This window comes from Sphaeramia orbicularis, chromosome 7 (genome assembly GCF_902148855.1).
Source record: "Sphaeramia orbicularis chromosome 7, fSphaOr1.1, whole genome shotgun sequence".
NCBI lineage: Eukaryota > Metazoa > Chordata > Actinopteri > Kurtiformes > Apogonidae > Sphaeramia > Sphaeramia orbicularis.
The window spans coordinates 24738683-24809794 of NC_043963.1; the positions used below are offsets into that span (position 1 = coordinate 24738683).

At 39.3% G+C, this 71112-nt stretch overlaps 6 protein-coding genes across 8 annotated transcripts in view; 3 read left to right on the forward strand and 3 right to left on the reverse strand.

The window, feature by feature from the left end:
• Positions 1-5707: 5707 nt before the first annotated feature.
• Positions 5708-29107, forward strand: nol4la (nucleolar protein 4-like a). The gene is made up of 11 exons (XM_030140010.1): positions 5708-6064; positions 13622-13777; positions 15681-15792; positions 16880-16989; positions 19522-19663; positions 20380-20672; positions 21052-21237; positions 21628-21816; positions 21927-22046; positions 22190-22379; positions 24730-29107. The coding sequence occupies exons 1-11, from the start codon at positions 5723-5725 to the stop codon at positions 24945-24947; spliced, it is 2058 nt and encodes a 685-aa protein (XP_029995870.1). The 5' UTR covers positions 5708-5722; the 3' UTR covers positions 24948-29107.
• An 11789-nt stretch (positions 29108-40896) lies between these two features.
• On the reverse strand, positions 40897-43074 carry ppdpfa (pancreatic progenitor cell differentiation and proliferation factor a). Its single transcript, XM_030139682.1, has 5 exons — positions 42919-43074; positions 41739-41841; positions 41565-41642; positions 41382-41469; positions 40897-41291 (listed from the first exon to the last, which is right to left on the reverse strand). Exons 2-5 carry the CDS (start codon positions 41791-41793, stop codon positions 41159-41161), a joined length of 354 nt encoding a protein of 117 aa, XP_029995542.1. The 5' UTR covers positions 41794-41841; positions 42919-43074; the 3' UTR covers positions 40897-41158.
• A 2403-nt stretch (positions 43075-45477) lies between these two features.
• On the reverse strand, positions 45478-49997 carry LOC115423005 (tumor protein D54-like). The gene is made up of 9 exons (XM_030139679.1): positions 49871-49997; positions 48849-48961; positions 48599-48747; positions 48264-48311; positions 47746-47847; positions 46295-46321; positions 46132-46158; positions 45967-46015; positions 45478-45869 (listed from the first exon to the last, which is right to left on the reverse strand). The coding sequence occupies exons 1-9, from the start codon at positions 49881-49883 to the stop codon at positions 45795-45797; spliced, it is 603 nt and encodes a 200-aa protein (XP_029995539.1). The 5' UTR covers positions 49884-49997; the 3' UTR covers positions 45478-45794.
• A 2583-nt stretch (positions 49998-52580) lies between these two features.
• Positions 52581-57847, reverse strand: dnajc5aa (DnaJ (Hsp40) homolog, subfamily C, member 5aa). 2 transcript variants are annotated; one of them, XM_030139681.1, is made up of 5 exons: positions 57700-57847; positions 56775-56903; positions 56464-56677; positions 56175-56346; positions 52581-54690 (listed from the first exon to the last, which is right to left on the reverse strand). In XM_030139681.1, exons 2-5 carry the CDS (start codon positions 56882-56884, stop codon positions 54587-54589), a joined length of 600 nt encoding a protein of 199 aa, XP_029995541.1. In that variant the 5' UTR covers positions 56885-56903; positions 57700-57847; the 3' UTR covers positions 52581-54586. The 2 variants fall into 2 exon arrangements, with proteins under 2 accessions (XP_029995541.1, XP_029995540.1); XM_030139680.1 differs by having other exon boundaries at positions 52581-54693.
• A 2704-nt stretch (positions 57848-60551) lies between these two features.
• Positions 60552-64423, forward strand: LOC115423004 (glucose-induced degradation protein 8-B homolog). 2 transcript variants are annotated; one of them, XM_030139677.1, is made up of 5 exons: positions 60552-60731; positions 61029-61174; positions 61719-61915; positions 62265-62462; positions 63721-64423. In XM_030139677.1, the coding sequence occupies exons 2-5, from the start codon at positions 61054-61056 to the stop codon at positions 63892-63894; spliced, it is 690 nt and encodes a 229-aa protein (XP_029995537.1). In that variant the 5' UTR covers positions 60552-60731; positions 61029-61053; the 3' UTR covers positions 63895-64423. The 2 variants fall into 2 exon arrangements, with proteins under 2 accessions (XP_029995537.1, XP_029995538.1); XM_030139678.1 differs by having other exon boundaries at positions 61047-61174.
• A 107-nt stretch (positions 64424-64530) lies between these two features.
• The window catches only part of LOC115423003 (solute carrier family 17 member 9-like), a 17988-nt gene continuing 11406 nt past the window's right edge, over positions 64531-71112 (forward strand). The window contains exons 1-5 of the mRNA XM_030139676.1: positions 64531-65853; positions 67653-67850; positions 67956-68095; positions 69803-69902; positions 69989-70113. Of these exons, the coding sequence (XP_029995536.1) occupies positions 65735-65853; positions 67653-67850; positions 67956-68095; positions 69803-69902; positions 69989-70113 (682 nt within the window). The 5' untranslated portion in view covers positions 64531-65734. The remainder of the gene's footprint in view (positions 65854-67652; positions 67851-67955; positions 68096-69802; positions 69903-69988; positions 70114-71112) is intronic.

The window sequence follows — 71112 nt, forward strand, 5'->3', positions numbered from 1 at the left end:
CCATGCGTGTGAGATGGAGTGCTTCATCAATGCGTTTGCAATTTCCAGGACAGCCATCTGAGAAAGGACAGATCCGTTAATAGTAATACAACTACCTTAGAGATTTAACCTGTGTAACTAGCAGAATTCACTACATCTTTTTTGGTCATGCCTTCTAGTTAAATCAACAGATGTTGTGTCAGAGATAAAGGTTTAGTTATGCAGCAGTTAGGGCACTGGGGTCATGCATACAATCTGCTTTTGTGTGGAGGTAACAGGCTTCCTCTGGGCCCCTCACAGCCTCAAACCACAGGCCAAGGAGAAGAAACATGCTCAAGAGCTTTTATGGGAGGGGTTTTATGATAGAAATACAACTTCTCTAACTTAGTTTATAATCCACCCTTCAGCAAACAGTAAACATAATACAGATAGCTTTTCTTTTTCTTGTTTTTTTTTAAAACAACAAACCGAACGAGGTAGAACAAGATAGGACATTTGGGCTCATAGATAGATGCTCACAGGTGGCAGAACCAGAGATTACACATGTACAACATACAAACCCTCTTACAAAAACCAATATTTGACATGAAAGGGTCCCATATTTCGTGAAACACATTGCCTCTGTTATGTAACTTGCTTGTCAAATAAACTAATGATGCCTATTCAAGTATAATCCTGCACTGCTGTGTTTTGGATAGGACTTCGCCTGTTGTCCATGTCAGAACACATTTTCTTGCACAGAATGTAGCATCCTTTAGAGCTGCCTTTTATATTTCCTAGCAATAGTGGAATTTGTAATCCCACAATGCATGTACAATGGGTCACACTCTGTAGTAACAAAGAGGAACTACTGATGTTCTCTTGATCTAGGAGAAGCAGCGTCCTGACCTATGTCTCTACATTCACTATTGCTCAACCAATTCTACAAGGGTAATATGTTACCATTGAGTGATTTTGCAAACCACAGTTACATGTAGTCATAACATTCCTGCTTCATTTCAGCATTTCTTGATATGTTTTGGTATTTTGAGAATGAAGCTGTAAATAATAATATATCTGCATCACTCAAAACCAAATCATTCTTAAACTTTTTATGAGATTGGTTGATGTTAGAAAAATCAGGATTTGGTTTCATACACTTAAAAAAAAGGCAAGAAATTAATCTTAATGTATTATATATTCAAAACAATCTTTTCCAACAGTCTTTTCCAAACCTAAACCAAAGAGTTTTTATTGCCTAAATTGAAAAACATTCAGACCTTTGGATAGAAACTCAAGTCCCTCCTAGCCTATCCTGCCTATTTAGAAAAGCATCATCAGTGACAAATTCTGTTGAGATTATACTTGTATGTATGTTTTGCAAAATGTGCTCCAATAGTAACAGCTTCAAATCATAGAGACTAAGAAAGCAAGAAAATGAAAACAAGTATGTGCATTGCATTTTAAATCATTCATTATTAAATTCAGCAGTAAAAAAACATTCATAGCAGGGCCTGTGTTATACAGCTGTCACCCACATTATCAGATGGCTTGAATGTCAGTGTTTATCAGCGCAATCATCTCTATGAAGAGCAGGTGTTTTTGGAGGCCCAGAAGGATGTGCTACTTCCTGTGTGTCAGTACGAGCTTCCTTTTAGTAGCAAAGCTGAGGAGAACCTTAACCCCTGGGTAAGGGCCTCACCAAGACACACACATGCTCAACACACAGTAATGACATACTATTATATGTATGGGCAGAGCAAAGCTTTTGTGTATCATATGCAGAAATAAAATGAACACACGTACTTATTTCAATGGCTGCCCTCCAACATATTTCCCCATTCCTTTTAGTGTGTGCTCATTTACACCCCCTCATGGATTTACAAAGAAAATGATAGTGAAAGAAGGGTGGAGGCACCGTCTGTAGCTCATTGACACTAATCCAGTGTCAATCCAGAGCACGTGGGGAGGGAATGAGCTCGTACTCTGGAGGAGAAGGGTCTGCAGTGTGCCAGAACTGTGGCCCTTATCTCCCTGTCATTGTCCCCCCCTCCTTTCTCTGTGCTACCCCCTCTCTTCATGATTAACCACACTCATCGCCCTCTATGGTCCGTCGTTTCCTGTTACTTAGTTACCAGTTGCCATGATTTGCCTGGGCCGCTTGTGTTTCCATGGTGACTGTGCCCATTCTGTCGTCTCCTGGCTGCCTCTTGGCTGTGCTGTCCCAATGGCCTGTAGCCACCCCGGGCCCTGACCCACAGCTCCCTGCCTCCCTGCTTTCGTGCTCTGTGGTCCCATAAGGCTGTCAGTGTGTGTTCACGTCGCACTGCAGCCCCTCACCATGCCAGGCTGGTGATCCAACTTCTGGCTGGTCCGTGTTGTGACTGACTGAGCAGACAAAGACAGAGTTGATATAATAGACACTAAATATGCAGTCAGCAAGCTCCCTCTTTCCTTTACACAGCTACATCTCATCACACATCAAACACAACATCAGTGCTTGAAAAGAACAAACCACTGTAATATTTTCCTGAAAGGGTGGGTTCGCCCCAAATTATGAAAAAGAACAAAAACAAATATTTTCTGTCATGTCTGGTGGTTCAGTCAGTCTTTTTGTAGTGACATCGAAATACAGCTAAAAGACAAAAGAAACATATTTCCCAGATAACATTCACTAATGTAAGAAGACCTCACAATGAATAGTTCACAAGGGGAATAGTTTTTCATTTAAATTATTGGATTTTGTGGATGTTCTGAGTAACTGGGACCATTTAGAAAGAGAAACTGCTATTGATGATACAAATGTCATTTTTAAATAATTTCAAGTGCAACAAATACTGTTGTTTTTCGCAAATTGCTCTGCAGCATAACTCTCAAAGGCTGACATCTTGAAGACTTTGAACCAACATTAATTCTATTATAGGACTTAATTGGGATAATTGGCTATTATGTGAAAGGAGGCTTATATTTACATATTTCAATCTAAATACTCATTTTACAGCGCACACTTACAAAATATACAGTTAAATCTAATACAGAGGTGCACTAATGTGTGGACATGGGTAGGACAGGTCCGGATAAGAGGAGTGACACAAAGGATGCGCAATTTTCAGCTTCACCATCAGGAGGCAGTAGTCATCAAATTGTCACTCAGACTTTATCACGCTCAGAGATCAACAAGGGCTGAGCAGGGTAAACTTGTCAACCTAACTGAGGCTGATTCACCATCACTCCCCTTCAGTTTGTCTGCCTCTCATACACTTATTCAGTCTAACACTCACTGCTATGTGACAGTCTATTTCTCTCCACACACACACCCTTAAGCTGTGTGTAGGTTTCTTGCACACTGGTGGAAAACAGAGTTTGTTTATTTACACTACAACTACATGAGAGTTCTCTTTACTGTAAGACCTGCAAACATCTTTTTTTTTTTGTTAGTGGTGTAAATACCCCCAAGGAATAAACTTTGAGTCTGGCTGCTAAGCAAGTGATACCATGCAGAGTGGAACATGTGCATTTAAGAGCAGGGAGTTTTCACCCATTGGATGCAAAAGGAGGAGCTAGATGTACCAGTGAGTTAATACAGAGGTTAGTGAGGTCCAGGTCAAGGACAGGATGGGTGTGAAAATGCTGTCATGGTGCCTGTTCATCTAAATGAGGGGTTTTATTTTTGCATGTGGGGTCTTTCAGTGTGAGATGTTTCTTGCTGTGGCCCTCCAGGATAGGAGTTGTCCACCTCCTGGTGAAAGGGAAGCTCTCAGAGGGGGACTGGGAGCATAATTACAGCAGTTTTGCCTCATTAGGAGTGAGGAGGCGTGACCCTGCCTACAGGTCCGACAGCTGAACCGCACGGATGGTGGCACTGAGAGATCATCTCTGCTCAGTCAGTGGAAGAAAAGCAATGGAGTAGTACAAGAGACTAGTCTGACTGATTGCTGTATCATATGTGTGTTTTATTTGAAAATCTGCTGCCACAAAGAATTTACCCTTTGCTGCTTGAATCTCTTTAAAAGCAGTGTTTGCTCACTGTACAAACATATGCCTTAATCTAAACCTTAATAAATTAGCACTGAACACTGAGATGTTTCCTCCCCTGAGGGATGGGGAGCCCTCCAGCTCATCCTGCATACAGGCCAGTCCTGAGAGAAGATACAGCCCAGACCCAATGATGAAATGAAATGAAATATCAAGCAAGGGCCTCGGCCATCCACCACTAAAAACACAAACACATGTGTGGTCTCAGTTTTTTAGGGGGTTATAGAGCATGTTCTTTATTCACTCAGGGTGGGGCTTTTGTCCAGCATTCCGTTGTCTGAGTCAGGATGGAGAGATGAGGACGGGGCATCCCACTCACCCTCTGCACGGCCAGAGACACTGCTGCGCTGCTGTCATGGCAACAGCAGCAGTCACCACCACCACCAGCATGGGCCTATGATGCACAGGCCAGGAGGAGTCACAGTCAGGCTGCACACACACAATAAGAGCACAACACATAGGCCAGAATTAAAAAAAAAAAAAAAAATACAATAAAAACAGAAGCTGTAGTTTGTCTTTGTGCAAACATCTGCACAGTGTTAACTAAATAAAAACAATGCAACAGTAATTTAGGGATTGAAGTGGGGTGTTGCATTTTGTTTCCCCCCAAAAAATGCAGTCAAGAGGGGTTTTTCTATAGACCTATTGAGGTGGATTAAAGTTTCACAAGAGAGATATGATTAAAATATGCTGTGGGGCTGTGCTATATGCGTTTTTACCATATTTGCAAAGTAGAATTTAATCATTGTGGGGTAATAGCATTTTTTTTTTTTAAATTAAATTGCCACAAAATTGTTTTTTAAAAAGATGAATTACATGAATGTACTTTGCGTTTTCTGGGGTTATTTGCTTTATGAGTGAAAAAAACTTTCAATTTATTGTCCTTAATACATGGTTGCTCACAATAAAAAGTGTTTCCTGGTCAGAGAAGTGTGTTCAGTCAATGTTTTCCAGCATATTCTTGAGGCACTATGAAAGACATTCCACCCCCACCCTCTCTCACCTTCCACGTTTTCACATCGGACATTTTCTCTCTGCCACTTGCCAACATAACGCTACTTGTAGCCTATACTGAAGCTTTGGTGCAAATTAAGCCAGTTACCAGTGTAATGCAGCGGCGAGTGTGTGTTTTACGAGATTGTGTAGCTGACAGTGCAAGCGCAAATCCCATTCAAACAGGTGTGAGGAGCAGAAACAATCCCAGGTGGCGCATGTCGATCGGATATGTGGCCATATAGGAGCAGATTGTGAGCATCTTCACGCTTTTTAAGGCTTGAGCAACCCGCATCCGAAAATAGTGTTGGCTGTTAGAAAGTAGGTCGATAGGAACCGAGAGCGACGTTTGTTTCCACGCTTTTGTCTGTGTTCTTTGTTGTTTAGCGAGGACTGTGGTTTTTTTCCCTAGCCCGAGCGTTTTACGCACAGGTGGGAGATACCCGCTCAGCATAGGACAGCCCCCCTCTCTGCTCCTCAGCTGATGATGTGAGGAAGTGACATTTTTCACCGCTGCGGTTCGGGACAGCACTGCTCCTCTGCAAACAGGTGTGCTTGTGTCCGGGTCACTTCTGCTGAGGAACCACAGGGTGGGAGCGTCCCAAATCCTGAACCAAGTGTCTTCGACGCGGGACAGCGGAGATCACAGGAAGAAAACCAACCCGTTGGAGGCTGTTCTTTATTAGCCTGGGCTCTTTGAACGGGATCAGACAGAGAGAGGGAGAGAGGGAGAGCGATGGCAACGAAAAAGGCGTGCGTGGATGCGCCCAAAAGGAGCCGGAGTCCGGTCGTGTTGGAGGCGGAGATGTTCAGTGAATTTCAGGACTGGTGTCTCCGGACTTATGGAGACTCCGGTAAAACAAAGACAGTCACCCGGAGAAAATATAATAAAATCATGCAGACACTGTTGCAGAACGAGGAGCCGGATGGCGTTTATGTCGACAACAGCCACATCAACGCCAAATTCAAATTTTGGGTGAAGTCTAAAGGATTTCAGGTCGGGAACAACGTTTTGGGAGAACACAACAAGAAAGGAGCTCCAGGGAAACCCGTTCTATATGTCCCAGTCAAGTCAACGGTAAAGTGTGTGTGTGTGTGTGTGTGTGTGTGTGTGTGTGTGTGTGTGTGTGTGTCTTAGGGAGATCGAGAGAATGTGCATGTACACGCGCACGAGATGTCCCGTTGCCGCCTGTAAGTTGCCATTATTTCTTGCTGTACACATGCACCTGTCACATGTATAAAAGGCAACTTATAGTGTTTTTAGTGTTTTATCGTCCCGACTGGCCCTCATCCTTCTTGATAAAGCGTCACTTTGTCCACATCCCAACCAGAACAGCCCTACTCTCATCCCTTGCTGCCATAGCAACGCCGGTGCCTCCTGGCAATCGCAATTGTAAAAGGTAGGCTATCATGCATAGCCATCTCGCCAGTGAGGTTGAAGTCCTGTCAGCGGCATGCTGCCGGGTGCAAAGCACGAGATAATTGGCTATTGACAACATTTAGGTTGAACCGTGCTGTTTTGGTCTCGTGCAGCCCGGTATGGTGCTGAGCGCGTGCGCGTGCTTGGATGCAACGGCATGCTCGCGGGTCGGTTATGTCAGTGTATTTCAGTGTGATCCTTGAGGGACTACAGGTTATCAAAGCCAGTAGCTTATAGAAGATTCCACATTCACCTTTCCACCGTGGGGCTCAGCGGGGCTGATTGTCAGTGATTTATCAAAGGACACGCGCCCACACTGTCCCATCTCAGCCGTTTAAAACGGACAGTGTCCGTGCGTTGGTACATGAAAAATTCAAACATTTGTTTTACAGCAGACCTAGGATTCTGTCTATTTCTTAACATATCATTGTGTTGCATTCAGTCTAAGTCTGAGTGTTTGCATCCCACTTTTCATTGTCCTGGGAAGGATGCGGATCGGCTCACAAGCACCCGTTGCTCTGGCAACACCTGTGTAGTCCAGGATAGTCTGGCTCTGCCGCATATCATTGTGAAGGTTCCAACGCCAATCTTAATAAACCTATCTCAGACTGTCTTTGCAAATTTAAGTATTTTTAGATTAATTTTTACACATTATGGAGAATGGCAGCTGTGCGTAGTTGGTGACCACGTGAGAGGCTGTGGCGGAAACAAAAGGGTCTGCTCGGAACTGATAGCGACATACGCCCACAGTTAGTGCTCCGACTTCACTTCTGTGTCTCTGGATGATTGAGGTTATGATCTGTCCTCAGTACAAAGGAAGTTATGTCACCATATGTCCTGCTCTATACACATCCTGGCTAAAGGTACATCCGAGACACACGTTACTCCTCTTTAATGTCAAATAAACATGTAGATGATGAACTGTCAGCTTGTGCCCCAGCAGAGCTCTTTGTGCGCGCGCCTGTGTTCGTGCGCGTTCGTCCGTGGCTCTGTATGGTGTTTGGGCCTGCTGTGGCAGCAAGGAGACAACCACCATTTTAAATAAGCGCCTTCGGGGAATAGTCTTCCCCCCGCCCGTACTGCTGGGACAGAGTCTCTCTGGACCTCAGAGAGCAGAAACACAATTTGTGTTAACAAACTGGAGTAGATATTGGCACAGATTGAATCCTTTGATATTGGTTGAATAGCACTGATCCCTCCACAGGTGTTATACCTGTGTGAATGCACGATTTAGATTTAGGCCAACAGCCTTTACAAAACTCCTCTAATCTCCACTCAATATTAAGTTTCCCTCTGGGCAAGTGGACAGGTGTGCTCTGGCTCTGCAGGTGCAGATGGTGCCTAAAATTTGTTGTTGACAAGCTTGTCTTTACCTCCCCTTATCTTAATAGTAATAAATATAACTAATAATACTTTTATGGCCTGCATCCATCATGTTTATCAATGTAACATTTTTAAAGTAAACTTAAAAAAAAAAAATCTCCATAGTGTTTGTCAATCTTTTTTTTTCTCTATACCACCTTATAATGGCAGAGCTGAAGTAACTCTCTGAGGCCAACTTAAACCACAAAATGTTGATAGAGGCACAGTTTACAGCTTACTGTTTATTGAAGAGCAATGAAGATGCTTTGTAGCAAATATTATAAGGCAGGGGGAAACCTCCCTCTGACTCAGCTCCACTTGGGAAATTTAAACAACAAACAAAACATCAGCCAACACAAGCTCCGTCTAATGATGAGTCAGAAGCAACAAATCACCCAATTTATATGCATGTGACTCTAAGTGTATTGGAAAGCATGATTTTTGATTCAGCTTGCTTTCATGGGTTTTATAAATAGTCTATCCTGGGCCAGTGGAAAAGTGAAACCCACAAGAGCAGGCATACAAACACACACACACACACACACACACACACACACACACACACACACACACTCATGCACACACATACAATTGGTTATTGCCTCTTCGTACGGCTGCAGGGCCGGGGGCGTGTCTCTAGAGCTTGTGCATTGGAAGCCCCACTGCAGCTGCTCCCAGGGTGTGCCAAGTTTCTGTATGGGGGCAGACATGGGGCTAAATGACGGGAGGCTGGGTGGGGGTAGGGATGATGGTGGTTGATGTGCAGACAGAGAAGGTCTCTTCTATGTGTCAGTGAGGCATACAAGGCTGCTTTAGTGTGATGGGACAGAAAGACAGGCCATCGTATCAACGTTGGACAGTCTCAGCGTAGACGCTTCTTTTCATGTGTCACACACTACAAGGAATTATTTTCTTTCACTCATTTCTATCCTTCAGTCCATGTTGTCTCACCCTTTTTTTTACACAACTCAAAGTCCTTCCAGTGCTCAGAGAATCCTGCAACCCTCAGTGTGGAGATGCAACCTCGTTTAGCTCTCATTATGTCCTGATTAGAGGACGGTACAGAGGAGGAGGGGAATAGGACCAGAAGCAGACACGGAGATGCACCACAGAAGTGCTCACCATAGCATAAGCCTTTCCAAAGGGGTGTACCCAATTTCAACAGAAACGCTTAAACGCACTGTGGATTTCCTTTTGGCTGATATGACCACCACACAGAAAATGTTGAAATGATGCAAGCTGTTGCTTTTTGTTGCCATGCCAACTGAAATCCGTAAATATTTCACTTCCTCTCAGGTATTAGGATACATGTATACATGTTCACACTTCACATGATGTTTGATAGTGCACAATAGGATTAGGAATCCAACTGACACTTGCTTTTGTAAAACTTACAAAAACAACAAAAAATAATTATAATAATAATTTACCTGACAAAAACAAATACTTTATTTCAGTGACAGCATTAAAACAAAGAAAAAGCTCTCAGACTTTAGGAATAAACTATGCCATTAATTCACAAAACAAAGGCTGCTCTTGAAACGTCTTCTCTTTAAGTATAAATCTGGTGTCAGTCACTACTTTCAATGTGTCTCTTGGAAAAGGGACATAAATGTTTGCGCCTTAACATCAGACGGGAAGAGGAACATCATCATTATTATCTGATTAATTAGTCCACATTTCCCCTGAGAGCTCCTCTTTTGTGGGAGGGCCACAGAGTCAAAAGAATACTGGCTCTATTATTCAACAGCTTTTGCATTAATGCTATTTTTGCATCCTGAATTTCAGGTGCTTTGTCCAGTGTCATTGTTTCATTCCTCTCTGGCTGGCTTGTTAGTGGCAACACATGGGCTTGTACCCAGGGGTTCAAGCAACAAACACTCTTCAGCTAAAGACCCTTCACCAGGTTGTCGTCACTTTGTTAGTCATCGGACCCACTGATGAACTTTGCAGAATTAACCTCTACGGTGATGACTGACTTCTATTTTGTGTCCTTAAATGTGTTGATGTATCTGTGTTAGGGAATATTTTTTGTTGAATCGGACTCAAACTAAAACTGAGTCATGCTACTATGTCAATGGGCGTGTGTACATCACTTATTGTAAATGGGTGACCAAATACATATGTGCGTATGTGATAGTTTGTGCGTGTGTGCTTGTACAAAGAGGGGGTCGCTGATCGCATGCTCTGTGTTTCCTCCCTACAGCACCCTCTCTGTTGCCATGGAGAGATCGTTCTTTGCTTTCCCATAGGAGGAGAAATTAACACCATTTTTAACTGGCCCGGGGGCCTCCCCCCTGTGTGGGAGATAGTCTGAGTTCTGCTCCACACACACACACTCACACACACATACACATGTACACGGTCTTTAAGACGGCAATAATCTTCCTACCACACCGCTACTGTCATTTTTAATACCTTTGCAAGGCCAACATTTAACAAACTGGGACAGTATGTTAATAGCTTGAAAATGGCGAATTGGATGATGTGATGATGTATGTTCAAGCCATTTGCATACAATTTTGAGGCAGTGACTGGAACGTCAACAGTGGCCGTCTCCGGGCCAGTGGGACTGTCTGTGTCTCTGGCTCTGTGGGATATTGGGGATGTCACACACTCTATCAAATAATGTTCATCACGGGGGCAGCCGAGAGAGAAGCACACATACAGACACCGACGTCGGACAGAGGGGTAGAGCCCGAGCACCTAATGTGGATTTAATGACGGGACTTTATGAATTGAGGCAGAGAGCAGAGGATGATGGTGGAAAGGAAAAGAGGGAGGGCTGAAGAAATAGAAGGGGAGGGCACATTTTATAACAATGGGGGACACTATGTAGGTAATAGTCTCTTTTATCTCAGCCTTTTTGTCACGTGGACCCCTATGTACACCTTTACACACACAAATACACAGGGTGCAAGGATTGTCCCATTTACATGTCCATTAGCCAGATGATAGATTTACAGAGGGAAGATGGGGCTTTAAAAGATGACCTGTTGTCACATCTGCAGTGAGATAATCTGAGTCATGAGTACTGTTGACACAGCCAGCCATCTTTACCCCCTCCTTCATGAATGCACACACACACAATGAAAGATGAAAGAGAGAAAATGCCCTGACACACATCACTGCCACCAAACTTAAAAACAGTTATTTTACAGCTACATCACAAGATAAAACCTCATCTTTATGCTCATGTTGCAGCTTAGCATGGATATAAAAGTTTAGGGCTAATTTCTGCAGTGTATCAGTATTTATCCGTTCTCCAATGGAGCTAATTTCATGTGTGATACATCTCCTCGCTCTTCACCGGGCTGCCTTTGTGACCCAGCTGCTTCCCGTGAGCCCCCTCCATCTCCTCCTCCTGACCTGCCTGTGTGCAGGACCACTCTCCCTTCAGCGACTCTCTGCTCCAGTCTGTGCGTATGTGTGTCTATGTGAGACTGCCAGCGGGGGTGGGGGCAGCCGACTCAACCCCTCCAGTCTCCTAGCAACAGAGCGGTTTGGTGTGGGACAGGGAGAGCGTGCAGGGGATGGGGGCTGGTTGTACAGTGGCTGGGGAGAGCAAAGTCCTGCGGGATTAGAAAGATAGAGGGAAGGAGGAAAAGGGAAGAGTGAAAGGACTGCAAGAGTTTTGTGGAGCTGTGTTCATGATGTGTTGTTGGTGATTAGGGATGCTGACATATCTCCTTTGCTCTTTAAAACGGCATGCTGCTGATGAGACCAAATATCTACAAAGCAATTCAACAGCTGTTCTCCACCGAGATGCTCTGGCTACTACTTAAACACACATACCTCGTGCAAATACACACTCAAAGGCAGTTGTGTTGAAAGGTGAATGTTTAACTCCCTGCTGACTTGTTTGGGAAGCTACTAAATAGCCTTCCAGGCAAACTACAAGCATGCAGTGGAAAGCTAGGCCTTTAGGTGACATGATAGTTGATGAAAGAGATGCAGTTTGGCTGCAGGCACTTATTAGATGAGTGAGGTATACAACTGCTTTGCAAATTTTAGTGAAGCAATATTTTCTGTCATTTATTTTATTTATTCATTTGATTATTTTGGCGTGTAAGGTCCTACTGAGCAGCACAAGTTGTTTCACATATAGAACAGAAGAAATCAAAAGTACAGTAAAAGAGGGTAAAAACAATAAAAAAAAAAAAAAAAATAGTAATATCCATAGCACATGCCTTTCAGTTAAGATTTTATGAGGAGAAAAATGCTTTCTTTATAATGCTGTGGAGAATATCTATAAAGGTGCTACATGGGAGGACTTGACCAAAATTAGCTAGGCTCACTACCAGGTCTCACTCTGGATTGCATATACTGCATGTATAAGATTTTTGGTTTATTGGATTTCTGCTGCACTAGCAGTAGAGCATCTCCTGTGTATGGTTGGATATTTTGTTGGGGCAGAATTCAGTGGAGGATGCAGCAGTCAGTGGTGTGGGTGCACTGCACACCCCACAGTTGTATGAGATTATCTAAATCCAGCGTGAATGGACCTGACACCATTGTCCCAAGCAGCAGCGGTGGTGATGTCATGGGGGGAATGATGATACCTCCAGTGCAAAAGATTACAGCTGTGATGATGAGGTGAAGGATTGTTATTATTTCATTTATTATCATTATGTTTAGCCCATGCTGACAGGGAGAGTGGCTAGAAAGAGAGGGAGAGGAAAAGAGAGAGAGAGGGAGAGAGGGCCGGATTAAAACAAACCCGCTCTGTGAGCTGGTTTTAGTTGCCATGGCAACGATCATTACCTCGCACTTGGGAGAGCAGGAGCAAGGGGGGGGGGGTGTAGAAAGAACGGGACGGAGGTAGGGAGGTAGGGGATGAAGACACAGAGGCAGGAGAGAGGAGGACGCAGTTGGGGGAAAACGAGAAAATGAAATGTCAGATCCCAGGAAGAGCGCAGAAATGTCAAGGAGGGGGGGCGAAAAGTATGATTCCTCAATGCCAGGGGATAACTTTTTTGAACTCAGGACCCTCCTCTCACTCAAATAAGAAAAGATCACTCCCTACCTGGAACCCAATCTCCAGAAAATGTCAGAGCTTGTCTCATTTCTGTGTGGAAGAGGTGGATGAAAAACCTAATTAAAGGCCCCAAATCCATTTGTTCCATTTTATGCTGCTGGGGCACTTTGTGTTTAAAATATCAGCACTTGCAGAAATAACGATAAGATCTAGTGGAAAAGGCAAAGTGTTGACTGTTGGTAATCAAGAGAGGGGAGTGAGGCGATAAAAGAGTTATTCAGACAGAGTAGTGGAGGTACAGAGCAGCAAGGGTTGGAAAGAAAGCCCCATGTGGTGCTACGGATGGAGGCTGTTGTCCTGGCGATTGCACTTCTATGGTGTGTCACATGACCCTTTGCCCAGCACACCTGCCCGAGAGAAATCAGTAGCAGTTTCTATGGTGACAGGGTCAGCAGTACGGGAGGCAGGACGGCTGCCAGAGGTGGTGGTAGGAGGGACTGCTGGTCTCATACAGTGTTATTTTTAAACGTAGTAGAGATGAGGTGATGGTGGCCGACCCAACTGGGGCCGAGGCTTCTCCACCTGAAGGGGACATTTAAGGAGGTCTGGACAAAATAAGGCAGGGTAGGTCAGACTTTAGCGCTGGGTAGGACATTGTGTGCTGTGCAGTGTGTTCATCTGTCTGCAACCACATGACCCATGACTCATGTGCCATAAAGAACCATCCTGCTCACATCACATGGCTATGGGACTGTCACATACAGCCGTACATTCAGAGATCTGCAGTCGATGATATGCACAAGCCACTCATATATTGTATTTGCAAGCCTGAGGCAGGACATTAAACTAAACTCCAGTTTCTATCTCTGTTTCAGTGTTCAGATGGGAGTTCAGCCCAAGATAATTCCTCCCTAAAGCGTGTTGCTGTGGTTGAAGACTTCTTTGACATCATCTATGCCATGCATGTAGAGATGGGCGCTGACCCTGGCAGAGCACCCAAACATGCAGGCCAAAAGAAGACGTACAAAGCGGTGAGTAAATAAAGCTAAGTACAAGTCAAAAGCTTCTCAAATATAAGGATTTGCAGGTTTGTAACTGCACTTGTGACAAAATCAGCATATCAGATCATCACTTCAAGCTCTGGGAATTTCTGTTATCTCCATTTTCTGTGGCTATTAGGTTGTTAGCCTTTTCAAATTCCAAAATGCCTCTAGACAGAACTGGATAGACCTGCAACCAATCAGAGCAATGAAAAATGTTGGCAAATTTAAGTTAGCAGGTCCTGTAGAATGCACAATACATATATGAAATATACTATCCATCTCACTTATTAATGTAATAATATTAAAAGCAGATTCTAAAGACAATTACACTTTAGCAGCAGCCATCTTGGCTTTTTATAAAAGTGCATCCACAGCAGACAAAAGGTCATGATTGGCACAGTTTTTGGCCAGGTGGAAATCTGTTTGCATGGGAGAGGGTCCAGACGGATCTGCAAAAGCATCCAACTTGGGGCCTGTGGGCTAAATGTGGCCCACTCCTCATTCTTTTGGCAGTCTGTGGCCTTTGATGAGCTCTTATTTTGGAAACGCTGCAAAATTTTACCTTAATGACAAACAAACATATTTTGTAGCCTAAAAAGTAAGTAAGTTCTCTTCCCTACATTTTCAATTTTTAATATTTCTTTTCAATGATTTTGTTTTGAAGACTATAATACATTTTGATGTAATATAATGCATATATGGCTGACGGCCCTCCATATGCATTGTTGTCCCCTCATAGTAAAGTATTTGGCTGCCACCTCTGTGCCAGAGAAAATGAAACATTAGCATTCTAGCAGATGATTCTGATTCATCAGCTAGACAATTTTTAGACTGAAAGGTACATTTGACATAAAAAAAAGCTTGTGTGATGCTCAGAGCACCATCAACATGTGTAAATTTTAGCATAAGGAGTTACCAAGGGAACAACCAGCCACTTTCACCAGGGCAACAAAGTACTTGTGCTGTTAAAACCAGAAGAACAGAGGATTTTTATATCACAAAATGTCTTCAATGAAAGCAGCTATGAGTTTATGTTCCAATTTGAGGTGTGGTCTCGGGTGTGGTGCCTTGACCATGAGGTCCAAGATGAAAAGAGGGGCTTTGTGTTTTTAGGGTCGCATCTGTGTTGGGGGGTTTGCAGGACATTCATACCCCTCCTCCTATCCCTACCCCCTACAACTGAAAAAAATCCAGAGCCAATTCCTCTTCATACCCCTGCCCTGTAGAGAGGTCCTGTCACGTCTCATAGCGTGTACCCTTTTGAGGAGGCAGCATCACTGGGGCAGGGCATAATATGGAACTGTCACTGTGGCCTTCTGGGAGGTGCACACTCCTCTGGGTGGCCTTTCCCTCTCAGCTGCCTCAAGGGGCCATGATGGGTGGGGGGCAAAGGGGATAGGGAGCTGTGGTGGCGGTGGGCCGGTGGGGGTGGGCACCCCTGCTGCCTCCCCATGGTCACGTGAAGGTCGCATTTAACAGGGAAACGCCAGAGGGGGCGAGGAGGGGAGGGTGGCATCGCACTGGAGATAAACAGAGGAGAGAGGCTGAGCATGAGAGCAAAGTGTAAATATGAGCAGTTACACCTGTGAGAAAAAGAGGAGAAAGGTAACAGAAGGAGATGATGAGCACTAGTGGTGTTTTAAGATATGGATGCAGAAATATGTGCACAGCCGAGCTGGAATTAGGCCATCTGAAGGCACGAGAGATCGCCTACAGGGAGGATTGCTCCTCATGCCACGCTGAGATAACACATAATCACTGACCCCAAACTTTCACACAAACAAAAAATACACAGAAAAAAATCACCTGCACACATACACCGTTTGAGAGCAGCCATTTTTGCTGTTCTTCTGCCGTAACCCAGTCTCCTCTGTTCATTCCCCCGGCACAGATCGCAGAGACCTACGCCTTCCTGCCCAGAGAGGCGGTGACTCGGTTCCTAATGAGCTGTGGAGAGTGTCAGAAGAGGATGCACATCAACCCCAGCACTGCAGAGTTCAAAGGTAAAGGCAACACATATGACCTGTGGTTTCTTGGCTCATTCTGAGGACGTCATTAACTCATCTGCTATTTCTGAGATCAACCTTTAGAGGTGGATATTGCTCAGATCCTTTGACATATCGATAGGCAAAGTGGTTAATTATGCTACATTGCTGAGCTGTGACTATCCAATCAGTGAACAGCTAGGATAGGCCAACAAGACTGCTGTCACTGTGAGAGTATCTGAAAAGATTTCATCATGAGAGCCAAACATTTTTTAATTTACCTAAATTCAATAGACAGTTTGTTTGTGGTTGACAGACGCAACACCTCTGTTGTCCTGTCAGACACTAAATATGAGCTGATACAATGTTAGGTGTTTGTACTTTGAAGAGTTTTTGCCTGGAATCCTCATTAATAAAATATATGTGTATATGTATCAACGACATGATGTAACAAAGACTCAAGAGGACCACATCTCTGGGATGGTAGAGATCCATGAAAATGATCACAGAGTTCCTCTAGTGGTCGATGTGGAGACTGCAGACAGCTCTGCAGCCACATTGATTTCACGTGGAACAGAGGCTTAAATTTCAATCTTTTGCAGCATGTTGCAGGAATATTGCTTCTACATACATCATTAAGTTTTGCTTTTTGACATTATGTCAAAAAGCAAAACTTCATTTTCTAAAACTAATTATGATTCACCACTTTTATGAATCAACCAAACTTTATTTATAGCACTATTCTGATAAATCTAATTTCATTTTAGATGCACTTCAGTTCTCAAGATAAATCATAATCAAGTGCAAAAGATAATCCAAGCAACAATAAAAATGCACTGCAAAATTGATTTAATAAAATAATAATAAATGTGTTAATATCAGTGATCAACAGAAACATGATGATGGGATAAATAGCTAAAATAATGAAGAGCTAAAAAAAAAATGTGAATGCAAAAAAGAAAAAAAAAACCACTGCATTAAATCCAGACTTAACAGATGCATTCTTATTAAATTCTCACGCTATTTCCTGCATTAATAGCTTTTTAATCAATCTATTTTTTGCATTCAAGTAACTTTAATGTTTGTTACTTTGCTCCTTTGTCAGAAAATGACAGACCAACCTCACTGGTCCCGGACCTCATCGATTATAACATGCCTCTTACTGCCACCTACCTGAAGCAAATGAAACTGCAGTGCATGACGGCCCCAGAGAGGGTGAGTACCTCCTCGTGAGCGTGGGGAGTGAATGTACATGATTTGCGTGCGCGTGGACAGAAGGTGGACTCAGTAGCTGATCTGGCACCATTAGAGTATCCTGGTTTTGCAATGAAGTCTTAGGATACAAAAAATGAATAAAATAAAATAAAATAAATGAGAGTAGGCCCCGATAGGAGGAGCATCCCGTGGTGAAATACTTCTAATGGTTGGATGTCAACAACGTGGCCACGCCCACACGTTGCTGTGACCGCAGCTGATGGAGAAACAGGCAGAAAGCGGTGTCACCAAAGTGCAATGAGCAGTACCTCCCGATGATAATGCAGACCTGACTCACACATAATTAGGATTATCTGGAACAATGACCCAGACTGCGATCCGCGGGTGAGTACAAATGAACAAACGCTCAGAGTGGTGGTCGCATCTGCGCAGACTGAGGATGAACAGGCCAATAATTTAATATCCACCATGTTTCTGTTCAGGAGCTTTAGAGTCTTTTATTGCATGTGTTTTATTTTTACAGTTGGATCCAAAGGCAGCAGGCTGGTTATGTTGACTAAAGCAGATCATAAGTACATGTCTGTGTATTTAGTCTGCACTGTTTGTTTTGATATCTTGGAGAACTTTGTTATAAAAGCTGTTTTTGTTTGTTAACATGACATGATGAATGCAAGTTATGACCTAAACAAAATATCCCCATATGAGACAATTGTAATATTTCTAATGTGTTACTTTTTATGTTCAAGCCCTCAAAAACCTCAAACTATTATCGTGGCAGCTTCCAAATGCATTTTTCTCATCACATATAACCTTTCCTAAGTGATTTATTAACATTTATTATAATATTATCCTCTGCATTTTGCATTTGTCAGTGAAAATCAGGTATTTTCCTATATTTAAATGACAGACCATGTAGATATCCATAAAAGCTCAGAGTTAAATCAAAGGTTATTATATGAAAACAGAGAAAACTGAAGAAAAAGTCACTTTTTCAGCAAAATGCATCATTAACTCCACATAAAAACAAGTGTCTACAACAAGTGTCATTCATCAAACTATGAGTCAACGTTTCAGAGGATGATAGTGTTTCCGTGTTTACTTCGGAGCCTCTGAACATCCTAATGGGTCATATCTGATGACCATGAACAGCTGAGAAACTACGTGTAGTGACAGGATTAGTGGTTCAGAACTTATTAAACATTTTAGATTAGTAGATGCTTTTGGTCACTGCCAGATGTTTTTCGGCCTTTAAGAGTTCATTCTCAGCTTTTTTGTTTAGTCGCACTATAGCACAGTTTATTTTTATCATCTAATATCTAAGCCAAATGAGTAGCCTTTATATCTTTCTTTATCAATAATACATTTTCATAAAGCACAGAAATGAGCAAAGCTACATATCCAACTACTTAGAAACTGTGTCTCTCCCTCTGCCAGTGTCTCTCACTCTCTCTCTTTAATGCTGCATGGCTCACTTGGTACCTAATAGAGCTGTCACTGAGCATTTTGGTCCTTCTCAAACCCCTTACAGAGGGATGGATGCATATTCCCAGGAGTAAAGGCCTATTTGTGTACTTGTGTATGTGTGGGGGAGAATAAGATGATGAGATGTAATTCTGTCCTGTTCACCGTAGTTCTGCTCCGTCTGCAAATGTAGAGTGAGGTGCCAGCTGATACATGATGGCATGCAGATGTAACCCTACGTCAGTGCTGGTTGGACATTATGTGGATGCTTTTTAGTACATGTTCGTATTTCTGTAGGACAGTCTTTCACTACTTTGTGAGTGCATGAAGTAGTGGTTTCCTTGTATTTGTGTTACGCTACAGCACACATCTTTAGAGTCTCTACGTAACCGAGTTAAAAATAGTAGTGCTCCTAGACACATATTACTGAAGAGGAGAGCTCCTGCAGCTCTACTTCATTCTTTTTTAAACATTAACATCAAGAAGAAAAATGATAACAATAGGGCTTTTTAACATTTTAGTTGTTTAATGGGTAAAAAGTAGATGAGTCTTCCCTTGTAGTTTTTCTAAGCAATGCATAGTATACAGACCACACATTTTTACTAAGTGATGTCAATAATTTGTACATAATATGCTGGATTATAAACCCTGTGATGAACTGGTGACAGATCCAGGGTGTACCCCAGTGGTAGATGGGATTGGCTTCAGCACCCTTGCAACCCTCTCGAAGATTAAGCGATCCAGAGAATGAATGAATGAATGAATGAATGGATGTTGCATTATAATTGAGTTGTTTTTTTTTTTTACAAATATGCATGAATGAATTTAAATTCATTCAAAGATAATGGGAGGAAAGGCTAAAAGGCTGTTTTTTTTATAATGAAAATTTGATTCCATGGCACAAAAGGGTCAGTAAATAACATAAAGAAAATAAACAAAGATAAAGACATCAGTATTGGTATGAGCTGTCTTCTATCACCAGTAAATGGTCTTGTTGTTTCCATTTGGTGCATCTCTCGCAGGATCCTGTAAATCCAGTTTGCTGCCTGACAGTTCCTTTCTCTCTTCCAGGATGACAGTTCAGTGAGCAGTGAGGACATGAACAGCGCTGAGCCCACGTGGGTCGCAGCTGAGCAGCCCCCAGTGCCTGAGCCCAGTCCACCTAACGGGGAGCGGGTCAACAACCTGACAACCGCCATTAAAGAGGAGGACGGTAAGACTTTAACATCTCACATAAATGACCTTAAACATCCTCTGAATGTTATTTTCATTATTTAGTTTTTTTTTCCGGCAGCTTGCTGTTGTACAGGAAACAGCTTGCCTTGTTCTTAGTGAACTAATCCAAATAAATCCACTGTTACAGGGGGTGGGACACAACTGCAGCCCCGATCCATTGTGCACCCCTCTCTCAGGGTAGAGGGCTTAAAGAAGTAGGACAAAGGCCGATATTAACCTTCACAGATTATAAACTGTTATGAAAAATTAGGACAAATCACAGAAAGGAAGAAGTAGTTTGTGAGCGTAGGCACACACACATTATGAAGAAAACATCATAGTGAAAGTCTGTTGCTGCAAATTGGGTTAAAAAGCTGTAATTTGCACCCACCAGGGAGTGAATACACCCTTCCCCCACCAGTCCCTCCTCATCCTCATTGCTTTTCTTTCTTCCACTGTTAAAACTCCTAAACTCCTTTACCTTTATTTATCTTGACAGTTGACCCGAATACCCACTACCTTAACAAATACAGACATGAGACAGGAAGTCCCATCCCCCTGTAAAAACACATCCACTCTTGTGTTATATGAGACCAAAATAGAGCCTCATGTAGTAAACAGACTCCATGTTAATGCTTAAATCTGACCATGACAAACTGCTCATCTCTGTATCTGCGTCTTCACCCCGTCCTCCTGTTCTTCCTTCTCGGCCAGATGACGATTCATCAGACAGCGGAAGCGCCAATGGACTGCCAGCCCTGACCTCGCCGGAGGTGCTGGCTGCGGGTGGGAACCCCCCAGATGGTGGGGCCCCTTATGGGGAGGTGACAGAGAACGGGTTGAGCGCTCCCCTGGACTTCAGCACCACCTCATCCTCGTCCTCCTCAGAGGATCAGCAGCCAGTCAATCTGAGCGACAGACTGCTGCCTGTGGGGAGCTCACCGCCAAATTCATACCCTGCAGACCCCAACAGAAAGTTTCCTATGAAAACAGAGTACGCCAACAAGGTAAGGACAGAAACTTTATTTGACTAAACCTCATGGTGTTTTAAATATTGTGTTTCTTGATCAACAAGTAGAAAAATCTCTTAGAGGTCCCATATCTAAAGAAACCAGAGCCTTTCCTGATTTTACTTCAGTTTTATTTTCCTTCATCTATATTTTATGTTCTCTTTATTGGAGATCATTAGGTATTTTTACACACCAAGTACTTTTTATATTAAAATAGAATAATTCTATGTTTATTTGTTGAACTTCCTGCTTCATTTTGCTGCCTTTGTGAAGCACTTTGCACCTTGGATTTTAATAAGCCCTATATGACTGAACCTTATTAAAGAGGTGGGTATGCAGTATAAATCTACATTATTGTCATTTTGTGTTGCTTCAGTCCCCTCCGTACAGCTCAGGTAGTTATGACTCGGTGAAAACTGAAATGAGCATGAGCGTAGAGGACTTGACCTCTGGCCGGGCACAGATAATTGATGACGACGATGACGATCACGATGACCACGATGACAGCGACAAGATCAACGACGCTGAGGGAATGGACCCCGAGAGACTCAAAGCCTTCAATGTAAGTAACCTGTAGTCTTTAAATATATTCTAGTGAACGTTTTATAATACACTGCTGCTCATATGTGTTCCATGTGTTAATTCACTGAAAGTCAACATGAAAATTATAAGCGTAAGAGAACTGAAGATTTCCAACATGAGTGAAAAAGACTGTAAATATTGTCCTGCATGTGAGCAATGATTTCATTTTCACTGCTCATGTTTTAAAACCTCCCCCTCACTCTTTATCCTCTCCCACTCTACCTCTAATGCTCCCCCATCCCCTGCCTTTGCTTTCCTCTCTTTTGTTTTCTACTCTCACACCCCTCTCCCTCTCCCCATGCCCTGCACCCCCACTCCATATTTCTGCTCTACATCCTCTCTCTCTCTCCCCTCCCCCTCGCCCTGTCAGATGTTTGTGCGTCTGTTCGTGGATGAGAATCTGGACCGCATGGTGCCCATCTCAAAACAGCCCAAGGAGAAGATCCAGGCCATCATCGAGTCTTGTAGCCGCCAGTTTCCCGAATTCCAGGAGCGTTCCCGCAAGCGCATTCGCACCTACCTCAAATCCTGTCGCCGCATGAAAAAAGGCGGTTTTGAGGTACAAAATGAAATGCCGTTAACAATATACACAATACACCTATCAGTTTACATCAAATACAGTAGTCCCCATTCTTAATGTGAAAACATCTCGCTGACATTTGATACCAGATACGACCAACACCTCCTCACCTCACCTCTGCCATGGCTGAGAACATCCTCGCTGCTGCCTGCGAGAGTGAAACCCGAAATGCTGCCAAGAGGATGCGGCTCGATGTGTACCCGTCGACGGTAAATGTCTTGGCATGAGGATTTTGTGAACGTGCCCAGCAGGGATTTGGGAATGTGCTAGAGTGGTTATGCATCGTTAACGCCAAACTGCACAGAAGACATAGGAGTGGTTTCCTCACATCTAAGTGTTTTATTCTTCATAGGATGAACCTGCCTCTGTTGACAAACCCAACTCCAGAGACCCGTCCTCTGTGGCTCCGTCGGGTTTTACACTTTCCAGCACAGCTTTTGCCCAAGACCAGCTCTACACCAATGGAGGCCTCAACTACAATTTACGGGGATATGGGACAGTCGGCAGCAACCAGCAGAACACCGGAGCTGCACAAACCAATGGTGAGAGGCTCTGACCATCTGCACCATCTGCTCAAACATAGGACGTGGTTAGACATGATAATGCTCAGTATTTAGAAGAAAAGACGATCCAGGCAGAGGTGGAGGACTTAAGTTACATAACCTGACTTAAGTCTGACTTAAGCCAGAATTTATTAAGAATTGATTTAAGACAAAAGACTTGATTTGAGTTAAACTTGTGGCAGATGACATGACGAGTCAGAAACATATTAAGAAGTCACATTTGATGTTAGAGACAGGATTGGGTAATATCTAATGTAATATGTGCCTATCATCGTAAAGCAGCTTTCAGTTGAATAAAAAGACAGAGATGGAATGAAGAATGTTAAAACATTGCTCGTCATTGTTGTTCATTTAGGAGGCTTGTCCTTAATGGCTCAGAACATGTCATCAGAAGATGACATGACTGGATTTGTCATCAGTTTGACCTGAACAGTGACTTGAGTTGTCGTACTTGGCTTTTAGCGGACACTCAACATACTGTATTTTCATCACAGAGACATAGGACTTGCTTGAGACTTGAAGGTTAAGACTCGATACTTGCTTGTTACTAGGATATGTGACATATATATGCATTCAGGGAGCCTAAACTTACAGTAAATGGGCTAAATGACACCTGTGATAGGGTGGCAACACACAATTTAAAAAAAAAGGAAATTCATACTGGCATTTGCATTTGAAACATTTTTAACTAAAATGCTTTAAATTATTTTGATTTATTTGTCATATAGCAATAATATAGTTAGTAATTAAGAAAATAAGTAAATACAATGAAAAAGTAGTATGTTTTATACTGATTATTCATTTAATGTGATAAATGTAGAAGGCAGTGCTAGTTTCTGTAGGATTGATTCACCAAAAATATGCTGCATATGGTGCATTACCAGCTAAATTCCCCCAGCTCTCATCACAGGAACTAACAGGTTCTTTCAGATGGCTGGTTGTCTGCATTTACACTATAGTCTAAGGATCCGTTGAGACTAATTAGTTTGCATACACGTCAAGAAGTGAGATGAAAAGCAGTGGCTGAATTGAAATGGAATATGGATGAGTTAGACATGTTCAACACTGCAAGTTTATTGTGCAGTATCAGGAAGATAAAGTGTGAAGATAACCAATGGTATGAAATGAGATACAGTCCTCATCTCCTATGTGGGTGGAGTCAGAAGGATTGTGATGATTGCGTGAATTGATGGAAGTAGATTGATGAAGGCTAAATAAAATAATAAGACAATAGTATCATATATTGTGCTGCTAGAAGGGCTTTGCAAGATGAATGGTGCTCATCTTATCTTTAGAAATGGTGTGTTAGTCTGATGAAGCTAACTTCCTCCTGATTTGTCTGGCTGGAAATTGGGTCATATTATTATTTTGGCGACTTTGGGATGAAAGACTCAGTCCTAATTTGTACTCATGCTCACTTCTTCATTGTAGTGAAGGGACTCAGAATGATTGATGCTTTTTTCTTAAGGAAACAAGGATGCAACAGATACAGTGAAGGACTCTTAAAGGGGTCATATTTTGCTAACCCCACTTTTATTATTCTTTGGTACATTTATTTGTGTATTTGGACCCTAACAGTTCATAAAGTTTGAATTTGAACCCTCCAGGTGCTGCAAAACTATCTTTATATTCATTCCAGAAAAATTTGAGTGGATTTCTACAACTCGTTTTAATTCCTTATGAATTTGTTACATTTTATAACTAGTTACATCACTACATTTGCACATATAAGGTCAAGACTTCCGATGAACATTTCTCGAAGTATGTCAGAAGTGCTTGTAAGCAGCAGCGTTTGTAGTAAAAACTGAAAAGATGTCCAGACTTCGACCCGATTACCTAAAATGCTCAGTGTTTGGTTGTATTAACAAACTCAAGTGGCTGAACGGGACAGAGCGCACTGTCAACAACCAGGAGGGGGTGGGGTCATGTGGATTTAAAGGGTCAGCGCTCAAAACGGCCTTTTTTGTGTCATTACTCAAACATAGGGTTGAAGATGGACCTGTGGAGTTTAATTAATGAAGAACTCAGATCCAAGCATAGCATTTACAGTTTATGTAGACCACTGGGAAATGTTTTAAAATACAGAATTCCATTTAAAAAAGCAAAATATCAGTCCTTTAATTCATCTCCTGTATGTTTTGGAGGTAATAAAATTCAGATCCTTGTCCCTGAGGTAGAAGTTCCTCCAAAGGTCCATGTGTCCTGGAGAACATTCCTGTAGTGGAAACAGGCTGTTTCCTTATAGTATCTAATCAGATCCCAGTTATATTGTCTTTGCTGTTTTATTAAGTGCCTGCTCTAAATGTATCTTGTGTTTTTTCTCTGTCAGGTCCTACAGATTTGAGTATGAAGTCAGTGGGTCCAAACTCCTCCTCCTCCAGCGCCAACAGCCACGGTCAGGGTGGCGGAGGGGGTGGGGCTTCGGCCCAGCTCAGCCCGCCGGAGGTCACAGCAGTGAGGCAGCTCATCGCAGGGTACCGGGAGTCCGCGGCCTTCCTGCTCCGCTCAGCAGACGAGCTGGAAAACCTGATCCTGCAGCAGAACTGAACTGGGCCGAACTGTGCCAACACCTTCTCTTAGCCTCTTCATCTCTATCGCTCTCAGTCACACGTTTGGGCAGACTTTGAAATCAACACAGAGACACAGATGTTTGTGAGTGATACCGCAGCGCACAGTGGGTCCCGTAGGTACGGAACCTTAACTTATTCCCACTAGATCATGTATTTGAAAGGGTCACAACATATCACAGGACGAAAAATGTTTATTTATGCATTTGGTTCACTTTGATCTTAGTGCCCTGTTATCTGTAGCCATTCATCCCATTCAACTCATTTTACCACTTCAACCTCCATTCATCTCAGGAAGCGATGATCTGTGGGACATGAGGAAACAACTACCAGAGGTGTTAACCCTACATTAGCTTTGACCATGACTCTACATAGCTGTGCAGATAAATTAGTAGTTGCAGAGGACTAATTCAGTGCCATTACTTACTTTCTATTTTTACATAAATGTAAAATATTCTGTACAGTGACGTGATTTAATTGGTTTGTCTGAAACAAGTCTGTTCTAAACAGATGTTGTAGTTCTAAATATCTATTTCCAAATTTACTGATTTTTCACAAACAACATTGCATTCTCACCGATGAATTGCTGCTAAAAACACGTGGCAGCTTGCCACTGACCTGTTAACCTCACAACTATTTTAGATTATGCTGACCTGTAAACGCAAAAATCTAGAGAAAAGATGAGACATCCTAGAAGGGCTTGACAGTTTTCAGCAGAACAGATCTGTCGAGTCGTGTGGTGGAAATTAGACGCAGTCCTATTTATTAGCTGTTTCCAGATTCTTTAGCATGTGGTTACTAAGAGACAAAGGCTCATCACCCAAAGTGAGTTTATTTTCAGTTATTTCATTGTGAATTTTTTTTTTTTTTTAAATCACAGCCAATTTTCAGTACATAAAATGAACAGAGGCTTTTAAGAAGCCTGGGTATGCAAATTGAGGTCACAGACACCTGTCAGGGAAAAAAGGAGAATAATATATTGTTTAGACTTTTGGTTTTAACCAGTGCTACTGGAAAGTGGAAAAAGGTGCAATATTGAAGATAATCAGTAATGGCTTTCTTCCTGAAAGGACTTTATCAGACTAGCTGAGGCGTTTAAGGCAAAGAGGGGAAGAACATTCCCACAATCCCCTCCTGCTGTAACTGTCAAGTTGTAAAAAAGTGATAAAAACTGATATCCCACGCAGCATTGTAGCCGATTTCAATGTTGTTTGTCATGAATACTGATCTTTCTCTCTAACCTCAGAACTGAGGCACTTTTGTGTAATGGGATCAGTCTGTCCGTCGTAATAGAAAGAAAAAAGGACCTGGCAGAAAAATGAGACTTAATGTTGCACGTCTTTTTTACTTAAAAGTGATTTGAGGTCATTTTGTGAAGGAGTTTTTGTGTGAGTATTTCAGTTTTTTGTAAGTTTACAGTCACATACGCTCACATGCATCCATTTCAGATTCATCCATACAACTTCACAGGATGCAGTGTTGAGTTGCTTCAGACAAAGACACTCGTCTGTGTCTATCGTCCCCCGTCTGACCTCAGCTCTCTCTCCCATCCCTGCATTCGTCATCAATATCACACTTAAAAACAAACTGTTTGAAAAGCAAAAGACAATCTGTAGAAGATGTAATCACATCACAGTTTACTCTCCCAGCTTTCAGATTTTTTGGGTGTGTGTGTGTGTGGTCTGAAGGCACACAGAGTACTCAAACCAGATCTAGAGCACAGTCTCACAACAGACACTTTTAATGGTGAGTCACTCAGCACAAAAGCAGTGGTGTATGTGTGTTTATGGGGTGTTATTTTTCACTTAATTTCGGTTGATGTAAGTGTTGGTGTTGACCGTATGTTGAGATTTTTCTGTTGATAGTGTGTAAGTGGAGTGTCCCAGTTTGTACATCATGAATCTGTGAAGTATTCAATAGGCTAAAACATTCCAGACAAAGACAATGACTCTTCAAGCAGCCGACATGGCTTGCACCTTAATGATTTGTCAGAGTACTCAAAGTTTAGAGAGATATATTTCTGTATTTATCACAGATCTATCAGTTTATCAGTTTATTGTACATGCATTCATTCAACATACAAATCATGTCGCTGTGAGGCCAGTTGGAGTTTTACATTTTATCATCATGTCATGATTGGACTGCATCGCATTTTCAGTGTAAATTCTGTCATCTATTGCAAGTTTGGAAGCACTTTATAGCTCAGGATTAAGGTAACATAACACAGTGATATGAGTGTCTTTACCTCATTTGGATTATCAGCATCAGCTCAACACACTTTGAGCTGATCATAACAAGGGACAGTTTGACATGACTCACAATCAGAAGCAGACCTTCCTCTGCTTTAAAACAAACAAAAAACAACAAAAAAACAAAAAAGAAACAGAGCAAACGGCCCCTCTTTTGGAAACCGTACAGGAGCTCCGTTTGTTGAACCCAGCAGCTTGCATGGTCCATCTGGGTTCAGATAATCATAGATGTTCGCGGGGCTCGAGTCCTCGCACATGTCTTCCTCGTTTACTGTTTGTTACTGTAGCCATAGCGGTCACACAGATCCTCTACACTACTCGTCTTACTCAGTGATGATGCCATGTACGTCGATCTTGAACCATTTCCACCCCCTGGCATTCGTTTGCAGATCTGTAAACTGTCTTAAGTCTATGCTGAGCAACATTTTAGGTGTGTGCTGGAGTTACTGTGATCAACAACAACTATTTGTTGTCATGTTGTTGTTTTTTTCTTTTCTATTAGCGCCCAATGGATTTTCTCTTTGTATTGACTGGACAATGTAATCTATTGGTGTTGATTAAAAATGCCCTGGTAGCTTGTGGATTGCTAAAGTGGTCAGATATATGTACTGTATAGCTGTACAAAGAGTGATAAAAGATGTTTTAAATTGTTCTTTTTTCTGTGGGTACAGCAATGTTAAAAAAAATCAAAGTGGTTTTAACCCTTGCCTGTTTTAACTTATAATTTTGGTGGTGGTCTTTATTGATTCTATTGTTATTTATATTATTTCAGTTGTTGCCTCTCCTGCACTGGTAAGAGACTGTAGCTCTGTGCAGGGGGTTGTACTGTATACCTGTGTGAAGCTTTGTATTTCCCCTCTGGTTTTGGACTCAGTGAAAGTGTGATGTTTACATGTACAGTTTTTCAGAAGACATTTTTTTTTTTTTTTTTTTTTAACATTTTCTTTAGGCTATTTTTCCTCACATTTCCCCCCCTAATCTGTGTACATTAGCCCAGATATTTTCTTCTTTTCGTTGTTATCATTGCATCAAATGCAGACGTGACCTCTTTGATGACTTGGTCACATGGTCAGAGTGTGCCGTGACAACTGGTTGTGGTCAGCTGGGTGTTGTGGTGGCTTCCAGCATTTTACAAGTTAATCTTGAGTAAGAGGGAGCTTCACAACTTCTCAAAGTGGACCGGCATAGATTTCCTAAGGATCAAGATGTCTTTAATCAACCGTCTTAGACTACTATTGTGGCCTAGAAGAGGAGTGGTGGAGTAGAGTTACATTTATTATTCTACAGTAAGTGCTCAGAATCTTTTAATATCCCTGAAGGTACACTTTGACCTGTTGTAATATCTCCTCTGTAACATAAAAGCCATTCCCCTCTCCTGGCCTTTTAAGGGGAACCCATAAACCTCAGGAAATACTGAATCTCCAAGTTTAGTTTTTATCCACTGATTTCTTCTGAAATGAGATTTAAGTCTCTAACGAAAACCATTAACATTTATATGAGATGTCTATTGTTTTGTACATTTATCATTGTGACTTAAAAGTGGAGCTTTTTCCAGTACCTGTGACTTAATATTTTGATTTTTTGGAGTGTTTATAGGTATGGATATTTATTATTATATGTGAAACTACAAAAAGACAAAAGAAAAGGTTGAACCTGTTTCGTTTGTATGTTTCATGCAAAACTGTCCAGGTGAGATTCTCTCTGCCTCTTACATATCACTAATGAGGGACCTGTGTTTGTTTGGAAATAGCGCTTTTTCAGTGTTGCACCAATGCTATGAATAAAAAAAAGAAAAAAAACAGTGGTTTACCAACAGCAGAGTTGCAAAGCTCTCCTCTTCTCCTGAGATGTCAGTAATTGAATAAAACAGTGCGATGAGCTATCAAACTGAGACATCAACTGTGGTTTCCTTTTTTATGATCATATGGCTGCATACATAAGAGTATAAGGAAAACATTTCTAGTAGCTGACACACATTTACTGTTTTGTTAGTTTTTATCCACTAGAGAGCAGCAGAGGAACAGAAAGCAGCAGAAACAATAGGACTGAACAGAGTGGGACAAGACTGTTGAGGGTCTAAATGTAGATGAATCGTAATATTACCAGGTTGTTGTTGTTTTTTTTGTTTGTTTGTTTGTTTGTTTTTTTTCAGATTTGGCCATGTCTGCAAAACTCTATAAAGTACCATAAAACCTGACACCAAACCAGCAAAACATATAATTGTGGATCTCTAGCAAAAGAAACCCTTGCAAAACTTATAAAAGTCAATACATCAGATTCATAAAGCACCAACTTAACACAGGTATAAATGAGAAACACATGGATTTTTTCTTTTGCTGTGTAATAACAAATTCATGATTGCACTTATTTTGTTCCTTTTAGATTGACATTTAAACCAAAAATGCACAAACTAAGCATCACTAAACCAACACAATAATAAAATAATCAACAAAATGAAAAGAACTTAATGCTGTAATTCACAAATTGATGACAAATTCTGAAAAACTGACAAAATAAACAGAAATTAAGATCAAATCCAATTTATAAAATGTGTGCACCTAAACTAAACTTAACTAAACTAAACTAAACTAAACTAAACTAAAATAAAATAAAATAAAGTTCATAGCTTAGAGAATCATTGTTTGTGTGAAAAATGTTAATAAAAACTATTAAACATAGTCAAATGTAAACTTTAAATGCAATGGATGACCAAATATGGCAAAATTTCTAATGAATAAATAAATTAAGTGGTAATTTCATTTCAAGAAGCAATACATAAGCTATTTATTACAATAAAAATGTTCACTATGTCCTTGGTTCATTTTTATTGTTTTCAGGTTATAGTTTTATGAATTACACGTGACATGTTCGAGTCAGTCCAGTCTATCTTTAGAACTTATGAACAGAAATAACATTAAGTTCTGGAGTCAAATGGTTTGGCTGAACATTTACGTAGTTCTGGCAACATTCACTGATGACTTCTCATATTTTCTGGTCATCTTCCACTCCAGTCCAGTCTATCTTTATCATTTGAGAATGGATGTGGACTTTTGGCATCATCAGATAGTTAGACTGGACACTTATGTAATCCTGCCAAAGTTCAGAACTGGTTTCATATGAAAGTGTCTCATGACATATCACACACTGTGTTCCTTAAATTGGAGCAGAAAATTCACAGAGTTAAATGACATACCACCACTTGCTTTTAACACCCATCTTCTACTTTGTAATCCGGGTAGAAAAACCTCAGACTCCCTCACACCAGCCACCTCCTGCAGTACCTTCAGGTGACATGGAGGTGTTCCCAGACCTCCCATGTGTCCTGGATCAGGCCTGAGGTCTGAACCACCTCTACAAGGAAGTGTCCGGAGGGAGTTTTAACCTGGTTCAGATTCTGATGACCTTATTACCACACCCTTTTGAAGGGGAGGCAAGGGGTATTGTTTTTGTTTCTTTGTTTGTTTGTTAACACTCTAGCACCAAAAATGCTGGTTGAATCCATATCAAATTGAGTTTGTAGAGTGCCGGTGACCCAGAATAGATCTGATTACATTTTGGGAACAGTAGGTAGAGGTTCAAATTTTTAATGAATTTAAAAAAAAAAAAAATGTTCCCCATTTACTTATAAGGGCAAAATTCAAATGTCTGTAGCAACAAAACTATTGGTTGAATTCATACCAAATTGGGTTTATAGATTGCCAGTGATCCAGAACAGATATCATTACATTTTGGGAAAAATATGTCAAAGTTTAAATTTTTTTATGAATTTTTAGAATATTTTTTTCTCCTATTTACTTATAATGGGCAAAATTTCACATGTCTGTAGCAGCAAAACTATTGGTTGAATTCATACAAAATTGGGTTTATAGATTCCCAGTGACCCAGAATAGATGTGGTTACATTTTGGGAAAAGTAGGTCAAAGTTAAAATTTCTTATGATTTTTTTTACTCTTTTGTCGTCTTCCATTGCTTTTTGAGATTTTACACATACGTCACATGATCACGTGGTTTTCTGTTTACGACGCCATATTGGTAGGCAAGCTTTCCTTGGATCGTACAACGTGTTAAACGATGGATCTGCTAAAATCCTGTGTGCCGTTTATTTCTTAGCTTTCACCATTTATAAGTTAGGCATAAAGACCGCTCGGTTACACTGGTGGCAGCGGTGGTTCTGTTCTGCCGACCGCTGTTTATAGTTATTACCGCGGTTAGCCTAGCTTCTCAGTATAGTTAGCCTGCGTGCCTGTTGGCTTAGCGGCGTGGAAAAAAAGAGAATTGTCATCATGTGGTACGGTAATGAAGACCCCTTTAAACCTACCAGGAGGGCTTCCCCTGGCCTATCACCCTATAGAGAGAGAGTGATTGTGGATCTACCTGTTCCCTTTGCCGGAGATGGCAGCCAGAGTTTCCTCAGCTGGAAGTGGCAGTCGGAGCTACGGCGGGCGACACCCGTGAGTTCCGCTGGAGCTGGTGACAATACCCCCCACCTGTCTGTGACAGTCTGCTTTTCTACTATGGGACAGCCTTCCCGATACGGTCAAGTCAAATTATGCGGCTGTGAAAGAGAAGATGGGATCGGCTTTTGAACAGAGACAGTTAATGGACCGTTTTAGAGCTAACATATCGGCTCATTCACGACTTTCGGGGGAGAGCCTGGAGGTGTATGCGGCTGATGTGAGCGGCTGGAGCTGGTACAAGTGTTTATACCTCCAAGTTGCACGCGCATCGCTGTTGTTAGTAAACATTGAAACTCATCTATGGTGCCTTTATCACAAGCAGACATACTCGCAAATAACAAAACACGCAAACACGAGTCCAAAGAAAAACACGTTATAAAGCAACAGTTCTGACTCTCTGGATCCAGATATTGTGCCTACCAATATGGCGGTGTAAACAACAATCACATGACCAGTGACGTCAGCTGCAAGTCCTCAATACTGAGTGAAATTTCAAATGTCTATAAAAACATCAATTTTGTTTCAATTTACTTCAAAAGTGGTACATATATAGAGGCAGTTGATATGCTGACATCACCACATGCATAGGCATGATGACATCAGCTGGATCAATGGCAAAATAAGCTACAATGTGTTGAAGGGGTGGGGTTTGTTGTGCCTGGCACCACTTGTTTTATTTATTTATTTATTTATTTATTTATTTATTGGTGCAGAAGACTACACAGATGTGAAGTTGAGTAGCCGTTTGAGCAAATCCTAAACAGAATTATACCAAACTACTTTAGTTTTACAAATATATACAAATTCTGCTCTTTCCTAAAGGAAAGAAACATCTCCTATTCCTTTTTTTTCCATTTCAAAACTATGTAATTGCAACATTGCACTTGTTAAAGTTGTCATTAGTTAAGAAGTAGCTCGGCTATACTTCTGATGCCAAAATCCTTCTTTCTACAAACACTAACAATGAAGACCATGTCGGTTCAGCAGATAATTGTGAAAACATCCTGCACGGACTTCATTCATCATAGTGAAACTCACTATGAAATTTACTAACATATTAAAAGGTGAAATTAGGTGAGATGTGTTTATGTGTATTTGTTTTGTGTGATGGTAACATATTTTCTTTGCTTATGGTGTTTAAGGTGTTACATGTTCTGTCTACAAACGTGAACAGAAAATGAGGCAGAATTTTACCTCAAAAGCACACGCTTAAAATTCATATGTTTAGGCATGAAAATAACATCAAAACAATAATAAAAACTAGAATAAACACACACTCCTGTCTTTTATTCAGTTAATTTCCTGAATGACAAGAGGTGAGAAAATTACTTTGAAATTAATAATAAAGAAAGGTCATTTGTGAAAGAAATATCAAATGCCATTTTAACTTCCAGTACTTTGCAAAAGTCTTGGGCCACTTTTAGCTTTATTGTTTTTTCAGAGTTCAAATGAGCATACATATTTATTTCTTATTCCCTTTTTTCAGATACAACAAGAAACTACAGGAATCATGTGCACAGCCTTGAGACATGCAAAAAAAACCCTAGCTGTTTTATGTAGTGTGACCCCTGACCCCATGACAAGAAACAGCACAAACAATTAAAAATGTCTGACATGTGTTAAATGAAACCTGGTATATCCTCCTAAGACCCAGTAAGTAAACATTTTCCCCATTTTACATTAAATAATTTCCATAATTGGAATCAGCATGATGCAACAGTTTTCTCAGATACATTTTTTAAAAACATGTAATGTCCTTTTCAGTGGCCTTTTTTTTTTTTTTTTTTAAAGTAAAGCTGTGAAACTGTTGTCTACTACAGAAGACAAAATACATTGCTGGGTCTCAGGAGGATTAAACATCAGAAATTAATGGAATAAATTTGAACAAAATTGTTAGAGACATTTAAAGTGCAAAGGCAGGTCAGTAAATATGACCACTTTTGTTTATAGAAGCTGTTTTTTCCCCTGGAACTTTTTTTTTTTTTAACTCCTGTACATTAATACAGCGACTGAAAAATGTACACTACCAGTCAAAAGTTTTAGAACACCCCATTTTTTCCAGTTTTGTATTGAAATTCAAGCAGTTCAAGTCCAATGAACAGCTTGAAATGGTACAAAGGTAAGCAGCGAACTGCCAGAGGTAAAAAAAAAAAAAAAAAGAAGAAAAAAAAAGGTAAGGTTAAACAAAACTGAAAAATAATGTACATTTCAGAATACAAAAAGGCGAACAAGAAATGGGTTAACAACTTAAAGCAGTTCTGCAGCAATGGAGGTTGATCAAGCCTCGAAAGTTGGTGCTACCAATTCCTACAGGTGTCCCAACGTTTCTTAATTACTTCCAACCCCCTCTGCATAAAAGTAGTGTTGGAACACACTTTGGTACCATACCGTTGTGAGCATTATTTGAACAGTATTGTACGGCAGAAAGTAGTGTGTTACTATAAAAATGGCAAGGAAAAGGCAATTAACGATAGAAGAGTGACAGACCATCATAACACTTAAAAATAGGACCAATGGCCCTGTAACTTACTGGCCAAATTGAAAGGTTTGGGAAATGTATGCAGATGCCATTTATTATCAGCCAGTTATGTGTATTTATTATATTACAGAAATAGCCCATGCTTTGGTCATATTCCAATGAGATCTGTAAAAAATTCAAATTCCAGCTTGATATCATTGATTCTTACTGATTTATTGTGTCAATCCACTTCCTATCTGTTATAATGGGGAAATTTTTCAAAGTCGCACCAAATCCAGAATCAGATCTGGATTGAAATAATTTCAATCCCTTGTGTTGACATCATCATACAGAAGCTGTATACCAAGTTTGAAGTCAATCAGAACTGTAGTTTCGGAGAAGAAGACAATTGAAATTTTTTCCCCATAAGAGCCCATGTTAAATTTTTCGTAAGTTCCCGGATCCAGAAGAAGATCCTGGTCAGCATGTGGCCATTATGTTTTGGTCATCTCCCCATCAGGGCTGGACTGTAGAAATTTCAACTTGATATCATTTATATTTACTGAGTTATTGCATCGATCCAGTTCCTATCTCTTATAATGGGGAAATTATTCAAAGTCACACCAAATCCAGAAACAGATCCGGATCCAGATAATTTCACCAACTTTTGTTGACATCATCATAAAGAAGCTGTATACCAAGTTTGAAGTCAATCAGAATTGTAGTTACGGAGAAGAAGATGATTGAAAATTTTGTAACGGACAACAGATGACGACAGACGCCGCTGCCCGACACCGCATGACGACAGTAGCTTACGGCCTATTGCGAAGAAAGTCAAGGTGTCAGTAAGTCCAGTTTCCTTCACCATCCAAAGGCACTCAGAAACTGGGGGAAATACTGACAGGAAGAGGTCTGGCAGACCCAAAGCTGCAACCGAATCAGAAGACAAGTTTCTCAGAGTCAACAGCTTGTGTGATAAGCAACTCACAGGACAACAGCTTCAAGCACAGCTATTATAGTGGTCGTAGTAAGCAAGTCTCAGTTTCAACTGTGAACAGAAGATTTCCAGTTGCAGGTTTGATCAGTCCATAACACCTACTTCCAGTCTTCAGTAGTCCACTGGCAGTGTTTCATGGCCCAGCGAAGCCTCTTTTTCTTATTCTGAAGTCTCAGCAATGGCTTTCTTGCTGCAACTCGACCCATCAAACCTGCAACTGGAAGTGTTCTGTTCACAGTTGAAACTGAGACTTGCTTACTACGACCACTGTTGAGCTGTGCTTGAAGCTGTTGTCCTGTGAGTCTCCTATCACACAAGCTGTTGACTCTGAGAAACTTGTCTTCTGATTCTGTTGTGTCTTTGGGTCTGCCAGACCTCTTCCTGTCAGCATTTCCCCCAGTACTGAGAGCCTTTGGATAGTGAAGGAAACTGTACTTGGTGACACCTTGACTTTCTTGGCAATTTCTCTGTAGGAAAGACCTACATTTTTCAGTGTTATGACAGTCTGTCTCTCTTCTATCATTAATTGCCTTTTCCTTGCCATTTTTATAGTAACACACTACTTTCTGGGGGCCGGTCGTCCAATGACCAAAGGGTCAGCGGTTCGAATCCTGGCTCCGACTGTCCACATGTCGTGCAAGACACTGAACCCTGAATTGCTCCCAGCAGGGCTAGGCAGCACCCTGCATGGCAGCAGCCACCCACTGGTGAGTGTGTTTGTGAATGTGAGGACTTATAAAGTGCTTTGGGTACCATGAAGGTGTAGAAAATGCGCTATATGAGTTCAGTCCATTTACCATTTCTGCAGTACAATACTGTTCACAACGGTATGGTACAGAGGGGGTTGGAAGTAATTAAGAAACATTGGGACACCTGTAGGAACTGGTAGCACCAACTTTCGACCTTCATTTATGCAGAACTGCTTTAAGTTGTTAACCCATTTCTTGTTCGCCTTTTTATATAATTCTAAAATGTATATTATTTTTCAGTTTTGTTTAGCCTTACCTTTTTTTTTTTTTTTTTTTTTTTTTTTTTTTTTACCTCTGGCAGTTCACTGCTTACCTTTGTACCATTTCAAGCTGTTCATTGGACTTGAACTGCTTGAATTTCAATATAAAACTGGAAAAATTGGGGTGTTCTAAAACTTTTGACCGGTAGTGTATATGTGTTGTCACTAGAACTTTACTAAACCAACAAACCTAATGCTAGCCTCAGACAGATTACTATAGTTTTTCATCATGTCTTAGGTCCATGTTTATAATTTTCAGGCCATTAGTGCTGCCTAAAAAATATGTTTTTTGGAGTTACTTGTGAACATATTATGTCACAGTTCTGTTCTTCAGCTGACACCTCATGTCACTGGTTTCCATCCAGGCCAGTCTGTTCTGATCTATCTTTATCATTTCAGAGTGTAAATGCAATTCTAGTGTTATCCAATGCATTGGCTGGACTTTTATGTGGGTTTGGCGACATTCACAGCTGGCTTCAAGTTGAAGTGTCTAGGGACAATACAGACAGGTTCCAAAGAACAGTTTGTTCAGGCAAAGGTTGAATATTCACACTATTGAATTCTACAACGTGTGCAAAAATTTCCAAGAGCTGCATTTCAGGTTAAACAAAAAAAACATTCACAGCTGATTTCCTGTGTAAAAATCCCACAGTGTTCAAGACTAGGGTTGAATATTGACTAGAGGCAACATTCACACACAACAACTGCAATGGCCTCAACTGTTTTTTAATTCATTAAAATGTTTCATAAGAGCTGCAGATAACCTGATGAACAAAGCAATACAATAAAATACAGATTATTATTATTATTATTTTTTTTTTTTAACTATTTGAAGGAGCTGGAGATGGAAGGAAACAGAAGTGAGCTGAAGGAGCCATTTTAATAAATCTCAGGCTTATACCCCCAAAAATTTACCTTTACAAATACCAATACTTCCAGTGCCTTCTAATTGTAATTCCACTTAAATACTGTATAAACAGAACTGAATATTAATCTGTTTCTTATGTTCTTTATCCAATAAACTTCACTGAACTAATTAAAAATTGCTTAAAACATATTTTCCTCGTATTTCAAGGAAATTGAATGGGATTTTCCCTTTTTAATTCTTCTTTCTTCCTGTGTGCATGTGTCTTTGTTTGGTATAATGGTTTCTTACTTTGTTTTCTCTTTTTGAAACAATATACTTCTCTGATATAAAAATCATTTCAGGTACAGGAGTAAAAGGATGTATGAAATCTTGCAAACTGAAATGTTTTCCCACACTGAATATGATATAAAATGAATAAAAAAAACAAACTTAGACTAAACTCAGTGGATCAGAATAGCACTCAGCAGTGTGATAAACTTATTTGCGCATGTACAGGCAAACTTCAGCTCAAATAATGGAATTTTCTTTTTCCCAGAATATAAAAAGATACACTTAGTTCACACAGGAAACACAAATAAACAACTGCGGTGAGTCACTGTGACAACAGAGACGACTGATCATGAAGTGACACGTGGATGTCTGTGAGCTCCGTGGTCCACGTTCTCCCCTCATGCTCCTGTTCAAATACAGACCTAAAACAGGACGACACTTGAGCCTCTGCCAACAGACCAGATCCTTCAACTGAGAGGGCAAATGTGTAACTTCAGTATCATTCAACAGTGATTCAGCTAATACCGGGAAACTGACAGGGGCCCCATCTGATCCACGCGGGACCTGCCTGTGTATTTTATGAGGGACTGGGTTCTTCCTGGGTCGATGTGGCTGAGTCGGAGGCTGGGATACCTTTGCCCCACATTCCCCCTATCAGTTGATTGATGGCCAGGATTGCCCCATGTGTCCATGCCAACATTCTCCAACATCTACAGATGATGAGTGTTTTAAGATCACTCTGACCCTGGAATAGAGTTTCACTATCACAAAGAAATATGATTCAGTCTAAACTGATCCAACCCTGTTATGATAAGAAATCAAGCTTCATTAAGCTCCAATCTGCTGCTTATTTTCATTCATATGTCTTAATGGATTCATTACAAAGAAACTGTGAGCCACATATTGAACCAAACAATTAATAATGCATGTTTCTAATCACATTTCAGTTTGTGAGTACCCTCTCATTGCACTAGTCCTTTAAAAACTTCACAACTCATGACTCTAGAGGACAAGTGCAATCAATCTACTGTTAATTTACACTTTTGCCATCAAGTCCATCGAACATTTTAAAAATACACTCAGTTTTTAATACTATTTCACATTGGTTTGTTGAAAAATCATCCCTTTTCTATTCAAGCCTTGGAGGAAAATGAAAAGTAGTTTCTATGTTCCTCTATGTAAATGTAGGTTTTATGCAGGAATATGATTATATGAGTGAGTTATGTTAACTACAGTGTTGCCAGTGAAGGTGGAATAAAATATTTTTACCTCTATGCATGAAATGATTGTGACAATGTGATTTATTTTTGATAAATAAAGTGTAACTCGGACTCAGTATATAATCATCACACTGGTCTAAATTGATTACTGATGTGTATAAATAGGAATAAAAAGAGGAATGTGTCATAAAAACAAAATTATTCCAACTTTATGAGCAGCAGTGTATATTTTGCCAACAGGTCAGTGCATGTATGAAGCTTAAAGGACAGAATTAGGTGTAACATCCCAATTGTGGACTTTCATGCAATAGATTTTCACTTGCACTGACAAAAAAACACAAATCTAAGCATTATACAAATTAAATTTGTGGCAATTAAAACCTCATAAATTGACAAATAACACAACCGAATGGGTTCTGAGGCCCTGTATTTACAAAACTGATGTTAACGACCTTAAGTACAGCCTCTAATCCTGTACCTTTCCACCTCTCAATGGTCACGTCTCGCTTTTGTTATTGTTTGTCTTTTTTGTTCTATTTTAATCTTTTGTGGACTTTGCTTTTGTGTTGTTTTGCTGTAAATATTCTGGGAATTTGTCCTTCGTCTTTTTTCTGTCAACATTACACCCAGTAGTCTGTGTGCCCTCTGCACTAATAAAAACAAAAAGGCCTGCAGGGTGGGAGACTCCCGTGTCAGCATGCTTGGCTGGCATCACAGGACATTTTTAGACCAAGTGCCTCTCAGAAGCGTTGCCAGGAATAGATCAGCTTCAGGGCAAGGTAGAGGAAAGATCCTTTGGTTTTTAAATAGTTAAAATATCTAGATCTTCTGAGGCTGTTAATCATGTCTTTGGTTGTGCAAATGGGAAAATATTGGCTGGCTTTATGTAGCTTTACATATTTCACATACAAAACTAGAACTATTTGGTTTCCATGTTTGAACAGTATGATTATCCGTCTCCAGACTGGACTCTGAACAGACTTTGTTCAGTCTATTCATAGATGCTGTAATTTGCCATGTTTCGAAGAAGGGTCGATACAGGGAACAAGCGCAATATTTGTCCCCTCACATTCACGGGAGAATATCTGGTGGATTGATACTGAATTATTAATAGATGACATTTTTCTTCCACTTCAGAATTAATGAAGTACTAAAAGTTTATTTTTCAAGTTGTAATGCGGGTATTATGCATGTTGCATTCAGTAACACATTATTGACTGTCCACACCTTCACTTGTCTGTACATCTGGGTCAATGAACTACCCATCTGTTTGTACTGATACAAATCTGACATTAACAAATAGATGACTGATGCTTCAGCGAGAATGAAGAATGTATCTGATAATGTCTTACATCAATTTTTTTTACTATTATATCAAGTCACATACCCCTGTTTTAATTAAAAAACATGACACATTATGGCCTTTAAGACTTTTTAAAACTGTAGAAAGGGAACAGTAATGTTCTGAGTAAGAGAGATTTCATTTATAACATTTATTTATAACCATTACAAAGGATTTAACACATAAGAATCAAAACTGACCCAAATCACCATCAATGTGCAAGTATTTTTATCACCATATACTTATGCAGAGTTAAATATTTTCTTTTAATTTTGTCTTCAGGAAAAGTTTTTAAATCTCAAGCTTCAAAATTACTGTTGACGATGTTTGTATTAAGGTTAAATTGGGTCAAAGTTGACCTGAAAAGCATATCAAGGTTAAAGAAAACATTATCACTATGGCTGCAAAGTTACATTTAACCTCCCTCTTTGCAGCATGCAACGTGCACAGGGATAATCTGTCACAACAATATGATGGTACATTTGCATCCATTTCAACGTGCATTCAGTCACGTGTAGATTAAATAGCGCAGGTGGACTGCTCTATTTATATGTAGTGTAGATATTACAGAAGGATATATGACAAATCATCCAGCTTGTCTGTGCAGTAACAGCAGTAACTGATAAGTGGACAGTGATCTCTTGAAATGTTCAGCATAAGTATAATGGTCTGCATGTTTCTATGAATAGACAAACTATGAAAATGACCATAAAGTCAAATGAAGGTGACATCTAAAAAATGACCATCTTAACCTTTGGTTTTGGAAGAGGTTGACCCACATTCATGCTTTGCAGCCAGACCTTACATAAGTTGTATTAACAGCTGAGTTAAACGGTGCTAATCATATCAAATTAAACAGCTTAGATATGTTTAGTAAGTAGGCTGCAGGAGTTGCTTAGCAGAGTTATAAAACAGCTGCTGGGTGGATGTTATAATAGCTGGCAATGTAGAAACTTATTACTACATAATAATCAAAATGTAGTGCAGATGTTTCTCTGTTTTTCTGTGCTTATGATTATACCGACAATGGATTAGTAAAAATACAGGGTAACAAAGTAGTTCTGATTTTCAACATTTTATTCAGTTTTAAAGTGGTAAAAGGTAACAATGAAAAAACTTTTTACATAGAGTTTTTTTTTCAACTTTGGTCATAATAAAAAAAAAAAACATACTATACATATTCATAATTGAAAAGCAAACTATTTCCTAAGGGTAAAAAACAGCCTCATCACCACCGTCATCATCTCCAGTGTTGGACTACGTGACGGACCATGAACTGAGGGTGGGGTGGGGGGTAGGGGGGTGGTGCAGGGAATGGAGTCTAGGAGGCCGTTGGTGGAGGGCTCGATGGTTCAAATTTTCCACTCTCACTGCTCTCACTGGCTTGTCTCTTCAAAACCATTTCTCTAGCAATGCAGGTCACCTGACCATTGGTCACTGTGTAGGATCCGTTCCTGAAAGACAGAGAAAGGTCACAGTTAAACACCACAAATGCATAAAAATGAACTTTATTATTGATTCTTAATACACTGCCTTGTACTTACTTTTCAGATCCGTTCTGCATGCCAGGCTGGTTTGACTTAGCAAAGAAAAATGAAGTCCACCAGTGGCCAGAGTCTTGCCTTGGAAGGCCTGTGAAAAAACATTAAATTAGTTTTTGACACAACCTCAGTTTGCTGTTCAGGCTTTGTGTAATACTGACATTAATGTTTGTCTATATTTTGTACCTGGGTGGTGTGGAATAACCTCTCCTGTGTACTCAGCGCTGCCACAAGAGCTGCTGCTGGAGGCGGACCCAAGACGCCCTGAAACAAAGACACAATAATAAATTGAGTGAAAACTGAATTAAAGTCAAAAGTAGGACTCTGCAGAAAAAATAAAATAATGCTGCATGTGCTTACTTCTGTAGTAATCGTGGGTGGCGATGAGGGAACCACTTGATGGGATTGCTGCCATTTTCTCCGACCTTAGGTGGAAAACCGCTTAAAGATGGAAAATGGAAACCTGCAGGAAATAAAAAGAAAAACATATTAAGGCTGAGTGTCGACATTTGTTTTCCAACTTTAAATCTTTTTAAATGTTCTCTTGCAAGTTTGGTGTTTAAGCCAAATCTCAAGTACAAAGATCCTCTCTGTGCTCGTGTTGACCCAAGGTGAAAAAGCGTATCTGCGTTGCCAACACAAAAACACATGTAACTATTTTGGAGAAGCTGTGCTGCGTGCATCCATGCACTCTGTGCAGGGTCACAACAGTAGCAGCTGCTTCTTAGAATCCTGCTTCCCATGTCTCAAATAACCAGAGTGTGTGTGTGAGTGGGTATGTGTGGGAGCTGGTTCACATGTACAGCTGGACTTGTGGTGATCAAGAGCCTACAATGTCTGGCAAAACACTGTGCCAGCAATGTCCTGGTGTATTAATACTGAGGCCAAAGTTATAACTGTGTCCAGCCAAAGAAGATACTGGACTCTGCTGCTGAGTTTTACTTGAAGCTGACATGAAGATAACCTTTATGGAAGTATTTAATTTATCAAAAAATGCATGCAAGAGCATTTAGAATGAAAATGCTTAAATTGGCATGCAGCTCAGATTGTTAGAAGCAGACTGTGTTTATAGCCTGCAGGATGAGAACCAGCTAAGGGCAGTTGAGCTTATCACCAGGTGAGCAGCAGATGGCTTTGGGGATTTTAAGAGTTGGACAAATACATGTGCGTACTCACGTAGCCTACATAGAGTTAGTGTCATAACATAGGCCTAAGTAGAGCAGTTATATGATGGTCAAGGGAAAAGAACACCTATTGTATGAATGTGTGGACTTGCAGTAGACAAGCATGTATCCGTTGTGTTAGTTGGGGTTAGTGTGCGTTTCAGTCATGATGACACTTGTACATGCATCTTCACTCAGAACTACCTTTGTGTTATTGTCAGATGAAGACAGTTTAGACTGGGGAATTTGAAGAGAAAGACCCCACACTCAGAAGTTGCTGTAAGTAGGGACAAGTAAGGACAGGGCTGCAGTAAAAGTTTTAGGGATGACTAGCCCTTAAAGGACACTGACATAAAACTGAAATTTTTCCAACTTACCTTGAAGATGCGGATGCTGTTGTTGGCACCTGGTGCGGCTGAAGGTGCGGATGGCCTGAAGTAGAGGTGTCAGTTGTTACAATGGCCCATTTGTGGATAGACTGTCTGCCGAGCCTCTGTCGGTCACTCTTCTGCTGCTGTCACTGGTTCTGAAGAGCTCAGGAGAGGCTTTTATAGGGTCAGCGCGCGGCGCGTGCTAGAGTGACACGCGGCGGTGGGAGGGAACAGGACGGGGACAGCCCATGGCGCGAGAGCACAGAACGTGCAGTTGGTCTGTTTATTGAGCTCGAGGTCAAGAACTCTGTGACACCAGACAAAAGGAGGCTTTGGGAGGCTTTATTTAACCCTATGATGCCATAGGCCGCACTTTTAGTCACGCCGAAGGGTGCACGTAAAAACCTGCTGAGACGGAGGCAGACTGTTGACCAAAACATTTTAGAAGAAAGTTAAGGAAACGGCCTCCCCATGAGAGCGTTAATATGACTTTCCCATCAAATAAGACGCATGGGACGCTTTCAAAGGAAACTGTTTTATTTATGTCTTACAATGTCTGTGAAAATGTAGATCTGATAGGGACAGGTGAATTATACTAGCTGTACTATACCTACACTGTGCTATGCTATGCAATACACTATGTTTGACAATAATATACTATTCTATACTATACTACAATATACTGAACTATGCTGCACTACACTGTACCATAATATACTACACTATACTATAATAGACTATATTATACTACATAAAACTATGTTATGCTACACAACACTGCACTCCACCCCACTTCATTGGACTATACTATTGTAGTACAATATACTTTACAATACAATACTATAATACACTCCATTACACTATACTATACTATACTATACTATACTATACTATACTATACTATACTATACTATACCCTCCTAAGACCCAGCTATGGGTTTTCTGTCCATGGTTGTGGACAGGAGTTTCAGGCAATTATTTATTTTAAAAAAAAAGGCAGAACTTGTACTTGCCTGACATTTCCTGGGTCTCAGGAAGAGAAGATACTATACTATACTATACTATACTATACTATACTATACTATACTATACTATACTGTACTATACTATACTATACTATACTATACTATACTACATTAATAAGAGCAAACAAAATCAAGCTGCCAACTACATATTATAGACACAGGCCGTTAGGGAAGCCTGACACAAGACACATACTATATGAAAAATAAAGTGTTCATTTCATTTCCCATCACAAAACGGGTCTGGCGCTCTGGAAATAAAATACAGTAAGCCCATTTTCAGATTACTGGAACAGTAATGAGCTGTTTGTGATTCTCTATTTTTGTGTTGTGACAACTAACCAGTCCTGCCCTCATTCTGTCCTTCAACCACCTCAAGTATCCCAACACCCCTGTCCTGTCATGACTTCTCAAATTGTCCACACCAACAGGATCCATGGCACCAGTAGTAAAGTGGTGTGGTAGCAGCTCATTTGCATTTAAAGTAACAGACTCTGAAGTGACCTTTTGGAACAGGACTGAAAATAACATGAGTATACAGACCTATAGTTACATATAGTCACAGCACAGGGAGTGAGTAACCTGTGGGGCACTGACCTGTGAAGTCAGATTTTGTCAACCTCGACCGTCCTGCAACAGTGATGAAAAAGTTATTCTATTCTATTCTATTCTATTCTATTCTATTCTATTCTATTCTATTCTATTCTATATTCATCTTGTTCTGTCTTTTAAGTTGTCTTCATTTTTGTGGTTTCATCTTGTTCCATCTGTTATGACTGAAATCTGTTCTCTACATCTCACATGGTTTTAGTGAGGACCACATTTCATCCAAAAACTCTTTGGAAATCTTAATTCGGAAAATTAACTGACATACTATGTTGTTGTTGTGTATTTTACTCTGTTTGCCACCACATGAAAACAGCTACGCGACCTTGTTGTGTTGGGAAAACCAGGTCTGGAGATAAGAAGTCAACACTTTCACCACCATGACTCAGAGATTAACTTCTGGAAATCACAATGTAACTCCAACCAACATGTTAGGAGGCTACCGGTATAGGCTGTAAGCAAAGACAAAACTACGAGCTAAAGTTAACTCATAATATAAAATGTGTTAGTCATTCTAAGTAGTGCATGAAAAACACTTTAAAATTTCTTAAACCTAATTCAGTTCGTGAAAATGCAAAGACATTCCACTGATTTTTCACATCTAGACCACATTATACCAGAACCAGATTAAAAAATACAATATTTAGACTAATCTAGCCTGGACTAGATTATCCTATGGATATTGTATTTTTGATTCATGTATACACCTTTTGGCCATGGTGCATTATGGAAAGGTACATGTCAACATAAGGGAATTCAAAGTGTTTTGGTTTCAGTTTAACATTTGGTTAACAGTGCTGTATACCACCACTAGCTGGGTTTTCTAAACATCTCCCTACAGAAATGCCATAGTATTAGTTAGCATTGTAAATTGATGTACTCCCAAGATAACTAAATTCTGTTAACTTATGTTGACCAGAAATAACCATAAAGCATAAACCATTCAATTGACTTTAATTGAAAAAATGCCAAGTACAAAAATATGTCATCATATTGTCTGGTTACAATTAATGCCAATGAATGCACAGTGTTTATAATTTGGATTATTTCAGGAGAAATAACTGTTAAAATAAGTAACCTTCTAAATAACATCTACACAACATAAAGGGGGATATAACATTGGAAGACTATTTCACATTAAGTTACATTTGATACAGTACCTTTAATAACAATATTATCAAACTGGCTCACATAAAAATAAATAAAACAGGAATCTTTCATTACATAATACATTGCATGTTAGAAAACTCCATCTCATGAGGTGCGACGTGATCTTCTTTCAAACCCAGAGGTGTCTCCGTTGCTTGTCAGGGTACCAGTCACCTTATCCTGTGGGATTCAGAGATGATAGACTCAGGAATGATATAATCAGTATTAACCTAAACACACTGTTCACTGTGTGTGCCTGCAGAGTTGACAAACCCACCTTCACACTGCCAACCACCTCCTCAATAGACTTGAATGTAGAGGAGTGTCTGCCGAGAAACATAAGGTCGAATTACACAATGACAAATGTATTGTTTTCCTTTAAATTATAAATGGATGACCTGTAACAGTGTCTTGGCTCAGACAAAGGCAGCAGTAGTCTTACCTCATAGTTGGCACACTAATAGTATGACTAAGGTGTTGCATCAAGAGAAAAGAAAAAAGAAAAGCAGGAAATGTGAGCTTTTGAGGAGAATCAATAATACATTAATTCATGATTCGGTCAGTTCCATAAATTAAAGAACAGACTTTCTGATAAAATACCTTACCGTGGTGGACTTGGAAGAGGTAGAGCTCTGTTGAGATTGTGGCATTAAGATAAAGACAAACACAGATAACGTCACACCAGATTCAGCCTCCATTTTGATGACAGCAACAACAGACTTATCAGCTGTTGTTACTGATGTCCACTTGTGCTGCTGTGATTGGATTATGGTTGTTTACTGCCTAAACAACTATCCATACCCCTAGGCTGCTGGTCAAACATGTAATCAGTTATCTCCTGTAGAGTTAAAGTTTCACGTAAAAAAAATCTTATTCTGACGTGATGACTTTTATAGCAAGACATCAGTTTATAACAGGTTTGACTTATTGTTTAGAGTTTTTATATTTAATTTAGGTCAGTGTGGAAAATTGTCATTGTATATTTGAACCTCAGAGAAAAAGTGTCATGATTATCTGCTGAAAATAAAATAATTGAAATATGAACTTTTATTAACATTTTCATTCTGCTTGTATGATACTTTGTCAAATAACCACATAAAAATATGGTTGTAGTGAAAAATGAACATAATCAAATTATACAGCTTTGTACCTTTACAACACAATACATGTCATAACATATTTTAAATATACTGCTACCACTGATTATAGTGATTGCATGACAGTCACAGTGCAATGACAAAGCTTTGCCATGATCTGGTGCGCCACTTCTTAATATTTTTCATCTTCTAATATTTTCACATTTTATGCATTCAGTTTAATGTGTGGAAGTTTGTGCAAGAATCTGCCAATATCTGTCAAAGACAGTATATTTCAGACATGTTCTACAGTTTCTTGGCTCTGGATAAGTCTCCATCTGCCTGTGTGAAGCAGCCAAACACAGTTTTTCTGACCAGCCGTCTTGACAGCAGCTTGTGCACGGCCGTCACTAATTATGTTTGGTGACACACAAGTTGAGCTTCATGTTTTATTAGGATACATGTATGGATCATTCATAAATTCATTACAATAAAGCAGCTTCAGTGGTTGAAAATGAACAAATAAAAATGAAGAATTGTAGTCAATAAAAGAATTTTGCCGAGGCAGATTCTATTTGTTCTTAGCTGTTACATGGGCCTAATAGTATGTGACATCTGCACCTCAACAGTAAAAATTGTGAAAGGATCTACCTTACCCAAAGGTTTGATTCTTTTAAGCCAAAAGCTAAGCTCAACCAAGCACTTTGTTGCCTACATAAAAAAACTGACTTAAAACAAACAAGCAAACAAGAACTAAATAAATCACTCCATGTAGAAATCAACTTCCTGTGTGGACATCCAGTGATGTATCCACTTACCCATAGCAGTGCTGAATCTGTAGAGACTTAAGTTGTATGAAATTAAACACTATTTTGTGTTCATACATGCATGCAAGTAGCAGAATAGCTGCAGTACGACTGTTTGAACCCAGTTGCAAATAGAAATTAATTTTCATGATTAGGATAGAGAAGCTTATGCACCTCATCTCTGCCAGTCTCCTGGTGATGGCCACACCCACACTGGACAGCGCTGAAGATGTGACTTGGCCTGCGTAAGACAGATTCTCTTTGCCCCTCAAATAGCTGCAGGTACAATGATACAAGAGATAATAAGACAGAACGTGAAAGAAGAAATCCACCTTAACCCACCTGCAAAATTAACCAGCGGGAAGGTGTGGAGTTATTTAAAATGTAAACAGTTAACAATAGCCACATCTACGTCAGCTGTCTATCTGGACACAGAACATATTCAGTGTTTCAACAACAAATGCTACAGGCTACTGTTGTTGCCTGTTAATGCTGCTGCTAGTTGAGCTAAGTTGGGAAGTAAAGCTATTAACAGGTTACCAATCCTATTTGACCTGGAAAATCTCATCAGTTGTTTCTTAAAAGAAATCCCCCTTCAACATGTGAGCACAGGGCGTAAGGGAAGCCCTACATGACATCATTTGCAGTACAAATGTATGTTAGGACATGATGCAGGCATGACTGACACTCACATATTGGAGTGGGTGATGTCATCCAAAGTGGCCGAAGCTGTGAGATATCTGGAGCAAGAGAAGAACATGCACAGTTGGCAGATTATCATCCCGACTTAAAAGCGAGAACCATGACAGCCAGTAGTCATCAGTGTGCATTTGTGGTTATGTAACAGAGTCGCACAATGCGTAGAAAATGTCCTACCGCATACAAAGAGTTCAGTGTTTTACAGCTTCAAAAAGATCAGTGTTTAACAGTCCGTACTACTATGCAATGCAAAAGGCCATGTGATGTGTCATAAAACACTTCTGCTCTACGCTAAAAGTCTACTGTTTCAGGACATAAATGCACTTACGGAGATGAAGTCTGGACCTCTTGCCAGCCTTTGGACAGATTCTGTTTGATGTTACTGAGAGGGCTCAGACCCAGTTGCCTCCTGATCTCTGCTGCATGTTTTTCTTTGGTCAAAAGCACTTGCCGCAAGGTGCTAATTTCATCATCGATCTAAACGGAAGAAAAAACAAGCCAAACAGAAGCTATAAATTTCTTTTAACACCACAATCTTTCAGTGTTTTGCAACAAATAGCCCACAGTAGTGTCATTGCCTGTGCAAGCTCGGCCTGTAGATTTTCTCTTTCCTCCACTGTTAATTCTGAGGATGAGATGCCATTCCCTATTTCTCTTGTAGAGAAGTTTATTGGTGAAGTCCCGCCAGAACCTTCAAAGACAGACACACAGAGAGAGATAGATGTCACATCATTTTTTAAGCCCCTTGTAAAACTTGCTTTTATTGCTTGACTGTTGCTCTACTGATAGATACAGCTATTGCGATCATTACTATTAGATGGATAGATAGAGATCAATACTTTAAACCTGCTTTTTTAAAAATTATTATTATTACTGATTTCACAGTTTGTAATCACATCTTAGCGATTGAAAAGCTTTCTTTCTGATTATGAGACACAAAAGATCAGTGATATTAACAAATCTTTTTAATTCCCTTTTCAATATTTTAGATTTGCTTTTTTTTTTTTAAACTGTTTTTACTGTTCATTATTTTACTATCACCTTACTGATACAAGTTACAGGTAATTTACTGTTTAAACTGTTTTAATATTAATTTTTATCTTCATAATATTTTTTATTAGGCAGACAGGGAAATAAACACATATTCCTTCGTCCCCTTTCCAATATTATAGATAGATAGATAGATAGATAGATAGATAGATAGATAGATAGATAGATAGATAGATAGATAGATAGATAGATGTGTGTAACTGACCACTACATATTAAAGTTTTATTAAGCTATATATTCAAATACTGCTCAAACATGCAGTATATACTGACAGTTCATATATTTGAACAATATATACTGTGCCGTATAAATATGGGTAGTTTAGAAACAATTTCTGTTGTTCCATTCTCATCAGTTGATGTACATTAGCTAACTCGGAGCTAGCCACAGTGCTGAACTTCATTATGTGCTTTGCTAGCCGAAGCTAAAGCTAACGGTACCTGTTGCACACTGGGCTCAGCGTTGAACTACGAACTAAAATCCACTACAGACTTGTGGAAAATAGCCGTACGTTACCATATGGATAATAACTCCAGATGGACGGTCTTACCTTGTCGGCTCATCGCTGCTACTTTCACCTGTTGTGTGTTTTGGCTAGCTTGGCTGCTGTCCGTCAGTCGGCTCCAGTGTCCATCCAATCAGCTCAGTGTCCACGCGGCAGGTTCAGTCAGGATCACACAGGCTATTATTGGACTGATGCCGTTTACACTCACAGTGAAACACATCTGCTCACGACCACAGTGGAAAAATAAACCACTGAATAAATAAAACTAATACTCCAAGCCTTAACAAGCAACACAAAAGTCACCATAAAACCACTGTCAATAAAACAGTCCCACGTATTTCTTATGTAATTACTAATAAAAAGAGGTCTGCCCTGCTCATCAATGACACAATGGCTGCTGAATGGACCGTTCATTTATAATATATTAAAATGTGACTTAAATAAATAAATAAATAAATGAATAAATAAATAAAAATCAACATTCACATTATAATGAATGAATGAATGTTATATGCTGGACATATAAAAATGAAATAAATATATAAAATAAAAATATTAAAAAATAAATGTTCACATATCCAAACAATACACTCATTATTGATTAACTGATTAAATGATGTGCTAATTTTAGTTTGTTAAATGAATTTGGGTTAAACGTTAAAGAGTCTTGTGTGGTTTCCTTCTTTTTTGTCCTTCCTTTGAGCCAGGTTGTGACAATATATAATTCTGCATCATAATCCACCACTTGTGATACAAATCAATCCATATAAATACAATATATTATTGGTTATAATTTATAATCATATGCAATTTCCTTACAATTTATAGTATATATGACGATCTCAATTATGTTTTATATAACCCACAACTATAACTATAATAGATATAAAATATGTAAAATATAAATGTGGTCCACTACATATTAGCTATCTACATTACACTCAGTCCCAAACTAACGTGCTGCGCCAATATATTTACCAGTGTCATCAGTTAACATCCATCCTTTACAATAATAATAATAATAATAATAATGATAATAATAATAATAATAATAATAATAATAATAATAATAATAATAATAATAATAATAATAATAATAGTACACAACAACTCGTACCCCCAGGGGTACTTGGAATAAGTCCAGGGGGTACTTGAATTTTTTTTTCTGGAAAGACTTTAAATAAATCAGCATGTACTAATACAAAATAAATAATGAGAATTAATGTTGAAATATAAAACACAATAAACACATTCATATAATAGCTTTATTGTCAATCAATTTGTTTAAGCTTTGGTAACATTTTAAGATCATTTATATTTTATGTTATTCAAAATGAGTTTATTTGAGTTGGGTGTACTTGGCTAAAAAATGTATATTTCAGTGTGTACTCCACTGTAAAAAGTCTGAGAACCAATGATGTAGTAGAATATGTAGAGTGAAGACACAGCTGCTCTCAACACAAAGTTTGAACAAGATGAAATGCATGGCTCCATCTACTGGTAACATATGTCACCACAACTCAATGATTGCTTGGTCATCATTTTTGTTTGATACACAAAAGAAGATGTTTTGGCTTTTTATTTGGCTGTACTTTTTTTCCCATAAATTTTTAATTGAGCCCTTGTTACAACTTTTTTTTTTCTTTTTACTAGTTTTGCTGTTCATTATGTTAATGTGTCATTGATACAGATATTACTGTTTTCATTATATTTATTAGATAAAATTAGAAAGATATTTTATTAGATGTAATGCAAGCAAACATAAGTATATCACAAGCATTTCAATAGGAAGCATACTGTGCAATCAGAACAGTATTGTATTGTATTGTTCTGATTGCATCATATTGCCTCTGAATCCTTTCTGCCTGTTTTATTGATGAGGGGAAGTATAACTTGCTAAATGCATTTGTTCCTTTTATTAAGAATTTAAAACATTTACATTTAACCTATAAAGACCCAAATATCCACCATCCAACAAAATCGTTTACTGTTGTAAAACATTTAGTACCTATTGATCCACTAATTCTATCAATACATGCAAATGATCGATGTTAAATTCGGTTATTCATCTTTTCATGGTCATCAGATATGACCCATTTGGATGTTCAGAGGCTCCATAGTGAACGTGGAAACACCGTCATCTTCTACAATATTGATTCACCAGTAAAACCCATGGAGTCTTATCAGTGGCAGCAGATGGAGACACTTGCTTTATGTTCAGTTAATAATGTATTTTGATGAAACAGTCAATTCCTCTTTGTTTTTCTCTGTTTTTGATATAATAACCCTCAACTTTACTCTGAGCTTTTATAGAACGTCTACACGGTCAATGAATTAAATATAGGAAATGATTATATCAGATACATATATATGATTTAATCTGAAAAAAAAAGCAAAATACAGAGGATAATATTATAATAAATGGTGATGAATCACTTAAGAAAGGTTAAATAGAGAAAAATTCATTTGGGAACTGACACAAAAGTAGCACTGGGTCTTTATTGGTTAAAGTAACACAGCAATAAAACAAAGTTGTGATTTAAAAAATGTATATATCTTTGAGATGGATGGTTTATTTTTAAGATATTAGTGGAAATGGCAGTGTTGATGATTCACAAATTCGCTCTTTATTTTTACATAATGTAGGAACCCAGGAAAAAAAAGGTTTGGGACCAGGAAGTTACTGTTCTGTCATATAGTGCAGTATGAAAAAGGAAACGTGGAATTTAATGAAACGGTTTCATAAGGACACAAGTCAAAATGTTCAAGAACATTTATTCAACAACAGCAAATCAGATCAATGATCCACTTGTTTTCATCCAGACACACAATTACCATGCTACAACATAAACGTTAAGGTTTATACTTTATATGGGCAAAGTGTATGTACAAGCGATCTTAACCATTAAATCATTCCTTGCAAATTTAATGGTTACATTACAACACCATACCAGTTAAAATTATAGCCAATCATCATTTCAAACGTGACGAGGTATGAAATAAATAAAATTCCAAAAATGCATCATATAACCATTTCACTATAATTACACTATATACTATGTTGTCTTTTTATGGAGTTATTTCCTGATCATTGATCCATTATAGTTTTTTTTTAAACACACAGTGCATTCAACTTAGAACATTTACAGTAGCATTTTTCAGTATCTCAATGAAAAAGCCATGACAGGTACATCTATGTTTCATCAAAGGTTACAGGAAACATCATACAAGGGCCACAGAGGTCAACATCCATACCGTTAATAGCAGAGGGTGGGCAACAAGAGCTCACCAATTGTAAAACATTAAAACACATTATTAGCATCTATGGAACTGACAGTGGCAGATGTTTATGGCAATTTATGGAAATTTGCAAATGTGTGGCAATAAACTCAAATTCAAGAGTATGAAAAATCTCAAGTCATTTTACTCAGAGCTGCCGGTAGCGCTGGCTCACACGATATGCCTCACACGAAATTCTTACTCTACATGGATTCAAAAAAGTCAACAAGGAAAAACAGTCACAGCATCAGACAAAATGTCAGCATCATTAGACTTCAGTTCAAAACACAAAGACTAAAAACATGATGAAAATCTTCCCTCACTGCCTGGAACATTCCCATCTGGATATCCGGCAGTCTTTCACTCCCAAATTAAATCAAGTGTCACATCTTTCTTCACATCACATTAACTACTTAATATATTCAAGACAGCTCAGAGTTAAAACATCTCAGATTCTGAGCCAGTACTACTGCAGACGGAGACCTGTGATGTATTTTCAGCCTGATCAGACCTGATTTACCTGGAGCTCCTTGGCTTCATGTGGCACATGGTCAAAACATAATTGTAGTAAACTGAATAATTCATAAAACAAACAATAGGGTAATATTAAAATAAATATTGATTGATATATGTTTGTTTTTATAAAAAGCCTGTTTTGAATGTTTTCAAATAATAATGATGAATGTAAAACTATGATTTCAGCACATATTCATCATAAACTGTCTGCAAATAAAGCTCTGTGTCTTAACAATAACCTCATGATTCACACTGAAAACACTCTGGGGAACATATTAAAGACAAACACAGTGCCAAAGACATAATGTAGGTCTGATGGCAGGTGGCATTTTCAACTAAAATATTATTGATTGCAAATCGTATGTGAAAAACTACAATTAGTCTATGACAACTGTGTTCTCGAGGGTTTAATGATGGCACTGACCACCGGAGCCAACAGATACATCTCACTAACTGGCACCTCCCTGAGCCATGGCTCTTCTTTTCCTTTCGCATAAATATTCTCTTCACCCTCCCCTTCCCAGTCATCTGTACTCATGTGAACATATTGCACATATGCACCAAAGATGTGAATCTTGCAAAGAAAAAATGTTGCAAAAGATGAAAGTAAATTTGGAGACCATCTGGAGAGTGCATGCTACACCATGATGCAAAATGTGGGGAAGGGATGGTGGGGTAGTTGCCCTGTGTGGTTAAAGGCCAAGAAATACAAAAGAAGAAATAAAAAGTAAACAATTTAGTTTTTTCTTTTATCTTTTCATACTGAGGGAATAAGTAGCGGACCAATCAGGGAGGGTGAAGGGGGGGGGTGTCTTCATTAGTTCCTTTCTTGGGCCATGCTTACTCGTCCCCCTCCTCTGCATGGCTCTCTGACTGAAGTGGAAAGATGGGTAGCCTCTTTCATCTCACTGAGGTGGAGCAGGGAAGCAGGCAGGACCGCAGGCCAGGGTTGACGGGAAAGGAAGGTTAGTTGAAGCCGGTGTCGGTGTGGTAAGAGTGGTGACCATCCGATGTTAACTGGGTTGTTTCTGTCGCCGATGGTTGCAGCACTATAGGTTCACCACCAGCCTCTACTGTCAAAACAGGGACGCATTAGAACTCAATAGTTAATGACTGTCTACATCATATAAAACTATATTTCTGTTGTTAGTGTAAATGTTGCATTTTTCATCTTTTTTTCATGAATCAGTGCCAAAGGCTCTGGATTTATATTTAATCAGTGATCAGTATTAACAACACTGTGATGAACTGGTGACACATCCAGGGTCCAGAATGCACCACACCTTCACCCTTCACAATGAATGAATGAAGCATTAATAACAGTTTGTTGTGCTTCTCAAATTGTCCAACATGTCTTCATTTGAATTTACAAGGTTTTGGTGTGACTACATTAACTACATTGATAAGTAACATTTCCACATTAGAATATCTAATAAAGAATGGATTATATATGGACCATCTCTGACAACAGGTACGTAGGAAGAGAACACAATGCTATATCCATTACAATTCAGGTGTAAGGTTTGCAATAGTGAAGATATTTCATTTCGAGTCATCTGACATTTCAGCACTAGTTTGTCATGAGTGCAGTTGTCCATTGTAAATAGATAGTGGCCTACCCTCAGATGAAAGGTGAAGGAAAAACAATGAACAGAATTTTTGCACAATATGATGTCCATAACCAAATGAAACATTGCATGGTTGCATCTATAGCCTGTCCATCCATGGGAGTGGATCTCTCCTTCACTGTGGTTCTCCCCGAGGTTTCTCTGTTTCTCACTGGGTTTTTTTGGAGTTTTTCCTTGCCGAGAAGGAGGGTCTAAGGACGGGGAATGGCTGGGACATTGATCCATTTGCTTCACCGACTGTTTACTAACTGATTACTTGACTGTTCATTTTCATTGTGTTTTGTTTATCAATTCAATAATTTCTGTAAAGCCCTGTGAGGCAAATTTGTTGTGATATTGGGCTCTATAAATAAAATGGAATTAAATTTAATTGATTTGAAATAAAATATCCTCAATATTGAAAGCCCTTACAGGGTGCAGTAATACTATAATAATAATAATAATAATAATAATAATAATAATAATAAGAAGAAGAAGAAGAAGAAGAAGAAGAAGAAGAAGAATTACTATGTCTATGATATATTTTTCTGGACTTGTATTCGAACATTATATTAAATGTTTGTAGCAATGTTTGAATTCAGAGGAAATTCTAAGTTTATTCAATGTAACGGCCTGTTTCATTCAGTCATCTGTCAGTGGTGTCATATCCCCTTTACTAACATTAATGTTTACATGATTTGTGGATAACTCGTTAGAATGACATGATATAATATGATTATACATCACATATATTACTATAACCAAATACTGCATCTTTAAATGTAGATCACACCTAAGTACCGTCACATAAGATTTTTGTTGGTGAATATAATTCCCATGATCCATGGCCATGTCATTTGCTACAAGTTTTATTATTGTTTTGATTGAGGGACCCCTAGTAGCAGCATTGAGACACTCTGGGTTTAAGACATAGGTGACACTCTCACCTCTCTCATCGGATTGCAGCTGAGCCTCCAGGTCCTCGGGGGACACATAAAATTCCTGATCCTGGTTCTCTCGAGGCCGCGGTTTACATCTGCCACAGCAGCAGTTACAGCAGCAGCACAGGCAGCAACAGAAGTAGCAGCCAGTGGCCACGCCGCAGAGTACAAACAGAGCCTGGGGGCAGGTAGGTGTAAGGGAGGAAGTGAAAACAAAGAGATGGAGTGATGTATTATAAGGAAATTGAAATCACAGAGAAAAAAGTTAATCGTCCAGGCCTTTCCACAGACTCACCTTAGCCCACCAGCTTGACAGGACAAAGTAAGTGTTAACATTCTCCTCTCCAAACTGCTCGGCCACATACAGTCCCAGAGAACCATATTTATCATAAATGTTACGCTTTGTGGGGTCATTCAGAATAGCATGGGCATTGTTTATCTCCTTGAATTTATCTGCTGCCTCTGGATTGTCAGGATTCTTATCAGGGTGAAACTTTAAGGCCAGTTTCCTGTGCAGAAGGGTGACAAACAGAAACAATCACATCTACGGTGATATTACCAGAGATGACCAAAGGGTAACTGAATGAAACAGGCGGGATCCCTCACCTGTAAGACCTCTTGATGTCATCATTTGTGGCCACCTTGTCAACTCCCAGCACATGGTAGAGGGACTCACCAGCGGTGGACAGAGAGCGCTGCCTCTGATGCTCAGCCATGATTCCTCACGTCCCCAAGCTGGGCACAGAAACAGAGAAAAAACACACCGCTTAGGGGACTGTACCTACTGTTTATGATCATGCTAATGTGCACAAAACATATGAGGTCTGTAACTAAAAGGGCTGTATGACACAAGCCTTCAGACTGCAGGCAACAGCTGGTCCAGGACATGTAATTGATTAGATACAACTGTCCTGTTCCAGCTCTGTGTGATACAGGCACAAGAATCCACAACTGCAAAGGCCAAACACTGGATATATTACATTTTCTTGCACTAATGTAATTTCCACACTAATTACACATATAAAATGTCAAGTTACATGATTATTGGGACTGTGGTTTATTGGCTTTGAATGCCTCTGCTGTTCTAAGTACATCTGACATCTGCAACCTGCAAGAAAGCAAGATTTATCAAAGTGATGCTGCAAATATTAAAGGAAAAGCCTTTACTAAGAATATAGCTGCCTCCAAATGGGTGTCATCGTGACATAAATGATAGCATTAGTCTATTTGAAGCCTCTGTGTCTTATTTTAACATTTTTTGACATGTTCTGTGTTAAATGTCCATTTGTTAAGGGTCGCAGCCCATCGTAAACTGTCTATAAGGAGGATTAGACTATGAATACGATGCTAGGATCATAATCTCTGTGCAAGCATCATCAGCAGCACTGCTATAGCGCACAGCATCCATGTTGGTTTGCTTCCTGGCCTGTTCTTGATGCAAGACAGGGATGAATCGTCAGCACTAATTTTCAAGGGCAAGGGCCAGTGTGTAGTGGGAAAATAAAAAATGAAAATGCAAAAGGAGGCTCACCTTTCTGTCTGCTCCGATGCGTTGCAATTCTAACGATCCCGGTAGGTTATAATTTTTGACAGTGTAGCGTGACTATGGCTGCATCTCGCACGTACCCGGACCCTCTTTGGCTCCCACTACACAACCATGGACAGCTGCAGCAGTGCGCAGGCTCCGCCCCCTCAACACCCCACAGCGACCCGACGTGCGCGCCCCCGAGCGGACCGGGATGAGGGAGGGGATGGGAGAGCACCGTTCCAACACACGACGGAAGAAAACATGCATTTACACATGGGGATATAGATCTGATTTTAAAATGACATACACGTTATTTATTTCAACACAGAGTTCAGTAGGCCTATAGGCTGTGTGAAAGAAATTATAAAATCAAATTAATCTATGTACCTCAATATCACAAGTCAAATGGTTTTACAATAAACTGCACAAAAATATGAATACAACTCAAAAATACTGAGGTAAAACATCTATTTTCTGGCAGTGATCTGGTCAATACACAACAAACAACTATTATGCACTACAAATAAATAAAACACAGTAGGCCTATTTAGATATATTCAATGAAAGACCAAGATAAATTAAGTACAGGTTACTTTAGAAGCAATCATAGGCATTCGTATCTGTACAAACCCTGCTTCTAAAATTACATATGTATGTTATGTTTTACACAGACAGTGTGCAGTGCGTCTATAGGCTGTGTGAAAGAAATAATGCAACTAAAATTAACTTTATTGATGTGCCTCAATATCACAAGTCAAAAGGTTTTACAATAAAATGCACAATCTGTCCTTTGAGAAAAAAAAAATCCTTTATTTAACTGGGTGAAATCCTCATTAAGATGAAATATCTGTTTTCCAACAGTGACCTGGCCAAGACACAACCATTTACATACACTAGAAATGAATAAAATCTAAATATCTAGTTATACACAATGAAAGACCAAGATAAATAAGAAAAAAATCACATTGATCGAGAGTATTATCATACCATTTCTTTAAAATGCACTTAAATTCCCCCAAAGTCAGAAGTTCTGGCATTGTAAGATCCTTCTACATTGTTGCCCATAAGATTATCAGTTACCTTCCTCTTTTGATTCCTATTAATGCACATCAGTAATCTCCTCTGTCCAAATGCAATGATAATTTACTGAGTCCCAGCTACACTTAATCTGTCAAGAATAAATCCTATTGTCAAAATCATTTCATGAGGAGAGATAAAAAAAAAAAAAAAAAAAAAATATTCAAACCTTATGGGTAACAGCATATAAATCATTCCATTAAGAAGTTGTAGCATATGTGTAAAATAAAGAACAACTGAAAAATATCACACCTGTATGATATTTCCCAAGATTAAATGAAAGTAACACTGTACAGCTTATAGCACTTATCTAAAGCAAGGTGTGAAAAGCGCAAAATAACACAATATACACAAATAGCATAAAAAGCATATAAGGAAATATTTCTAACATGAGAATAAGGCCTGTGAAAGAAAGCAAAGACAAAGATAAATAATAATTAAATCAAGTGGATTAGTATAATGAACCCAATATTCAACTATAACAATCCAACTAAAATAAGGCAAATTGTTGATTTTCTTGTTCTGTCTCCAATGTAGGTTATCTTTTTGTAAACTGGGTAGAAGACCCTAAGCCTGACCCCAACTGCAGCCATGTATTTATGAGGCTAAGCTTTCAGCTGTTGTCAAATGTCTGACTTGCTCGTTGTGGGTGGGACAGTATATCAACTCCGCTGTCATGCCTGGAAAATCTACTGGGAAAGTAGGGCAAATACCTCCAGACCCTCAACAATGCAGTGGCCCTGAAAGACATTCTTGTATTTTTATAGCATCTATCAACTGCAGTTAGGCATAAAATGTAAATATTGGTCTAATATAAGAGACCAGTGTTTTTTGCTTTATAATTTAGGTTTAATACACTATACATTTGGGTTATACTTTAAAATATTGTTGCTTTCACATAAATGACAGATGTGTAATGTGAAAGAATAGTTCTATAATATCTGTTTCCTTAGCTTATAGGTTATATCACCCAAATCATTTAATCTTCAAGACACAAAATCTAAGTACAAAACTGAATGAGACAAAAAGTAGATGTTGAGTCACCTTAAGCCATAACAGCTGCTGCAGTTCTTGGGCAGTTATGTGGAAATTTACCAGTTTCTCTAATTTAGTTTTTCAATGGTGGTAGCAAACACCATCATCCAAATTAAAGATCTGAAATTTTCCACTGAAACAGCTGAAAGTGGTAGAAAAACCATGACAATTAAAATCTAGAGATAAAACAAAGTGATGAGACTGTAATAACACTCGGTGGCCTTTCAGTGGGTTTGTTGTAATTGAATTACCAAATTTTAATTTAGGCTTGTGCACCATGTAAACACTTAACTAAAAAATCGTTACAGATTAATTCTGGGATTCTGGGACAGCATCGCTCTACATGGCAGGCCTACAGAATTAGGTAATTACTGCAAATGTTTTAGATTTTTTTTTACTGAGCATATTTTCCAAAGAACTGCCTGCTGTGGCCAGAACATAATTAGCTTTACTCATAGTGGTTCTGTTGTGAAAAGCACAAAAAAACACCCCAAAAACATGAATTTACACCATTTTCAGGTTCATTAGGAGGCCTACACCTACTCTCTATATTAGAGTCGTTCTCCATCGTTTGTTAATTTAATGACAGAGACACATATACTTGATTGTTTAGCAGTGGTTATGAGACAAATACGTAAAATAAACGGTACATTCTCCATAACGGTTTTTGGTACATGGACTGTAACTGTTCCTCGGCAACCGTGACGTCATCTTCCCGGCCAATCACAGAGCTCGCCACATTGACGTTCCTATCGCGAGGTTACCAAATTAGCTTGGTTAGTTAGCTAACCGCGAAAAGCTTGATTTGTCTATCCGCAGCTTACAGTTTTATTCTGTTAAAAGCATTAAAAGAACTTCGCATCGCCGCTTCATTATCTTCTCACGGCTGCGAGGAAGGTTAATCGTCGGACCTTGTTTGCACGGTAAGTTGAGTAAACGCACACAGTCAGCTAACTAGCAGGGGCTGTAACCCAGGAGGAAATGGGTTTGTTTTGGAAACATCGGACCATTTCCAAATGATTTTATTTACGGTAGAAAACGACATTAAATCACAGAAATATTGTGATTTTTGTCTGTTCATAATTAGTTATTTTATAGAAGCGTGTTTTGCCCATTTGCGTTCAGTTCTGTAGTAAGTGTCTGTATACGGTTACTGTACGTGTAGGTACAAAATATGGCCAAGCTGTGTCAGTCTTGCTCACGTTTCGCTGTATTTCTAGTGAATTTTCCCTTTTCAGGATCCCAATGATGAGTTATGCTGAAAAGCCAGAGGACATCACAAAAGAGGAGTGGATGGACAAACTGAATAATGTTCATATACAGAGAGCCGACATGAACAGACTCATTATGAACTACCTGGTGACAGGTAAGGCATGCATTTCAACTAAAGGCACTGTAACATAGGGCTGCGACTAATGATTCTATTACAGATTAATTTTCTGGGGAAATGGTGATTTTTATTTTTTTTTAGTAGTGTTCCCCCAAAGCCCTGGATAACTCCCAAAAGTCTTGATTGATCCACAGCCCAAATACTGTATTTAGTTTCCTGTTGTTAAGAAACAAGAAAATATGTCTTGAATCAGAGATTACATTTTTTCTGCATTAAAAATACTCCAAACTGAACTAGGACTTCTGCAATGAATGTGGTTTTTTTTTTTAACTATTTAATGAGTATTGTAATAACATAAATTAAAATTAAGCATAAATGTGTAATTTTTAGTGAAATGACCTCAAAACAGCAGTGGCTGTTGATTAATTTAATAGTTAAAAAGTAATGAAGAAATCATTGCAATTTTACTCTAAGCCTATCAGTTTAATTACAACATGTAAGCAACAATTAAGTAATTTATAGTTAACATGTTAACTCTAAATTTCATTGGTGTCCCTACCTGTATCTTACATGTTTTAAGAGGGATTCAAAGAGGCAGCGGAGAAGTTCAGGATGGAGTCTGGGATCGAGCCAAGTGTGGACCTGGACTCTTTGGACGAAAGGATAAAGATTAGAGAGATGATCCTGAAAGGACAGATACAGGAAGCTATTGCACTCATCAACAGCCTACATCCAGAGCTGCTGGACACTAATCGATACTTGTATTTTCATCTGCAGGTACATGTGTGCATATTTTTAGGAAAAGCCTTCAGTAGTTGTGGTAAATACTTTATGCCTCTTTTTACTGCAGATGAGATGATGCCACAGTTGGGTTTATCTAGTGATTGATCATGTCACATTTTGTGAATGTAATTGGCGCTATCGTCTCTTAATGTTAGGTGCAGCACTGAAGTGTGGAGTACAATGCTAAAATATGAATACATCTCCATCTGCTGTATATAATGATTCGGACCGCCACTGTAAATAAGATAATGTTCTCTGTCAGCGTGCTTAGGTAAATTGAAAATGCTGTGATACCAGAGAAATGCCAACATTTGTTGCTTGAGCCTCCTTTTCCCTCTTGCAGCAGCAACATTTGATTGAGTTAATCAGGCTAAGGGAGACTGAGTCAGCGCTGGAGTTTGCCCAAACACAGTTGGCTGAGCAGGGGGAGGAGAGCCGCGAGTGTCTGACAGAGATGGAGAGAACACTAGCTCTTCTGGCCTTTGACAACCCAGAAGACTCACCCTTTGGAGACCTTCTCAACATGATGCAACGGCAAAAGGTAGGCTAGTTTGTATGCAAGGTCTTGGGGGTTTCTGATCTTTGACATTAATTCAAAAACCCTGTAATGGTGCAGCAAGTACTGTGATAAATCAATCTCAAAACAATGAGAGAGACTTTGACATTTTCCTCTTTTAATAGACTCAACAGCCTTTCACACAGAAGAAGTAAATGTGACACAATAGATTTTCTGTTTGGCAAGTAAATCTCATTGTGCTGTTTTTCACACTGGCAGGTAAATGTTTGTACCAGAGTTACTAGAATTGTCGTGTAGTTAAAAAAAAAAAAAAAAAAAACTCCTCTGAGTCTGTTCGTTGTTTTGGTTTCATTCAGATGTTCCTGCTGCTGTCTGAGTTCAGCACACTCAGGCAGACAGGAACGGAGCTGCTGAAAATTGCTATTTTTTTTAACCAACAAACAGCATGGGCAAATGGCAAAATATTGCATTCACCTTGTACTATATTGTACACCTTGTAAATTCAGAAACCTCAGTAAACTCAAATGGCTCCAATTTATTTGATAGCATAGGAAAGTGGATATTTTTTCATAACACTACATCTGTCATTTCATTGAGAGCATGAAAATGCTTCCCCATGATAATATTCTAAAGCAGTAGTTTCCAAACAAGATACATTTTGGCACCCAAATTTACAAGATTACATCATGACTTAGATTTTTCTGAATTCATTTCCTTTTAAATCATTTTCATCTTGTTGCGTCTTTTATGATCAAGACCTTTCCTCTACATTTCACATGACTTTGTTGAAGCCAACATTTATAAACTCTGCAGCGCAAACTCTTGTATTTTATTGAGGGAAAATTTGGGTAGGTTCTCATTTGCCGAGGTCATCATTCTTCTTGTTAGTTCTCAGTTCAAATGGACTGGTTTAGCTCTTGAACACATTTCATCTCTCATCCAAGAGACTTCGTCAGTTCTAATAACTGGTGGGGGAAACTGGACTTACAAACCTGCAGGGAGAGTGGTTTGATTAAGACCTGTTTTACTCAGACAACTGCTGCCCTAATAAACAGATCCTGACCCTAAGATTTGGGAAAGCACTTCTAAACTTAAGCCAATGAGCAGTCTTTCTTCACATTTCAGGGATTACCAGGATGCTCATCATACCAGTGGATTGCTTGTGATAAATATCTGTTTTGATTTTTGTAATTTTTTTGTCATGTCCCCCATCCCTAAGCACAGCTGTGTGAGGGTACATTTAAGAAGTAAGACAGTGAGTGCTTTATTTCATGATCCCCAGGTGTGGAGCGAGGTGAACCAAGCTGTGCTGGACTATGAAAACAGGGAGTCAACGCCCAAACTGGCTAAACTCCTGAAGTTACTGCTGTGGGCACAGAACGAGCTGGACCAGAAGAAGGTGAAATATCCCAAAATGACTGACCTTAGCACAGGCACCATCGAGGACCCCAAGTGAACCCCCCCCCCTTTCCATGTCCCCTAATTTATGATCAGTCAGTGACTGTGTGACAACCAGGTAACATATATGTATAAACAAATGCTATGTTGTTTTTTTCATTTATCATTCATGAGAGGTAAGACTTAATTCATTGTGCAAACTGTAAATTGCTGTATTTGCAAAGTGACAGAAATTATTTAGTTTAAATATTGATCCTGGATTTTTAGATCAATCTTGGAGACAACAAAAGTTAAATTGCTGTTTTATATTTTGTCTTTCTGAAGCCTATACCAGTAGTATTATTTATTGTGACCATTTTTCACCGCCAAGACGTTATTTTGCCATAAAGAAAGTTGATGGTTTGAATACATGGTGAATTTTAACAGTGTGGAGTGTGGAGTGTGGAGTCAGAGCTCTCCGGAATTGAGGGCAGTCAAGCGGTGCAATTTGAGGCTGCAAACACATCAATAATGCTTTCTTTTTTTAAGAGAAGACATCAGTTTACACTCAGATTGCACACTGTAAACCAGAAATTAGTCTAAAATTTACAAAAAAAATGAGTATTTTTCAATTATATGAAAAGATCCATTATTATTATTATTATTATTATTATTTTTTTTTTTTTTTTTTTTTTTTTTTTTTTTTTATTTATTGTTAATCTAATGCTATTTTAATTAATATAATGTATTTGATTTATTATAATCTATGATTGTGATTTGTTTTGTACCCCTGAAAATATGACTACCTTAATGATGTTTCTTTACCTTCTCCTCACTCGTCACTATAAGCTGATGAACTGCCTTGTGCTTTTACATTTTACGCGTCTTTATAAAGATGAACTAGGTACTGACCGACTGGGTGAAACTAGTGGAGCAGCTCTTATTTTTAAGCTGAGATTCTGAGCCCCTTTCCAGTTGTGGTGGTATGCAGCGTCACCACTGAGCTGCAGACGGTTTATTTGGATTTATGAGTTCAGAGGTGGGATTTGTCAGTTCAGCTGTGACCAGGAAATGCTAATGAACGATGGGACTGACTCCTGTTATAGTTTGTTTTAGTAACTCATTTTCAATTCATTGGGCTGGAACTGAGTCTTAAAGGCTTTGTTTTTGTTATGAGGATTTATAACAAAGATTAAACATGTTTTAAATCTGATCAGGCACTTTGAAAGCATCACAGATTTCCACTTTTTAACCTGTTTTCTCTTTAACTGCATGTAAGTGTACCTTTTTTTCAGTGGGGGATAGGAAATTCTTTATGCTTGTTTATTTTTTGTTTTGTTTTATTTTTTTATAAAAAAAAAAATGAAAAACTTGCTGCTAGTTGTTCATTCTTCATTTCTTTTAAGGTTGTATTGTCTTTATAGATATTGGCTTTGACAAATACCGAGACCCAGAGAGCTCACATCCCTTTTATTATCAACATTTTTAAGATCAAATTTGCAATTATTAAAATAAACAAAACTTTTGTGAACCATAAAGTGTTCTTTCTGTTATGATTATGCATGTGTTTAAATTTGAGGAGGTCCATCAATTTTTAAGGTAATTTCTGTTACAGTTCATACAGGTATTTTTTCCTTCAAGGCTTATTTTTAAGGTAGTGGTGGTTGTAAATGAAACTGAAAGTTAGAAACGACACAGATGTCGTAATGGTTTATGGGCAGGGCATGCAAATTCTACACCCAATAAAAGGTCTGCCAGCACCTCCAGAGTCAGGTGTGCAAATCTCAACAAAGTGCTTTTATGTGTTTCAACAAGTTTTACCTGTCAGTCCTGTCTGCCTGAGGAAATGAGGTGATGTTAAAGCTTTTTTCACTGTGTGTTAGAACAGCACAGATGAGCAAAAAATACACGGTCTCTTAATGGCTGAACACACATCACAAGATGGTAGGAATGAACTTAATGGTTCTCCACTGGACGCTTTGAAACCAGATGATTCTACTTGTACAGAAGACACTGAAGATCAAAACCTGTGGACGAGGTGAGAACGTTGAATATTTACACCCTTGTTTTTAGTAGAGGGAGTTTTCAAGTCTTAAAACGACAAGCAACAGCACAATGAAATGCCTTATGTATTCACTTTAACAGTTTATGGTAGAATGTAAATAGGGTTCACACTTGGAAGAAGAGACATTTAAGAGAACATTTATGTTTATACCGGAAACTACATTATTTCTTCTACACACCAGATCTAACTCATCATATAGAGCATTTCTTCACAGAATACGACGACCTGTGGTCAATGTCAGAAATACTATACAGTTTACATTATACCAGTCTGTCAGGCTGATGGTGGTGCTTTGTGCTACCCCTGATACAAAAATGATAACACCTTAGCCTTATCTGAGATCTTGCAACCATCAATATTCATCTAGATCACATTCCAGTGTTCACTGAGGTCAAGGTCTAGACCAGGGGTACTCATTTACGTGTGCATTTCGACTTACAGATCACAGTGCATCTGCAAATGCACAAAACATTTAGTAACAGACATGATATTGTTAAAATGGCACTTCAGACATTTCAGGTTGTTCAAATTTGTTCAGGTTATTCATAATTTTTTAAAAGTATAATTTGTAAATGTAAGCATTTTCATAATGTAATTTTACTCTTTTTTTCTCCACCTTAAACCAAGGAGAAAAGTTGGAGTGGTCTTTATTTATAGGTATAATATGCTATTATACTGTTATAAAGTTGAGATAAAATACTTTTTGTTTTCATTTTTTATGAAGAATGTAAGAATGTGATTTATTCTTGATAGATAAAGTGTAACTAATTCTGCATGTAATGACTACATCTAGTCAAAGATGATTGTGATCTGTATAAATAGGAATAAAACCAGGTGTAATGTGTCTGAAAACAAAATTATTCCAACTCTATGGACAACAATGTATTTTTATTTGTCCGACCCACTTGAGATTACACTGGGCTGATGTGGCAATTTGTCCCAAGGGCCAGATTGAAACCTTTGTCGTACCAGTTTTAGCCCCCGGGACAATATGTTTAACACCCCTGGTCTAGACATTTAACTGATAAAGACCCAGTGTTACTTTTGTGTCAGTTCCCAAATGAAATTTTCTCCATATCTAACCTTTCTAAACTGGTTTATCACCATTTATTATAATATTATCCTCTGCATTTTGCGTTTTATCAGTGTAAATCAGGTATTTTCCTGTATTTCATTTACTGATCATGAAGATGTTCATAAAAGCTCAGATTAAAGTTGAGGGTTATTGTATCAAAAACAGAGAAAACTGCAGAAAAAATTACGTTTTCAGTCAAATTTGTCATTAACTGACCATAAACCAACCATTTTCATCCACTGTCATTGATCAAACTCCATGCGTTTTACTGGTGAATCAATGTTGTAGAAGTTGACGATGTTTCCACGTTCACTACAGAGCCTCTGAACGTCCACATGGGTCATATCTGATGACCATGAAAAGATGTCAAACAGCGTTTTACGCCAGTTATTTACATGGATTGATAGGATTAGTGGATCAACAGATATTAAACAGTTTATATCAGTAGATGTTTTTTGGTTGGTGATGGATGATTATGTCTTTATGGGTGTAAGTGGAGTGGTGTTTTAAAATTATCCAAAGTCTTATTTCTTTCTCGTTGCCTTTAATAGAAGTATTTCCTCTCCTCTCTAGAGTTGTTGACCACACTGACTTATCTACTAGTTTACATGTGTGTTTACCTTCTTTGTTTGTCTTGCAAATTTTAGATTATTAATCATGTCATTATGCAAAGTGACCTCATGCTTCATGCTAACAGACCTCTGGCTCGGAAATGGATCCCAATGCTGTTTGTGGGCTCCTGCCTGCTCTACTGTGCCAGGATGGCCATGCCAATCTGTGCCGTCACAATGGCAGCAGCTTTCCACTGGACCAAGATCGACTCGGGGCTGGTCCTGGGTGGGTTCTTCTGGGGATACTGTCTCACACAGATCCTGGGGGGACATGCTAGTGACAAGTAAGCATCACTGTGCATGTCTGACCTTTTCTAACAATGATGTAAGAGCTAAGTTTGGTATAAAGTTTCAGCATTAAGTTCCGTACATATGTGTTGTTTTATTAGGATGGGTGGGGAGCGTGTGCTGTTAATGTCTGCTGTTTTATGGGCGCTGATCACAGCTGCTACTCCTCTACTGGCTCACCTGGGATCACACACAGTCTTCTTCATGTCTACGGCCAGATTTCTCATGGGACTGTTTCAGGGTGAGTACTGTACAAGTAACAGTGTCAAACTGAGCACTGGAAAAGAAAACACCGGTGCTTCAGTGGTTGAAGATGTGATTTTACAGCAATTCCATCAAATGCAGCTGCTCATAGTAACTGATCTCTCAAAGAATAGAGCTATATGAAATCATAGGTGCTGGTTTCTGTCCTAAAGTTGTGCTTAAAGGCAATATTTCTTTCTTTTTTTTTTTTTTGTATATGCATCACGCAAAAACCAATGTTTGATCCCAGGGCTGCTGCTTTCATGGGTTCTCTCCGGGTACTGTCCCACTATCCAAAGCCATGCACCCTGATAGGTTAATGGGTCACTCTAAATCAGTGTTTCCCAACCTTTTTGAGCCACGGCACATATTTCACATTAGAAAAATCACAAGGCACACCACCAAACAAAAATGTCACAAAACATATATTTACTGTAATACAATGCAAATCAAGTCTCAATTTACTTACTGTGTAGTTGAACACAAAGCTGATATTCTTGCATTAATTGAAGAAAGACACACATGAATCTTATTCAACAGCTCTGGGTCTCTCTCTTTTTGCGGGGGTGGGGGGCTCATTGGGGGTGCACAGGCAACATTGTCACGGGGCGTTTGGAACAAGAAACCTGAAAGGGTGTGTCAGCGACCCCTTGGACAAACCCTTGGATTGAGGTCCGTTGTATAATAGTATGGGAGGTACATCCCCCTACCCCAACCCGATACCCAGGGTTCATGGGTAGTTCACTGATCTGCACATCACTAGTGAGGGGGGTTTTGTCAACAGAACACACCGCATCGGGGCTGATTCACTTTCACTTTTATTTTGCAAAGGGAAACAGGAGACTGTTGTTGTAGAGTGGATCATGCACTTATATGTATCTATATCACCCTGCTCGCTTACAGTACCAACCAGGTGAAATTGGATAATTTTCCACGGCACGCCTGATGATTTCTCATGGCACACTAATGTGCCACGGCACAGTGGTTGGGAAACACTGCTCTAAATCACCCGTAGGTGTAAATGTGAGAGTGAATGGTTGTTCATCAGCCCTGCAATGAATGGGTGACCTATCCAGAGTGTACCACGCCTTTGTACACTGAATAAATGAATGAATAGTCACTCACTCAGCACTCACACATCAACAGTATTAGTGACATCACTATGTTTATGTTTCAGTGCTTACACAACAGTAAATCGAGAAATTTACACGCTCCAAAAAAAAATCTAATACAGTGTTTATCCCAGAGGTAAAGGTTTGGAATGGGTGAGGACTGAACTGTCTTGCTTTCTTCCGATGTGTATTGTAAATTCAATGTTTCCTTTGTCATCTTGTTGTGCATCTGTTGCTGTTTGAATCCAGAGATGTTTAAGTTGTTGAAAGTTGAGCCTGTGTGTGTTAAAAATGGGCCCTGGGCAATACTTAGTTCAGGTACAAATAACGTTAAAGCTCAGCTATGTTTATGCATATCTATGTAGTGGTGGTAATTTCAATATGCCCAGTAAGAATGACTAGAGGCAGGTTGATATGACTTTGGGTGAATAGATTTCTTACCCACTTGTGTAACTGGAAGAGTGGAAAAACAGTAACCTTGAGTTTCCTTTAGAGAGCAGTGTGGCTTATGCCGAAACCTCACGACTACTAAGAATGGTTAAAGTGAAATTAACTCTCCAAGCAAATAAAAAACAACAACAAATGTTTTGCAGGTGTTTTCTTCCCATCTTTGGCGAGCCTGTGTTCCCAGCGTGTGGTCGAAGGGGAAAGAGGGTTTTTGATGAGCACCATGCACAGTGGCACTCTCCTTGGGTATGTTGTACAAGCACACATCAGTCCACCTATCAATAGAATACATATCAGTGGTGAAACCTATTTTTATTTTGTTTCTCTTTCAGGACGTTGTTAGCAGGTGGGCTGGGGTCTCTGCTGCTGGATCGGTTCGGTTGGGAAAGTGTGTTTTACTGCATCGGTGCCATGACTGGAGTATGGGCGCTCCTCGTTTGGCAGTGTTTAATTAAAGGTACAGGAGGGAAATAGTTATCACAGACTGCACTAGGCTTAATGCTAAATGATATCATGGTGTTTCTCTGTAACTTATATGGCAGCTATGGATCTAGATTTTGTTTGTTCACTATGAGACACCAGTGGGGACATTTTTAGTTGGTTTCTCTCTTAGGAAAAAATGTGCATTCCGTATTTAATTTCTTGCATTCTGACTTTTTTCAGTTTGTTTTATTTATGTGAAGCAGGGGTTCCCATACATTTTCAGGTTGAGACCTAAAAATGCATTTGGTGTCTTCTGGGGACTCTAAAATACAGAAATATATCATGAATTAATGTAACATCTACTCCAGTGGCGGCTGCTCGTCTTTCAGAGAGGGGAAGCTCATTGTCGGCTTACATAAAAAAAAAAAAAAAAAAAAAGTCAAGTTATTACCTCCGCCAAGGAGGTTATGTTTTTGCCAGGGTTTGTTTGTTTGTCTGTTTGTTTGTTTGTTTGTTTGTTTGTTTGTTTGTCTGTCCGTTAGTGTGCAACATAACTCAAAAAGTTATGGACGGATTTTGATGAAATTTTCAGGGTTTGTTGGAAATGGGATAAGGAAGAAATGACTAAATTTTGGTGGTGATCGGGCGTGGGGGGGGCCCACGGGGGGGGGGGGGGGGGGGGGCACTGATCGTTAGTGTGCAACATAACTCAAAAAGTTATGGACAGATTTGGATGAAATTTTCAGGGTTTGTTGGAAATGGGATAAGGAAGAAATAATTAAATTTTGGTGGTGATCGGGGGTGGGGGGGCCCACGGGGGGGGGGCACTGATCAGCCTTGGCGGAGGTCTGCGCTCTCCGAGTGCTTCTAGTTTGAACATAAATTCGGCCTTCTGTTCCTTTTTAAGAAAATGGTCGTATCGTACCAAGTAAACAAGAAAACGTTGAAATTATGTTAAATTGAAACAAGGAAGTGCAATGAGTGTGTTTTATTTACAGTGCAAGAAATTAACGAGTAATTTCGTAGTGGTTTC

Coding starts and splice junctions, on each gene's coding strand:
- nol4la (XM_030140010.1), top strand. CDS start 5,723: ATGGCAACGAAAAAGGCGTGCGTGGATGCGCCCAAAAGGAGCCGGAGT. Junction 22,047..22,189: donor TCGATGTGTACCCGTCGACG/GTAAATGTCTTG, acceptor TATTCTTCATAG/GATGAACCTGCCTCTGTTGA. Junction 22,380..24,729: donor CGGAGCTGCACAAACCAATG/GTGAGAGGCTCT, acceptor TTTCTCTGTCAG/GTCCTACAGATTTGAGTATG.
- ppdpfa (XM_030139682.1), bottom strand. CDS start 41,793: ATGGCAGCAATCCCATCAAGTGGTTCCCTCATCGCCACCCACGATTAC. Junction 41,643..41,738: donor CACCCACGATTACTACAGAA/GTAAGCACATGC, acceptor TCTTTGTTTCAG/GGCGTCTTGGGTCCGCCTCC. Junction 41,470..41,564: donor GGTTATTCCACACCACCCAG/GTACAAAATATA, acceptor GTTTTTTCACAG/GCCTTCCAAGGCAAGACTCT.
- LOC115423005 (XM_030139679.1), bottom strand. Junction 48,312..48,598: donor GAGGTCCAGACTTCATCTCC/GTAAGTGCATTT, acceptor CTCTTGCTCCAG/ATATCTCACAGCTTCGGCCA. Junction 46,159..46,294: donor CCTCTTCCAAGTCCACCACG/GTAAGGTATTTT, acceptor GCAACACCTTAG/TCATACTATTAGTGTGCCAA.
- dnajc5aa (XM_030139680.1), bottom strand. CDS start 56,884: ATGGCTGAGCATCAGAGGCAGCGCTCTCTGTCCACCGCTGGTGAGTCC. Junction 56,678..56,774: donor GACATCAAGAGGTCTTACAG/GTGAGGGATCCC, acceptor CCTTCTGCACAG/GAAACTGGCCTTAAAGTTTC. Junction 56,347..56,463: donor TGTCAAGCTGGTGGGCTAAG/GTGAGTCTGTGG, acceptor ACCTGCCCCCAG/GCTCTGTTTGTACTCTGCGG.
- LOC115423004 (XM_030139677.1), top strand. CDS start 61,054: ATGATGAGTTATGCTGAAAAGCCAGAGGACATCACAAAAGAGGAGTGG. Junction 61,916..62,264: donor ACTTGTATTTTCATCTGCAG/GTACATGTGTGC, acceptor TCCCTCTTGCAG/CAGCAACATTTGATTGAGTT. Junction 62,463..63,720: donor ACATGATGCAACGGCAAAAG/GTAGGCTAGTTT, acceptor CATGATCCCCAG/GTGTGGAGCGAGGTGAACCA.